This window comes from Triticum urartu, chromosome 4A (assembly GCF_056163025.1).
Source record: "Triticum urartu cultivar PI428250 chromosome 4A, HENAU_Tu73, whole genome shotgun sequence".
Classification (NCBI taxonomy): domain Eukaryota; kingdom Viridiplantae; phylum Streptophyta; class Magnoliopsida; order Poales; family Poaceae; genus Triticum; species Triticum urartu.
In genome coordinates, this window is record NC_141876.1 from 241414558 (window position 1) to 241486646 (window position 72089).

A 72089-nucleotide genomic window follows, 5' to 3' on the forward strand; every position below is an offset into this window, starting at 1 on the left:
GCGAGTCATCGGCTACTCAGCTCCCACCGCTCAAAATGGTGCTTGGGTAAGCTATATTTATTGTGATGTTTGCAGTATATTGCCTTAGAACATATGCTGTATTTAATTTTGTTATTCTTCTCAGGGCCAAACCTAGGCCAAGCAAGAAGGCCCGCCTGGACAAAGCGGCCGAAGAAGATGTCATTCTTGAACCGGGCAAAACATCCAATCTTGAAACGGCTCTTCCTGAGGATATTCCCAATGATCCACCGCCGCCAGATGATGATCTTATTGCTGAAGAGATACCTACTGATACCTCAGGTCCTATCCATCAGCCCACAGGTTCCATCCGGATTGAACGCTCCACCGGTCTAGCAAACCCTGCTGACAAGACAACAGTTCCAGCGCAAACCGGCGGTACCAAGGATGATGGGGTTGTCATTACTAGTACTGGCCATACTGAGCCAAGCAACCCTGTCGCTTTATCCAAGCATTCTGCCAAGGAAGAGTTTGCTGCTTTTGGCAAAGGCAAATGGAACGCTGATCTGACGGCTTACGCTGCTCTGAATGCCCAAGATATCCATTTCGGCTATCTGAACGGGCTGTATACCAGCCGTGACTACGAAGCCGGTCTGGTTAATATGATGAAATATAAATATGAGGTAACTTCCATATGCTCCTTCCTGCTTGTATGCTTCTATTCTTGCTGACTCTCCTAGCCTCTAAGGGACGATTTGAAATATTCTTTCAAACCAGGACTTAATAATATGAATCTTGATGCTTTGAAATTTGCTGATGTAGTCCCCAAGGGCCGGTTCAACTTAGCATAGTTAAACCGGTACTTTAAGTAATTGAAACTGCCGCATCAGAATACATATGATCAAATAGCCATTAGCCCCCAAGTGCCAAGTTTAATACTTGTATTGAGCTTGGGACTTTGTAAACAATTGAAAGATGAAGATCGAATATGCATTAGCCCCCAAGTGCTAAGCGCAGAACTAGTTATGTGGTTGGTACTTGAATCCTTCTATCGATTTGTTGAAACATATATCTGTATGCCTGCAGGCGGAGCTGAAGGCGAAAGAAAGCCAAGTCATCGATCTGCAAGAAAACCTGAAAACCCAACAGGCTGAAACCTCCAAGGCAAAAGAGGAATTGGCCAGTGCCTTAAGCGCCATGGAACAACTTAAGGAGAACTTCATGAAGAAACGGGCGGATTGGGCCACTGAAAAGTCCGCTTTGATCAAACGAGCAGAGGATGCCAAGGCTGCACTGAAACCAGTGACGGATGAACTGACCAGCATAAAGCGGCACGTTCATGCCATGACCACTACTATCTTTGGTAAGCCAGCTTGCCTTCTGAATCGGTTCTGCCTTCTTACAGAGTCGCCGGTTTATTAACCTTTTATGGTATTTCAGGGACACGCATTGGTCACTTGGGGTCAGATGTGCGGAAGAAATTGAAAGTCGCCTATACCTTGGTTGAACAATTGTATACTGGTGCCCAGCGGATCATCTGTACCGCGTCTCATAACAAACCGGCACCCACTTTGATTCAAGATAATTTGATGAAACTGTCAGTGCTTCCTGCCCGGGTTGAAGAGCTGAAGAAATCTGCTGCTCGAACCGGTGCAATCAATGCTTTAATCCGGGCAAAAGCCTGGGTGCCGGATTTTGATCCTATCGAAGCGGCTCAGGGTTATCCCAGTTTGAAGGAAGACGGGTCAGAATTTGGTGAAGCGGATCTGCGAGCCATAAACCGGGAGGTACGTCCGCTAGCTTGTCAACTGGCTGAGGAAGCAGATTTGTCTCATTATCAAGCCCAATATGACAGCCAGAACAAGTGAATAGCTGCACCAATCCATGAATCTGAAAACCTGATCCCTCCAATCCGTAAGCATAATTACGCTCCCGATATTGACCCGTCTTCGCTAATCCATGATGAAGCTGTTTTTCAAGCATTGATGGGAATCGACTGGACAACTGTGGATTTCCAGCCACTGGGTAGAGAAACGAAAGCTGAAGCGGCGCAGGATGACCCACAACCATCAGGCCAGGCTGGTGGCCAAGCTTAAACCGGAAGCCGGTTTTAAAACTGTCTCTCCTTTGTGAAAAACAATTATGTTATTATGGGCACCATGTTGCCTTGTAATAGGCTAGCCGATACCTTTGATGTTGATATGCCTTCGCGCATAACTTGTTCTTCCTGTGGTAATGAACTTTCCAAAATACTTTCTGAAATAAGAAATTCGTTAAGTGCCACCGCGGTTGTACCGTCAGGCGGAATATGATGTTTATATATATAAAGTCAAAACATCCAAAACAAAATTTTAAGTATATGATCAAAAAATTTGAGATACATAATACCTGCCACCATTGAGTGTGAAGTTGGCTTGGCCAACCTTGAAGCGGAGTTTTTGCAAACCCACACTGTTGGAGGAAATAACAACTCCTGTATATGTATATGACACTGGTTACCATGTAAACCGTGCCGGGTTATAATGAACACCGTGTTACTCCATAAGAGGATGTTAACAACAAGGATCAAACCGGACAAATAGTCTCTGGATTGACGTGAACTGTGTTCCATCAATTGATTGGTTAAAAAACTTTGTCGGTTTAAAGAACGCAATAAAAAGCAAAAACCCCCCTTCAAAGAAAAGTATGAAGCAAAAGCAACGACAAAAACGTTTGCCAAAAAAGATTTATTTAAGCTGATCAAATGGCGTAACCATGGACAAACACGACCAAGCTCCCGTTAGGTGTAACTATGGTTCTAGTTAGCCAGGTCCCCAAGTGATTCTTGTGGCATTTATGCCGACCAAATGGCGTGGTCATGGTTCGGGTTCGACCAAGCCCCCAAGTGATTCTGTGGCCTTAGGCCGATCAAGAGGCATGACTGGTTCAGACATGACCAAGTCCCCAAGTGATCTGGTGGCTTTCGCCTATCAAGAGGCATGGTATTGGTTCGGACACGACCAATCCTCCAACTGATATAACATGATGCTTTTAGCAAAGCGAACTCAAGGGGTAAACCGGAGGCCGCTTTAGAGCAACTCCGTGTAACCTCACATGATGTAAAAGAACAGATACCCCGCTTTAGCTGAGGTTCCGGTTTATTATACTTAATCATAATATATACATTGTATGTACATAAGTATAGCCAATGGCTCAGGTATAGTAAGGCCGAAGATGAGCTATATTCCACGGCCTGTTAGTCTCCTCCTCTGATGTACGTGAGTCCTTATGCTCTCGAATATCGATCAGATAGTACGACCCGTTGTGCAGATTCTTGCTGACCACAAAAGACCCCTCCCAAGGTGGGGATGACTTATGCATATCAGTCTGATCTTGGATGAGCCGAAGCACCAAATCTCCTTCCTGTAAGGCTCTGGTTCTGACTCGGCGACTGTGATAACGACGAAGATCCTGCTGGTAAATCGCCGACCGGGCGGCTGCGATGTCACGCTCTTCATCCAACCGGTCCATAGCATCTTGCCGTGCTATCTCGTTGTCCGCTTCAACATAAGCCGTGACATGAGGTGAGAAATGACGGATATCACTGGGGAGAACCGCCTCCGCTCCATAAACCATGAAGAACGGTGTGTATCCTATTGATCTGTTGGGTGTTGTATTGATGCTCCATAACACAGATGGTAATTCTACTACCCAACAACCCGGCGTTCTCTGCAAAGGAACCGTGAGCCGGGGCTTGATGCCTCTCAAGATCTCTTGATTAGCTCTTTCTGCTTGACCATTGGCTTGTGGATGTGCCACTGATGAAACGTCGAGCCGGATGTGTTCCCGTTCGCAGAACTCCTTCATAGCACCTTTGGACAAATTGGTACCATTATCTGTGATAATGCTGTGCGGAAATCCAAACCGGAAAATCACCTTTTTGATGAACTGAACCGCCGTAGCCGCATCACACTTGCTAACAGGTTCTGCCTCCACCCACTTTGTAAACTTGTCAGCCGCCACCAGGAGGTGGGTCTTCTTATCTTTGGACCTTTTGAAAGGCCCAACCATATCCAGCCCCCAAGTCGCAAACGGCCAAGTAATTGGAATCATTCTCAATTCTTGAGCCGGTACATGAGCACGTCTTGAAAACCTTTGGCAACCATCACATCGTCTGACCAGATCCTTCACATCAGCATGAGCAGTTAACCAATAGTAACCATGGCGAAACGCTTTAGCCACCAGAGACTTTGAACCGGCGTGGTGACCACAATATCGTTCGTGGATCTCACGCAAAATTTCACAGCCTTCTTCAGGAGACACGCAACGTTGAAAAGCTCCTGATACACTGCAATGATGCAACTCACCGTTGATGACAGCCATGGACTTGGATCGCCGGATTATCTGCCGGGCCAGAATCTCATCTTCTGGCAACTCGCCCCGGTTCTTGTACGCCAGGTAAGAAAGCGTCCAATCCAGAATAACATGAAGAACTGCCACCAATTGAGCCTCCGGATCAGGAATAGCCAAATCCTCTTCACCAGGGATCTTCACCGATGGGTTATGCAGCACATCCAGAAAAACATTGGGCGGGACCGGTTTGCGTTGAGAGCCCAGCCGGCTTAAAGCGTCTGCCGCTTCATTTTTCCGCCGGTCTACGTGGTCCACCTGATAGCCATTGAAATAACCTGCAACAATATCCACCTCACGACGATATGCTGCCATGAGTGGGTCCTTGGAGTCCCAAGTACCAGACACTTGCTGAGCCACAAGGTCCGAGACACCGAAGCACTTAACTCGACTTAGATTCATCTCTTTCGCCATCCGGAGACCATGGAGCAAGGCTTCATACTCAGCTACATTGTTAGTGCAAGTGAACATTAAATGGAGAACATAACAAAACTTATCACCTCGTGGGGAAGTTAATACGACGCCAGCCCCCGAGCCTTCCAACTGCCTGGATCCGTCAAACTGGATGGTCCAATACGTATGATCCGGCTTCTCTTCAGGTGCTTGCATTTCCATCCAATCATTGATGAAATCAACAAGTGCTTGAGAATTAACCGCTGTTCGAGGCACATAATTCAAACCGTACGGCCCCAGCTCTATAGCCCACTTTGCAATCCGGCTAGTGGCTTCCCGGTTCTGGATGATATGTCCCAAAGGAGCAGAACTGACCACCGTAATTGGGTGCCCTTGGAAGTATTGCTTAAGCTTCCGGCTTGCCATAAAAACTCCGTACACCAGCTTCTGCCGATGCGGATACCTTTGCTTGGACTCAATGAGTACCTCGCTGATATAATAGACCGGACGTTGAACCGGATGCTCCTTACCTGCCTCCTTTCGCTCCACCACAATAGCTACGCTGACCGCACGAGCATTAGCGGCAACATATAGCAGTAACGTCTCCTTGTCAATGGGAGCGGCGAGCACAGGCGGATTGGCCAATTGCCGCGTTAAGTCCTCAAATGCTTCATCAGCAGCAGAACTCCAGATAAACTAATCCGTCTTTTTCAACATCTGATACAAAGGGATTGCCTTCTCACCCAGGCGACTGATAAACCGGCTTAGGGCAGCAATCCGGCCTGCCAGGCATTGAACATCGTTGATACACTTCGGTTTAGCCAGGGAGGTGATAGCCATGATCTTCTCCGGATTAGCCTCAATTCCCCTTTTGGACACTAGAAAACCCAATAACTTGCCCGCCGGTACACCAAAGACACACTTGTCCGGATTAAGCATCATCTTGTATGTTCTCAGATTATCAAAGATTTCTCTCAAATCATCAATTAGAGTCTCCTTCTCCCTGGATTTAACCACGATATCATCCACATAAGCATGTACATTACGGCCAATCTGCTTGTGAAGACAATTTTGTACACACTGTTGGTAAGTTGCCTGGGCACTCTTGAGCCCGAAGGGCATCGACACATAGCAGAAGGCTCCAAAGGGAGTTATGAATGCTGTCTTCTCCTGGTCCTTAACTGCCATTTTGATCTGATGGTAGCCAGAATACGCATCCAAAAAACTTAAACGCTCACAACCCGCCGTAGCATCGATAATTTGATCAATACGGGAGAGGGCAAAAGGACCTGCTGGACAAGCCTTATTAAGATCTGTGTAATCCACACACATGCGCCAGGTGCCGTTTTTCTTAAGGACCAGCACCGGATTGGCAAGCCACTCAGGGTGGAAAACTTCAATAATAAAGCCAGCTGCTAAGAGCCTGGCTACCTCTTCTCCAATTGCCTTGCGTCTTTCTTCGTTAAACCGGCGGAGGAACTGTTTCACCGGTTTGTATTTAGGATCCACATTAAGGGTGTGCTCAGCGAGTTGCCTCGGTACACCTGGCATGTCAGAGGGCTTCCATGCAAAAATGTCCCGATTCTCACGGATGAACTCGATGAGCGTGCTTTCCTATTTTGGATCCAAGTTGGCACTGATGCTGAACTACTTGGACGAATCGCCGGGTACAAAGTCAACAAGCTTAGTTTCTGCTGCGGATTTGAACTTCAGGGCCGGATCATGCTCCGTAGTTGGCTTCTTCAATGGAGTCATGTCCGCCGGAGCAACATTATCTTTATAGTACTTCAACTCCTCGGTGGCACAAACCGCTTCTGCATAAGCCGCATCTCCTTCCTCGCATTCCAAAGCGATTTTGCGGCTTCCGTGAACCGTTATTGTCCCCTTGTGACCCGGCATCTTGAGCTGCAAATACACATAACAGGGCCGAGCCATAAACTTGGCGTATGCCGGTCGCCCAAACAGGGCATGATATGGACTTTGGATTTTCACCACTTCAAACGTCAATGTCTCTGATCTGGAATCATGATCATCCCCAAAGGCCACTTCCAGAGCTATCTTACCAATGGGATATGCTGTTCTGCCAGGCACTACACCGTGGAATACTGTATTAGACAGTTTGAGATTCTTATCTGTTAGTCCCATACGACGGAAGGTCTCATAGTACAGGATGTTAATGCTGCTCCCTCCATCCATGAGCACCTTGGTGAACTTATAACCTCCCACCTGAGGCGCCACCACCAGAGCCAACTAACCCGGATTATCGACCCGGGGTGGGTGATCCTCTCTGCTCCATATGATTGGCTGTTCGGACCAACGTAGATAACGGGGTGTGGCCGGTTCAACAGAGTTGACTGCCCGTCTCTGAACCTTCCGATCTCGCTTGTCCAAGCTAGTGGTAAAGACATGGTACTGCCCACTACTCAACTGCTTTGGATTGCTCTGGTAACCTGACTGTTGCTGCTGTTGGTTGTAACCACCCTGGTTGTTCTGACTATTTTGACCATTATGTCCGCCCAGATTACCATTAAATCCCGAACCGGAACTTCCCCCACCGTAACCCAGCCCGGACCCTGAGCCACCGCCAGATCCGTGATCATACTGGAAATTATTAGAATTCTTGAACTCCTGCATAATAAAGCAATCCTTCCAAAGGTGGTTTGCTAGCTCCTCCTTCGTCCCATGTCTTGGACAGGGCTGACTTAGCAGATAGTTCAGGTGGTTTGGGTTAGGGTTGGGTGCTCCACTATGATTTTTCGGCCTACCCTTGCGCCGCTGACCATTGTCCTGTGCGTTGGTATTAGCCACAAAATCCATGTTACCATCCGCTTTACGCTTGCCTCCTTCGCCATTGCCTACCCAGTGATGCTGCTGACCTTTGGAGCTGCTGTTCTTCTTCCCCTTCCCTGTCTTGTCATCATCAGATTCGGGATCCTTGGTACTTTCAGAATCAGCATATTTTACCAAAGCGGCCATGAGGGTCCCCATGTCGGTGCAATGACGCTTCATCCGTCCCAATTTCAACTTCAGGGGCCCAAACCGGCAGTTGCCTTCTAGGGTTAATACTGCGGTGTCTGCGTTGATGCGGTCTGAGGAGTGCAACACTTGTGAAACCCGGCGCACCCAATGAGTCGTTGATTCTCCTTCCTCCTGAACGCATGCAGCTAAGTCCACTATCGACATAGGCTCTTTACAGGTATCCTTGAAATTGTTGATAAACCGGGCTCGTAATTGGGCCCATGAACTGATAGAATTAGCGGGCAAGCTTTTTAACCAAGTACGGGCCGTTCCTTCAAGCATCATGGTGAAGTATTTCACACACGCCGTGTCATCGACATCAAGCATCTCCATGGCCATCTCATAGCTTTCTACCCATGTCTCTGGTGGTTGATCCGCCGTATAATTTGGTACCTTGCGTGGGCCTTTGAAATCCTTGGGCCGGCGCATGTTGCGTAAAGCGGGCACGAGGCAAGGCACCCCCAAAGAACTAGAAGTAACAGCAGGTTCGATCGAAATGGTTGGACGAACCGGCGTGAGCTGCCGAGCCTGATGCTGGGCGGCTAACTCAGCCTCCCTGCGCGCTCAAGCCCGGTTCACCACGTCTTGAGCGTCATGAGCACCACCCGTCGGGTTGTTACCACGGGGTGCTCCACGTCGTTCATTACTCGACACTGCTGGTTCATCCATATGTCTGCTATAGCTCCGGCTTGGACGGGGGGTCGAGTGGATCCGGTCGCGGCTGTATGAGTACGCCTCCTGTTGGGCCAAAGCTGTCCTCAAAAGTTCCTTGACCCGTCGCGTCTCTACTGCCTGCGGCGAGTCACCTTCAACTGGAATGGCCTCCAGTCGTGCAGCAGCGGCAACAAGATTGTCCATTGGGTTGGAGTAGTGACCCGGAGGTGTTAAAGCATCCCGAGGTATAACGTTGTTTTGATGAGGCGGGTCCATCTGACGGGGCTGAACCGGTGCACCGGTCCCAGGGGCTTCTGCCCGGTTCCCCTCCAGCAGATTACTGGCTCTTGGTCCTGGAGTGTTGAAAAGGTCTCTGGACTCGAAAATCGGAGGTAAGCGGGACCGGTGCTTCCTCCTCATGACTTCATGCGACGCGCTCTGATCCAATATAAGCCTGTAGGCCTGTGCGTCTAAAGCGGCCTGCTCTGCGGCCATCCTGGTGTCCTCAGCCGCCAGATCCATTTTGGCCTGGGTGATTTGTTCCTTTACCTTTGCGGTCTCCGTGTTGTGAGCGTCCTGATCTGGCGGATTAACTTCTGCCATAAGCACAGCCAACGCATCAAATAGTTCTGGTAGAACCTGAGCCGGTGGGTGCACAGGGCCTCCTGCCCCGGGAACCGTTGCCACTGCTAAACCGGAGATCGTTGCCACGGCTGTCGAAGAGTGAAGCACTGCTTGTGTTCCGGTCATGAATATTCCAACCCGGTTAGGCAGATCAGAGGGGTCCGGAATACTGTCGCCATCGGAACAGCTCTCAATCCGGCCATCTTGTAGATGATAAAGAGATTCGGTTTCTCCGGTCGAAGATTCGTCACCGGAACGAACGGCAGTCGCCCCGCGAAGCTCCGATCCATCCTCATAACTCCCTCCATGGATCATTCCCACGAAGGCACGCTTCATGGCCGGTTTAACCCGGGAGGATCGCGCATGCTGAGCCGTCTCGATGAGGTCGGTGCAGATGTCTGGCTCAGGACCCGGTTCACCGATCTTGCCAATGAAAACGTGAATGCTACCAAAGGGGACCCGGTACCCGTACTCAATTGAGCCGGCCTCGGGGCCCCATCCTGCGTCGTCGATGTAGATTTTGCCGCGATGACTCTGAGTCATCCGGCCTACAGCGTAGCCCTCGAGTCCTTCAAAGCGTCCCTCCAAGAACTGGAAACCATCATGCGATAGCCCCACGGTGGGCGCCAACTGTTGTGGGTTTGCAACGGTAGATGTCCTAGAGAAAGGACTTAGTCGTGGAGCCATCGCGACGGGTTAGCTTGAAGGGGTTAAAGCGGACACAAGGACGCAAGGGAGTTTATACTAGTTCGGCCCCTTCGATGAAGGTAAAAGCCCACGTCTAGTTGTGATGGAATTGATGGGTGTTTCGATGACTAGGGAGCAAACAAGCTTCGCCTATGTCTCGAGTTGTTGTCTGTCCTTGAACCGCCGCCGGGTCGTCCCCTTATATACATGGGTGACACCCGTCGGTTTACAGAGTCCCGATACCGGCTCATAGATGCGTCCGGTTCGGTCTCCACTATTCCTAACTTATAACACAAGTTACATACCGACGCCGGTTTATAGCTATAGGCCTTAAACCGATTATGGGCCTTTAGCCCTCATCTGCCCTCATGGGCTTTTAACATACTCAACTACTGATGATGTTAAACCGGCCTGTCCTGGCCGGTTTACGCCCAGTAGTAATATCCCCAACACATCCCACTTATGATTAACCCCCCTCGCAAGCATCCACAACTACGAAAGAAGAATTAAGGTAAACCTAACCATAGCATGAAACGTATGGATCGAAATCAGCCCCTGACGAAGCAACGCATAAACTAGGGTTTAAGCTTCTGTCACTCTAGCAACCCATCATCTACTTATTACTTCCCATTGCCTTCTCCTAGGACCAAACAATGGTGAAGTGTCATGTAGTAGATGTTCACATAACACCACTAGAGGAAAGACAACATACATCTCATCAAAATATCGAACGAATACCAAATTCACATGACTACTTATAACAAGACTTCTCCCATGTCCTGAGGAACAAACATAACTACTCACAAATCATATTCATGTTCATAATCAGAGGGGTATTAATATGCATAAAGGATCTGAACATATAATCTTCCACCGAATAAACCAACTAGCATCAACTACAAGGAGTAATCAACACTACTAGCAACCCACAGGTACCAATCTGAGGTTTTGAGACAAAGATCGGATACAAGAGATGAACTAGGGTTTGAGAGGAGATGGTGCCGGTGAAGATGTTGATGGAGATTGACCTCCTCCCGATGAGAGGATCGATGGTGATGACGATGGTGACGATTTCCCCATCCTGGAGGGATGTTTCCCCGGCAGAACAGCTCTGCCGAAGCCCTAGATTGGTTCCGCCAAGGTTCCTTCTCGAGACGGTGGAGCTTCGTCCCGAAAACTTTCTTATGATTTTTTCCAGGACGAAAGACACCTTATACCAGAATATGGGAATTGGGGGGCTTCCAGGTGGCCCACGAGGCAGGGGCGCGTCCTCCACCCTCGTGGATGGTGGGTGGCCCCCCTCTGGTGCTTCCTTTGCTCAATATTTTTTATATATTCCAAAACTGGCTTTCGTGGAGTTTCAGGACTTTTGGAGTTGTGCATAATATGTCTCTAATATTTGCTCCTTTTCCAGCCCAGAATTCCAGCTGCGGGCATTCTCCCTCTTCATGTAAACCTTGTAAAATAAGAGAGAAAAGGCATAAGTATTGTGACATAATGTGTAATGACGGCCCATAATGTAATAAATATCGATATAAAAGCATGATGCAAAATGGACGTATCAGCCACCCTGGAACTTCACCGACGTCTTCAATGACAACGGTCACCAGGTACAGCCAATATCTCTGGGGCACGATTACGCTAACCATGGACCTCAGGTGAACCACACCATGACATCAGCCGCGGACCTCAGGATGATGGCTCCGTTGCAGGCGGACGTGATGTACTGGGAGCTGCGCCGGGGAAGCTCGTCGCTAGGGCCATCCCCGCGCCGCATGGAGCAAGGCGCCGCCACGACGGCGGTGCACGCCGCATGAAGGTAGGCCCTCCGTCGGGGAAGGCGCCGGCGAGCCCTTCCCCCAGCGGTTGGGTACTGCGATCGCCGAGGCACTACTAGCGTCCCCCTTGACCCTTGGTCTCGTCCTGGTTTCCAGACGCCCAACCGTGGTCAGGGGAGGTGCAGGGTGGGGCCCTCTCCAGGCTCCTGGGAAACCCGTGAAGATCTCCGCTCGTGACACTCTCATGTAATAATGAGTTAGGGCTATACACGCCCCGGAGTCTCCTGAGTGCCGCCCACGGGCCTCATGGGAGCTCCCACCCACGTCCAAGTGGAAGCACCATGCTCCGCGCAGGCCGTCGACACTGTCCCCTAATGACTATGCCCACGCCCAGTGGATGCACTTAGCTCCACGCTGGTGAGAAGACTAGCTAAGTGCCGGACGCAACTGTTTGCTTTTGCCCTCGTTCTGTAACCCAATTTGCCATGTTTTGCAATGATATTTGGAGTTTCGTGTGTTTATCAAAGGAAAAACGGGGGAAATTTTTCTTGGCTCGTGGCGATTTCTTGCCTTTTGGTTTGTGTTTAAGAGTAAGGGTACGCCTACTACCCCGCCCCCCTGTGCGGGCCCGCAAGCGGGAACTGGGCGTGGTATGCACGCGTCGAGCATGCTAGGCCAGCCCAGGCAGCGTCGAAGCCCCTTCGGGGTCAGGAATGCAACCGCCGCATGATCACCGCACACACACCTTGCCTTAATCCGGCAATTGGCTCCTCGCGAGGCTCTCTTGGGCGGGCCAGCAAGCTTCTGGGAGGCTTAAACCCTTGCAAGCCCCCAGAGGGACCGCCTTGGGAGAGGGGTGCTTCCGCGACACCAGGACCCACTCAAGACCTACGGAATCAAAGATAAGTCGCAACAATTACTTCGGTCAGGAGCCTCCAGGACCACGGCAGCACGTTCCAAATTCTATCTCAAAAGCATATCGTCATTTCATACATTATAATGCCCCCCTTCAAAAATGCTTTCACGCCCCGCAGTGCCGTATCCGAAGGTTTTCTGCATATAAGTTAGAGCAGGAAGGGAAATGCGGGCCTAGCCGGATGGGCAGACATCGGCGTCGTCCTCCTCATCATCATCATGCGCATTGCCTCCCTTGGCTGCAATCATGACCGCGTTGTCTTCAGGGGCGAACTCCGTGACCATGTCGTCTACATCATCGTCGACCCAGTCCGCCACATTGCCCTGGTACCCTGGGCACGGGGACTATCGCAGCATTGAAGTCAAAGTGGGGCTCAAGGCTGAGAAGGTGACTGAAGATGCATGAGAACGCACACCCAAGAAGACCCTGGCTTCTCTCTCCGACATGCTGGCCAGCTCTCGTGGCCCGGTCCTCTAGACGGGTCATGATCTGAGTGAAGAAGCGGAGGTGGCTGGCGTCATCATCCTCGTGCGGGTGGGAGACGCTCTCTTCGTAGATGATGTCTAAGGCCCAGTTCACCCTAACCCTGAGGTCCTTGAGCATCGAGGACGCTCGCGCTGCATCGTCCGATGGTGGTATGCTTCATTTGTGGTCTTCTCCGTGAGGGACGTGATGACCTCAACCTGCACCTGAAGTGGGGACAGGTCGGCTCGAACGGAGGCCAAGTCGTCTTGGGCGGAGGCCTAAGCCTCCGTGGCGGTCCTCTTGCGTTGCTCTGCCGCGGCCAAATTCGTCCTGAGGGTGGTGGTCTTGCCCTCAAGCTTGCCCCGCTTGCACTTCGAAGCGGGTCTCCTGGAGCCCCAACTCCCGGCGGTGCTCGTCAGCAAGAGCTGCGCGGATCTTCGCCACCATTTGGTCGAGCTCTAATGTCTACTATGCAACCTTCTTGTAGACTCGTGTTGGGCCTCCAAGCGGAGAGTTTTGTAGGACAGTAGCAAATTTACCTCAAGTGGATGACCTAAGGTTTTATCAATCCGTGGGAGGCGTACGATGAAGATGGTCTCTCTCACACAACCCTGCAACCAAATAACAAAGAGTCTCTTGTGTCCCCAACACACCCAATACAATGGTAAATTGTATAGGTGAACTAGTTCGGCAAAGAGATGGTGATACAAGTGCAATATGGATGGTAGCTATAGGTTTTTGTAATCTGAAAATATAAAAAAATCAAGGCAGCAAGTGGTAAACATGAGTGAAAACGGTATTGCAATGCTTGGAAACAAGGCCTAGGGTTCATACTTTCACTAGTGCAAATTCTCTCAACAATGATAACATAATTAGATAATATAACAATCCTTTAACATGCAACAAAGAGTCACTCCAAAGTCACTAATAGCGGAGACAAACGAAGAGATTATTCTAGGGTACGAAACCACCTCAAAGTTATTCTTTCTGATCGTTCTATTGGGCTACTCCTATAAGTGTCACAAACAGCCCTAGAGTTTGTACTAAAATAACACCTTAAGATACACATCAACCAAAACCCTAATGTCACCTAGATACTCCAATGTCACCACAAGTATCTGTGGTTTTGATTCTATGATATGCATCACACAATCTCACATCCATCTATTCAAACCAACACAAATAACTTCAAAGAGTTCCCCAAAGTTTCTACCGGAGAGTCAAGACAAAAACGTGTGCTAACCCCTATGCATAAGTTCACAAGGTCACAGAACCCGCAAGTTGATAACAAAAACATACATCAAGTAGAGCACATGAATATCCCATTGTCATCACAGATAAGCACATGCAAGACATACATCAAGTGTACTCAAATCCTTAAAGACTAAATCCGATAAGATAACTTCAAAGGGAAAACTCAATTCATTACAAGAGGGTAGAGGGGGAGAAACATCATAAGATCCAACTATAATAGCAAAGCTCGCGGTACATAAAGATCGTGCCAAATCAAGAACACGAGAGAGAGAGAGATCAAACACATAGCTACTGCTACATACACTCATCCCCGAGGGTGAACTACTCCCTCCTTGCCATGGAGAGCGCAGGGATGATGAAGATGGTCACCAGTGATGATTTCCCCCTCCGGCAAGGTGACGGAACAGTGTCCCGATTGGTTTTTGTGGTTATAGAGGCTTGCGGTGGCAGAACTCTCGATCTAGGTTCTGTTCTGGAGGTTTGGGGACATATATGTAACGCCCCGAGACCGATGCGCCAGGTGTCTTCCAGTTATTCGCTGCCGTTGCCATGTCATTCGCTTGCGTGTTGCTCTTTGCCATGTCATCATGTGCATTTCATCTGCATGTCTTTCAAAACATGCATCTGTCCAGGTTTCCCAGTTCTCTCCGTTGTCCGTTTCGGCATCTGACACTCTCACAAGCACCCGTTGCACCTCCCAGATCTTGTTTCGTGAGTGGGAGAAAAATGTTCTTGGAATGGGCCAAGATTTGTCAAGTGGCCTTGGTACATCACCAGTAGGCCGCCTGTCAAATTTCATTCCATTTGGAGGTCGTTTAATACTCCAATGGTTAACCACGTTAATCGCCGGATCACTTTCTCCTTGCATCCCAACACCCCTCCACAACAGCCCACTAACCCATCTAAACGCCCTCCATGCTCTTCACCGTTGGATCTCGATCGTGTGGGCGAAGCCGCACCTCAATAGCCCTCTCCTAGCTCCCAGAATCTATATAAAGACCCCCCCTCCAAAATTCCTGATCAAACCCTAGTCCTCTTCCTCCCCGTGTCCCCGGACATGTTCGCCCGGTTTCGGACACCTCGGCCGCCATTGACCGCGCCGCCCGCCCGTCGTGTGCCGCCGCCTTGCCCCGCCGTCGTGCCCTCGCCAGCTGCCACGTCTCGCCTGAGTTCCCCCGCCCCGGATCTAGTCAGGTGCACCAGATCCAGCACCTCACCAATCCGAATGTCACCGCGCCCCGTCCCGGATCTCCTCGTCCCGTACCTCCGCTTCCACTTTTCCCCCAAGGTGGTTTTTTCTTCTAAGTCCCAGATCTGCTGTATTATGTTTGCATATTCTTCATGTCATAACTTCGTGCATGTTGCTCCGATTTGAGTGTATGATATGTTGAAATGTTCATCTCTGAGTGCTCTAGATGATGGTGTAGTTTGCATGCATGTTACTACTCTTCTTGATGTTGTAATCATCATTGCAAAAGTGCTAAATGTTATATTCTCCTAGAAGTTATCATAACTACTTGATTTGTCTTTTTCATAGCATTTTGTGTGGTTATCTTTTGAGCATCATGTCAACATGTTTTAGGAGCATATGCTTCCCATATTTACAATGATGCAATCCAGATATTTTTATATGCCATGTGGTGACTAGAACAAGCATGCAAAGTAGGGTACTTGTTGTTGCTGATTTCTTCCGAACCTGCTATATTATGTTGCCATGTTAACTTGATGCTACAAGTGAATCCATGCATACTCTGGAGATGCTCAGTAAGGATGTTTTGTAGATATTGTTATTCTATATTCATCCATGAACTTTTTTGCAATTATGTCCTGCTATCGCTTATCAATGCCATGCCCTAAATTTGCTAAATAATGTTTCTGTCAACCTGTTATCAGTAAGTTCAGTTTTGCCGTGTGAATAGCTAGGGTTCTATGCATCCTATGACCATGTTCTTGACTTGAGTAGTTGCACGAATATGCCTTCTTGATGATGGTTACATTCACTTGCGATGATATGCTTTATGTTCAGTTAACCAAGCTTGCAAACATGTCGACTTGTCGCTATTTCTGACATGTTTACTAAATTCCAGCAAGTCTGTGAATCGGTTATCATTTGCAATCCTGCCATATTGTTTTGAGCATGTTCTATTGGTTTATAGCAGTAGCTCAGTGATCATGTTTTGTAGTGCTTGACATGTACATTATGGCCATGCCCTGTGATGCCATGAAATGTTCTTGTAGCATATACTTTTGTTGTCTCAAAGTATGCATCATGAATCTGTTTTTAGCCTCACTCTGTTTTTTACTAAGTCCGAGAGTCTGTTATGACTTGCTTATTGTTTTGATGAATGCCATTGATCTAGAGGCTATACGGAGATGCTTAGTAATCATGTTTTTCCATGTACAACCTGTACTTCAATGACATGCTTTTGGTTGCTATGATCTTGCATTGTAGCATGTTTGTTTCATGCCTTCAACATGTCAACATGTTATTACTGCTCACATGTATGCCATGTTTTTCACTGTCATAACCTATGTTATAAAGTTGCTTTTTGCATTGATCATATTGGATTAATCGTGATGCCTATGAACCTGAACCTTGATATTATTTGAAGCATGTAATCTGTACTTTAAGTGCATATCAAGTTTGTTCTCATATGTTTCTCGTAGCATGTTGTTTCCTTGATTGCAAAGTGCCTAGATGTTGTTTTGGGGAGATTGTTGTTATAATTTGTTTTGAATGTATGTGTTGAACCGTTGCACCATTTTCATCATGCTCTAAATGAAACTTGCTTAGTTTTGCATGTAGTTTCATATTACCTTGTTGCATCCTTGTTTTGGAGTTTTTGTGATGTTGTTTTTCTTGCATTTGCATTAATTTCATGTTTAACTTGTTTTGCTCATATCTTCTAGGCCATAGCTCCGAATTAAATGAACTTTATATGTAACTTGACTAGAAAGACGCGTAGATCATCTTGGTGCACCTTTAATGTGCTGTTTAACAACTTCAACATAATTTTTTGTTCAGATCTGGACCAATTTCGAAAATTGCATATTGGGAGTTTCCAGATTTGTTGTATGTTGATACCGGCCTCATTTCAACTAGCTTTGATGTGATGTTCTTGTATGCATACTCTCTTGCCAAGACTAGTATCATGTAGACTTGTCATGCATCATACTTGGATGAGCATCATGTCATCTTTATGTGTTGCGTGTTTACCATGTTGTTTGCTTCTTTCCGGTTGTGCTCCTTCTCGATAGTTCCTATTTCTTTGTGATTGTGAGGATTCGTTCGTATACGTGGGTTCGTCTTCTTCATGGACTCATTCTTCTTCCTAGAGGGATTTCAGGCAAGATGGCCATCACTTTGAATCTCACTACTATCATTGCTATGCTAATTGTCTCGATGCTATCGCTATGTCGCGCTACCTACCACTTGTTTATCAAGCCTCCCAAATTGCCATGATAGCCTCTAACCTTTTCCACCATCCTACCAAACCGTTGTTTGGCTATGTTACCGCTTTGCTCAGCCCCTCTTATAGCATTGCTAGTTGTAGGTGTAGTTCCAGGTTGTTCCATGTTGGGACATGGATATCATGGGATATCACAATACCCCTTATTTAATTACTGCATCTATATACTTGGTAAAGGGTGGAAGGCTCGGCATTTTTCCTGGTGTTTTGTTACACTCTTGCCGCCCTAGTTTCCGTCATTCCAGTGTTATGCTCCATGATTTTGCACCCCTAACACGATGAGGGTTTATGGGCCCCTCTTGACAGTTCGCTTTGAATAAAACTCTTCCAGCAATGCCCAACATTGGTTTTATCATTTGCCTAATAACAACTAAAACTTGCATAGGGACCGGCTAGCACCCGAGGATAATTAATCAACCCCCGGGCCAGTACTCCTCCGAATGTTGGTCCAAACCAGGCGATGTCTGGCACCCCCTGGGCAACCTGGATTTCAGCCAACCCGACGTCTTACCCATCCGGTGTGCCTTGAGAACGAGATACGTGCGGCTCCTACCGGGATTTGTCGGCACATCGGGCAGTCTTGCTGGTTTTGTTTTACCATTGTCAAAATGTCTTGTGCACGGGATTCCGAGTTTGATTGGAGGGTCCCGCAATGGAGGATTGTCTCCGCGGATCGTGAGCTTGTCATGGGCTAAGTTGGGACACTCCTACAGGGTTTAAACTTTCAAGAGCCGTGCCCGCGGTTATGGGGCGGATAGGAATTTGTTAATATCCAGTTGTAGTGGTCTTGAAGTAAACTCAATTACAATACACCAACCGTGTGCCTAACCGTGACTGTCTCTTTTCTGGGAAGTTCGAGAGGAGAACACGGTTTGATTATGGTTGAACGTAAGTCATTCAGGATCACTTCTTTATCATTACTAGTTTGCCACTATTTGCGTAGTTTCTCATCTTAATCTTGTACTCATAAGTTAGCCACCATACAATGCTTAGTCACTTGCTGCAACGTCACCACTTTACCCCTTCCTTACACATTATGGTTTGCTAGTCTTTATACCCATTATAATGGGATTGCTGAGTCCTCATGGCTCACAGATTATTACAACAACAGTTGCAGGTGCAGGTAATACGATGATCATGACATGATAGCGATGTTTACTTGTCTTGGAGTTCTTCTTCTTCTTTGTCGATCTTGGGTTAGGTTTTTGGTCAGCAGCCTAGGCCTGTAGGGTGGATGTCGTTTGAGCTTCTGTTTTTGTTTCATCCGTAGTCGGATGTTGTTCTCATGTATGATGTTTTGATGTATTCTTGTGGCATATGTATGCCCTTTTTATGTATCCCCAGCTATTATGTAATGGTATGTTGTAATGATATCCACCATGCAAAAGCGTTTCAATGTGCAGCTCTATCCTTGGTGGGACCTTCGAGTTCCTCTCGAATAGGTTCGCATAATGGGCGTGACAAGTTGGTATCAGAGCCTCGACCGACCAGAGGAGCCCCCTTGATTGACCGTAGTTGGCTGTTGTCGAGTCTAGAAGAAAACTTTTCTGAGTCTAGTTATATCGGAGAGTAGGACTTCTTTTTACTCCTCAGTCCCTTCGTCGCTCTGGTGAGAAATCTTGACGTAGGTGTTTTGAATTACTCTTCCCCTTCAATTTTTTTAGGATCACTTTAACATCCCAAATTTTCAATTTCGAATGTTATACATTAGATCATCATTGCATATCATATTTTATTTTGCATTTTGGTTGATCCTAGAAATTCTACGCAACTCAATGACCCAGGGAGAGAGTTGGGGATTTCGTTATTTTCATATTTGAGTTTTCTCAAATTTTGAGAATAGGATCATTTGATTTTATTTATTTTATCATCAATTATTTCTAATACAAAAATATGAGAGAGGGAATAAAATGACTTTCCCAAAATAAAGAAATATTGAGGATTTAATAATAAAATCAAATAAGTTTTTATTTCGGATTTTTTCGGTGTTTTATTTGAATTTAGGAAAAATGTGCGTTTTTCAAAATTGCACTTAGGTCCCAAATAAATGTTCACCTTGTGCGTCTTGATTTTAGAAGCCCGTGAAAATTTATTTCAGAATTTTTGGAGTCCGTTTAGTATTTCTTTTTATTTTTCTTCCGAGCGGAATAATTAAAAAAAACGAACCGACCTACGGGCCGTGTCCGACTAGGACTCCGGCCTGAGGGGGGGCCTTTATAAGCTGGGGCAGCCCACCTGGGGGAAACCCTAGCCCAGCCGCCGCCCTAGCCGCCGCCCCAGCCGCCGCTCGCGGCTGCGCCGCCCCGCGCCGCCGTCGCCGGACGCCGGACGCCGCCGAGGTTCGCCGCCGCCTCGACTTCCGTGCCAATGTTTTTTTTAAATTCGGTTTTCATCGGGTTTTTTTAGATTCCGTTTTTTTAAATAGATCGGTTTTTCCGGTTTATTTAAATAGCGAGCGTTCGTCCATCCGTTCATTCTAGCGAGCGTTCGTCGTTTTTCTTTTTCTCGGATTAAATCCGCGATTTTTCTGATCCGATTTTTGTTTTAGTATAACTTTTCGCTCGTTTATCGGAATCAGGCAATTCAAGCGCCTAGAGATTCGTCTCGAAACCCTCTATCCGTTTAACCAACTTAAACAAGATTTTGCTACTTTAAAATTTGCCTTAGATCTAGATTACTAGAACGAAGTTGTTTTCTTTCGCCGTTTGACTTTCGTTGTTTCTTTCGATTTGATTCTTTTTGCCAACCGGAGTTCTTAAGTTGAACCTTCTGGTTAGATCTCTTATTTGCATTTTACCCGTGCATTAGATGAGTACTTATTGTATGCTTGTTTGTTTGTCTGCGATAGAATACCCGGAGTGCGCCGCCTGTTACTTCGAATCGTTAGGTTTCGCGGATCATCAGCATGGCAAGTAACACTTTGATCATACCTTTTCTACTACCCATTTTTATTGCATTAGATCAATCCTCACACATTGCATTATTAGGATCTAATTAAATTGTGGAGTAGTACCTATTACCTGTTTATTAGCAAACCTTTGGGAGTTACTTCTACGTTTGCTTATTATGCCATGCTATGCTAGTAGACGTGGATTGGGTGAGTGATATCCATGACAGATGTGAGATTGTTAATTAATGGTTTATCTAAGGTGGCAACTTAAACACACATCTGGGTGGATTGAGGCACCTGGGTATTCCAGGACTTGCCTGTTTTCTTTTGGACCGCCACCCAGGCTCAAAGGGATCATGAGACTATTCATACTAGAAACTTCCGTGTGCAGCCACAAGCTATTATGGGCTCTAGCATAGTTGAGTAAGTTGTGCGAACTCTTACAGTGGTAGACTAGCAGATGTAGGGGATGTAGGTGATACGGTCTACCCGATCGTAAGGTGCTAGCGCTTCTGAAAGACTATGTCTCGGTCATCCGTCTTCTCAAACACCATGTAGTGCGAGAAACCAAACGGAGGCAATCGAGTCTTGTGGGGAAAAGTGCGCAAACCTCTGCAGAGTGTAATAAACTAATCATGGTTAGCCGTGTCCCCGGTTATGGACATCTTGAGTATCTAGTACTTGGATTATCATGTGAATCTCAACATGTTACTCTAAATTAATTTTGTTGGGTTATGTTTAATGATGATGCTTAATTGGGATTGAGAATGCTGTCAACCATTCTCAATGTTTAACAACTACCATGATAGTTAAATAAATTTATTCCTTTGAAGTAGGGAAAAATTCGCTTTACGCAAAACTGTAACCATAAAGCTTTCCACCAGCCAAATATGCATATAGTATAGCTATTTCACTCCATTACTCTCTATGTGTTACATTGCCAGCATATTCCATGTGCTGACCCATTTCGGGATGCAAAATTAATGTTGTAGACTTTTCTGACGACGATTAAGGAGTTTTTAGGTCGTGGTTCTATACTCAGTGATGCCGTTGGAGTTGATGGACTCACTTATTGTGATGCCCGGGTAATTAAGCTACAGTGATCCTTTGCTAATGATGCCACGTCACCTCGTTTATAGTTGCTAATCTCGAGTTAGTTCGAAACCGATACAAATTCAAATTTAAAATATAGGCAAACAACAAAAGTTTTCAAACATAAAAACTAACATGTTCAATAAATAGTAGATAAATCAGAGGCTAGGATAAAATTGTAAACAACATTATTGAAATGTGATAAGTCATTTAAAAAAAATCTCAAACAGTGGCTGAATACATTATTTAATAACCTTTTAATTAATCTAAATCTAATATGAAATAGTATTTCACCCAAACTAGTTTTCGGTGCTAGGATCTAATGCACTGCAAATTATGACCTAGCTCCCATATTCTATAAAAATCAATTAGGTGCTAAACATTTTTGAAAAACAGTAAAAGACAATAAATAAAATAAAAGGAATAAAAAAACAAACCTAACAAAACAAACGAGAAAAAGAAAGACCCCCAACTGGGCCACGGCCCAGTAGGCCATCGGGCCCCCAGGCCGGCCCAGTCGCCCCCAGCATAACCCCCTCCCCACTCCCCAAACCCTAGCCACTACCGCACACAGACCCCACTCCCCCTCTCGGTCCACCCCCCTCCCCTCGATTCCCCACACCTCTCCCCCGATGGGATCTGGATCGGGGCAGTTGCCCCGGCCCCGTCGAACGCCGCCTCGCCGGCCCCTGCCCTCGTCCTCACGCCCTGTCCCCGCTCCCTCGACGGCTCCCCTGCCGCGCCGACCGCGCCCTCGACGCCCTACGCCGCCTGGAACGCCGCTTCGCCGCCCGCCTCCTCATCTCCTCCCCGCCACCCGACGTGCTCGACGCCGGCGCTGCATCGCCACGCGCCGTCGTCGGACCCCGCCGGAACGCCTCCTCGACTCCACCGCTCCCCGCCGTCACGTTCACCCTGCATCGGGCCTCCCCTTCAACGCGGGTGAGGAACCCCACCGACCTCCTCCCTCTGCGTTGTGCTCACCGTTGCTCGCGCCTCGACCATGCCCAACGTGTGCGCCCGTGCACTGCCGCCTTCCTCGGCGCGCGCTCACTACGGTCCTCGGCCGCGCCCCGCCCGCGCCTGACTCTGGCTGCGGCCGGCCCTGCTCCCCATCCCCGCGCGGCTGCCTTCGCCGGCGTCCGCCACCTCCCCGCACCGCGGCCCCCTTTTCGGCCGGCCTCGCCCACGACGGCACTCTCCCTGGCCGGCGCTCTCCTCCATCCTGGCCGGTGCCCGGGGCCAACCAGGCTGCGCCGGCTCCACGCGCCCGATCCGCTCGGGCTCTGCCCCGCACCCGGCGCCCGTTATGCCCCCTGGGCCTATGACAAACGGGCCCCGTGCCCAGAACGATTATAAAAAAAAGAAAGAGAAAATAAAAATAAAAATAATATAAATATTAATTAATTAACTTAATTAATCCTGTTTAATTAACATAATTATTAAACTACCCTAACTAACCTGTTAGTTAAACTAATTAAATTGGTTGATTAGTTAGCAGAGTATGACCAGTGGGACCCACCGTCAGATTGACCCAGTCAACACCTCTGTTGACTGCTGATGTCATGCTGATGTCATGATGACGTCAGCAGACACTATTCTGGATAATGTTGATTAAATTAATTAAATAAATCCTAAAAATGATTTAAATCTTTTAAAATTAATATAAAATAAACCGTAGCTCAGATGGAAAAACTTTGTACATGAAAGTTGTTCAGAACGACGAGACGATTCCGAATACGTAGCCCGTTCGTCCACCACACACCCCTAACATATCAAACACGCAAATTTCCCCCTCCGGTTCATCTGTCCGAAAACGCGAAACACCGGGAATACTTTCCCGGAGGCTTTCCCCCTTCGTCGGTATCACCTACTACCGCATTAGAACACGTCTAGCTCTGCTTGTTGTCCTGTTATGCACTTGCTTGCTATGTATTTACTGTTTCTCCCCCCTCTTCTCTCTGGTAGACCCCGTGACGATGCCAATGCCCCTGTGGTCGACTACATCACCGACGACCCCTCTCTCTTGCCAGAGCAACCAGGCAAGCCCCCCCTTTGATCACCAGATATCGCCTACTCTTCTCTATACTGCTTGCATTAGAGTAGTGTAGCATGTTACTGCTTTCCGTTATTCCTATCCTGATGCATAGCCTGTCCTTGCTACTACTGTTGTTACCTTTACCTGCCATCCTAATGCTTAGTATAGGATGCTAGTTTTTCATCAGTGGCCCTACATCCTTGTCCGTCTGCCATGCTATACTATCGGGCCGTGATCACTCGGGAGTTGATCACGGGTATATACTATATACTTTATACATGATACATGTGGTGACTAAAGACGGGTCGGCTTGAGGAGCACCCGCGAGTGGATCTTTGAGGCGGAGCGACAGGGCAGGTTCCGACCACCTAGGAGAGAGGTAGGCCTGGCCCTGGTCGACGTTCGCGGATACTTAACACGCTTAACGAGATCTGGGTATTTGATCTGAGTCTGGCCATTTGGTCTATACGCACTAACCATCTACGCGGGAGTAGTTATGGGTATCCCGGCGTCGTGGTATCAGCCGAAGCCTTCTTGACGTCAGCGACGGAGCGGCGCGCACTGGATTGGACTGGAACGCCACTAGGCTAGGTCTGCTTCCGGCCGCCCACGCAACGTGCAGGTGTGCTAAGGGCGATGGGCCCAGACCCTTGGGCGCTTAGGTTTAGACCGGCGTGCTTACCTCTCTGTTGGTCTAGGTGGGGCTGCGACGTGTTGATCTTCCGAGGCCGGGCATGACCCAGGAAAGTGTGTCCGGCCAAATGGGATCGAGCGTGTTGGGTTATGTGGTGCACCCCTGCAGGGAAGTTAATCTATTCGAGTAGCCGTGATCTTCGGTAACAGGACGATTTGGAGTTGTACCTTGACCTTATGACAACTAGAACCGGATACTTAATAAAACACACCCTTCCAAGTGCCAGATACAACCGGTGATCGCTCTCTCACAGGGCGACGAGGGGAGGATCAGCGGTTAGGGTTATGCTATGAGATGCTACTTGGAGGACTTCCGTCTACTCTCTTCTACATGCCGCAAGATGGAGGTTGCCAGAAGCGTAGTCTTCAAAAGGACTAGCTATCCCCCTCTTATTCTGGCATTCTGCAGTTCAGTCCACATATGATACCCTTATTCCATTTGATGCCCATGCATATGTAGTGTAGCTCCTTGCTTGCGAGTACTTTGGATGAGTACTCACGGTTGCTTTCTCCCTCTTTTCCCCCTATCCCTTCTACCTGGTTGCCGCAACCAGATGTTGGAGCCCCAGAGCCAGACGCCACCGTCGACGACGACTCCTACTACATCGGAGGTGCCTACTACTACGTGCTGCCCGCTGACGACGACCAGGAGTAGTTAGGAGGATCCCAGGCAGGAGGCCTACGCCTCTTTCGATCTGTATCCCAGTTTGTGCTAGCCTTCTTAAGGCAAACTTGTTTAACTTATGTCTGTGCTTAGATTTTGTTGCTTCCGCTGACTCGTCTATGATCGAGCTCTTGTATTCGAGCCCTCGAGGCCCCTGGCTTGTAATATGATGCTTGTATGCCTTTTTTTATTTGTAGAGTTGTGTTGTGATATCTTCCCGTGAGTCCCTGATCTTGATCGTAGACGTTTGCGTGTATGATTAGTGTACGATTGAATCGGGGGCGTCACACTTATCTTCCAAGCCTTCCGCTGTTATCGTTATTAGATGGCCTTAAGCCATATTTATTGTAATAAGTTCTCTTTTGAGACACTCAATGTAATAAGTGTGTGATTGCTACTCTACTATAAATCCTCCGAGTACTGTGTGGTGTCAGCATTACTGATCCAGGGATGACACCGGATCACAGAGATCAGACTGTTTGAGGTCTGGTCGCTACAATCACGCAGTTAGTGTTCGTTCGTTGCGATGCTAGGTCTTTTCATCCGACGCACTTCTCTTTGAGTTGATTCCAACCTCTTTGTTTTTTTGCAAGATCAGTCCTCAGTTCTTTCCCAACGACGTTGTTTCCCCGTCCGAAGATAAACAATGGCGTCTGAAGTTATTTTCTTTTCCCACCCGCCCAGCCTTTTTTTCTTCTTGGAGCTGGAGTCCGTAATGGAGTATCCATCCTACTCATGCGAAGCCTTTGCATTCTTTCCTCAATTATTTCAAATGTTGCTTTTCTCTTCATGTTATTTGTCGGTTCCTAGTTCCAAGTTGCCTTTGTTTTTTTCCCGCCCTCCCACCCCCTTTTTCTTCCCGAAGTGTGAGCCTCTATTCGAGCATCAATTTCATTTGTGCGGAGCCTCTTCAGTCTTTCCTTAATTGTCTCAACTGGTGAATTCTCGTCTAGTTCATCATTGTTCGTCTCGTTTTCCTTTCAAGTGGATCCAATTCAAGTTTTTTGTTGTTGATCATATTCTTTTCCTCGACTCAAGTGTTTCCCCTTTCTCTTCCGTCTCTCACCATTTAATCATTCCGGTGCATCATTTCTCATTCAAACAATCCTTTCCAACGTTGTTTCTTTTTAGTAGGCCCTAACCCACAGGTCTTTTCCCAGGATCTTACGTGACTCTTCTAATTGTTCCTCGAGTTATTCCCAAATTCTTTTAAAAACATGACGTAAGAATGAATTTCATCAGCCAGATGCTTTTCCAAGATCGATTTCAAATTATTTTCTTTGTCGGCTCAACCTCTTCGCTTTTCATTCTGCCGGAGTATCTCTACAATTTTGGTGGTGTCTCTCATAGTCATTCTCAACATTTGAAGACCGAAGAAGAGTTTTCCTCTAAATCTTGTCCATTCTCTCAAAGATTCGTGGTACTAGCTTCATGTTATCCTCTCGAATTATTCCGTTTATTAGAAATTCTTTCCTTACCCATCCGGAGTATTTCAGGAGTTGTTTTCCGTTTCCATTATCCGGAGGCCATCATGTCCGAATATTTCTTCGTTCCAAATTTTTAGCTTTGTTCCTCAATTATTCTAAATTGATGCCACTTCGTTCGTCTCCATATTCATACCGGTGCATTGTTCATGTATTCTTTAATCAGCTCACGACCTCTTCTTTCTCTTGTCACTAAATTCCCTTAAGTACTTTTGTGCTTCTTCTAATTCTTCCCGGCGAGGAATTCTCTTTCTTCATTCATTTTCAAATTCTTACGATGGTTCATTCAAGATTCCTTTTCCTTTGTTATCATATCAATTCATTCATTCGTTCTAATCCTACTGGTGGTTCATGAAGACCTTCCAAAGTTTTGCGCTATATATCCCCTTAATCTTTTCAAAAGCGAATAAGTTGAATGCAATCCTTTGCTTGTCACCAATTTATATTTTTAAAGGATACGCATAACATAATTCTTATTATTGTTTTATCCAAATGATCTAATTCCTTCCTTCGGAGATTGTTCATGATGAGTAACCTCTCGGTTCTAAGTTGTTCATCTTTTCTCTTTTGGAGTTCCAAGTTCTTTCTCGCTTGTCTCGTAGCAAAGCTCCATCTAAATCATCACAAGTCTTTAATCTTATTCTTTTCATACTTCAATTCTATCTCATCATCCTTTTGTTACCAGAGTTCTTCACGGTGGTTTATGAAGGATTTAATTAATTCTGCAAGTGTTCATCAAAGTTCTTGTTGACGGAGCTCAAGTATCTTTTCCTCTTGCATCTCAAAGTGCAATTAATTCTCCGTATTCTTTTGAAGTGGAGTTTTGCATTTCTTCGTTCTTCCCAGCTATTCAATCATTTGGGAGTGGATGAAATTCACCTCAAGTTTCGAGATGTTTACATAAGTCCACACAAATCAATTCTTTTGTTGTTGATTTTCTCAACAACTCCGTTCAAACCTTCTTCGTAAGGATGTTTTTCAAACTCAATTGTGGAAGAAGATTTCATTTTTCTTCTCTTTCAATTCTTCCGAAGGAATTGTGTTGTTCCTCTCATCAAGTATCGTTCAATCTTGTCGAGTTCATGTTCTATTCTATCCATGTTCGGCTGGACCGCTCCCTAAATTCTTTCGTTCTTGTTCCTTTTCTATCTTGTTCTAACGGGAGTGGCCATTGATTCTCATCATATTCGTTGTTCCTCTTTTCTACACGAGTGCTCTCCACTTTGTTAATCTTCTCTCTTGCATTCTTATTTCACCTTATCCTCTTTCTCTTCCGTCTCGTTCCTAAGATCTCGGGACGAGATCTTCTGTTAGTGGAGGAGAGATGTAACGCCCCGAGACCAATGCGCCAGGTGTCTTCCAGTTATTCGCCACCATTGCCATGTCATTCACATGCATGTTTCTCTTTGCCATGTCATGATGTGCATTTCATCTGCATGTTTTTCAAAACTTGCATCCGTCCGGGTTTCCCAGTTCTCTCCGTTGTCCGTTTCGGCATCTGACACTCTCACACGCACCCGTCGCACCTCCCAGATCTTATTTCATCAGTGGGAGAAAAACTTTCTTGGAATGGGCCAATATTTGTCGAGTGGCCTTAGTACATCACCGGTAGGCCGCCTGTCAAATTTCGTTCCATTTAGAGGTCGTTTGATACCCCAACGGTTAACCGCGTTAATCGTTGGACCCCTTTGTCCTTACAGCCCAACACCCCTCCACAACAGCCCACTAGCCCATCTAAACCTCCTCCATGCTCTTAGCCATTGGATCACGATCATGTGGGTGAAAACCGCACCTCAATAGCCCTCTCCTAGCTCCCATAATCTATATAAACACCTCCCCCTCCAAAATTCCGGATCAAACTCTAGTAATGTTCGTCCTCACGCCGCCGGACATGTCCGCCCGGCGTCGGATGCGTCCACACCGGCGGCCCGGACCAATCCGGTGCCGCCACGTCGCCCCCGTCGGCCTCCTCTCTCCTCAAAGCCGTCGGCCCGTGGAGCCCCTGGCAGGCCCGCCCAGGGATGCGCGCGCCGCCCCACTCGCCCACGCCAGCCATCATGCGCCGCTGCCTCGCTCCGCCCCGACGCCGACCGGGCCGCCCTCGCCGCCCGCCCACCGTGCGCCGCCACCTTGCCCCCCACCGTGGGTCGCTGCTTGGTCGCCGCTCGCGCTGCCGCCCTTGCCGGCCACCATGTCTCGCCGGAGCTCCCGTGCCCCGGATCTGGTCAGGTGGACCAGATCCAACACCTCACCGATCCAAACGTCACCGTGCCCCGTCCTGGATCTCCTCGTCCCACACCTCCCCGTCCACTTTTCCCCTGAGATGGTTTTTTTCTTCTAAGTCCCCAGATCTGCTATATTATGTTTGCATCTTCTTCATGTCATAACTTCATGCATGTTGCTCCGATTTGAGTGTATGATATGTCGAAATGGTCATCTCTGAGTGCTCTAGATGATGGTGTACCATCTTTATAGTGGTGCAATCCATATATTTTTATATGCCCTATGGTGACTAGAACAAGCATGCAAAGTAGGGTACTTCTTGCTGATTTCGTCCGAACCTGCTATATTATGTTGCCATGTTAACTGGATGCTACAAGTGAATCCCTGCATACTCTGGAGATGCTCAGTAAGGATGTTTTGTAGATATTGTAATGCTCTATTCTTCCATGCCTTGGTTTGCAATTATGGCCTACTGTAGCTTCTCATTGTCATGACCTAAATTTGCTAAATACTGTTTCTGTCAGCCTGTTATCAGTAAGTTCAGTTTTTCCATTTGAATAGCTAGGGTTCTATACATCCAATGACCATGTTCTTGACATGAATAGTTGCACAAATATGCCTTCTTGCTGTTGGTTACATTAACTTGCTATGATATGCTTTATGTTGAGTTAACCAAGCTTGCAAAGATGTCTACTTGTGGTTGTTTCTGCCATGTTCACTAAATTCCACTCCGTGAATCAGTTATTATTTGAATGGCTAAGTTGCTTTTTGCATTGATCATATTGGATTAATCTTGATAACTATGAATATGAACCTTGATGTTATTTGAAGCACGTAATCTGTACTTTAAGTGCATATCAAGTTTGTGCTCATATATTCCCTATAGCATGTTGTTTCCTTGATTGCAAAGTGCCTAGTTGCCGTTTTGGGCAGATTGTTGTTATAATTTGTTTTGAGTGTATGTGTTGAACCGTTGCTCCGTTTTCATCACACTCTAAATGAAACTTGTTAGTTTTGCATGTAGTTTCATGTTACCTTGTTGCATCCTTGTTTTGGAGTGTTTGTGATGTTGTCTTGCATGCATTTGCATTAATGCCATGTTTAACTTGTTTTGCTCGTATCTTCTAGGCCGTAGCTCCGGATTAAATGAACTTTATATGTAACTTGACTAGAAAGACATGTAGATCATCTTGGTGCACCTTAATGTGCTATTTAATACCTCAACATAATGTTTTGTTCAGATCTGGACCAATTTCGAAAATTGCATATGGGGAGTTTCCAGAATTGTTGTATGTTGATTCCGGCCTCATTTAAACTTGCTTTGATGTCATGTTCTTGTATGCATCCTCTCTTGCCAAGAGTACCATCATGTAGACTTGTCATGCATCATAATTTGATGAGAATCATGCCATCTTTATGTGTTGCGTGTTTACCATGTTGTTTGCTTCTTTCCAGTTGTGCTCGTTCTCGATAGTTCCTGTTTCGTTGCGATTGTGAGCATTCGTTCGACTACATGGGTTCGTCTTCTTCATTGACTCGTTCTTCTTCCTCGCAAGATTTCAGGCAAGATGACCGTCACCTTGGATCTCACTACTATCATTGCTATGCTAGTTGTCTCGATGCTATTGCTATGTCGCGCTACCTACCACTTGTTTATCAAGCCTCCCAAATTGCCATGATAGCCTCTAACCTTTTCCACCATCCTAGGAAACCGTTGTTTGGCTATGTTACCACCTTTCTCAGCTCCTCTTATAGCGTTGCTAGTTGCAGGTGCAGTTGTAGGTTGTTCCATGTTGGGACATGGATATCATGGGATATCACAATATCTCTTATTAAATTAATGCATCTATATACTTGGCAAACAGTGGAATGCTCGGCCTTTTGCCTGGTGTTTTGTTCCACTCTTTCCGCCCTAGTTTCCGTCATACCGGTGTTATGTTCCTTGATTTTGCGCCCCTAACACGATGAGGGTTTATGGGCCCCTCTTGACAGTTTGCTCTGAATAAAACTCTTCCTGCAAGGCCCAACATTTTTTTACCATTTGCCTAATAATAACTAAAACTTGCATAGGGACCGGCTAGCACCCGAGGATAATTATTCAACCCCCGTGCCAGTGCTCCTCCGAGTGTTGGTCCAAACCGGGCGATGTCCGGTACCCCTTGGGCAATGAGGGTCTCAGCCAACCTGATGTCCTGCCCATCCGATGTGCCCTGAGAATGATATACGTGCAGCTCCTATCGGGATTTGTCGGCACATCGAGTCGTCTTGCTGGTTTTTGTTTTACCATTGTCGAAATGTCTTGTGCACCAGGATTCCGAGTTTGATCGGAGGGTGCCGTGATGGATGATTGTCTTCGTGGGTCGTGAGCTTGTCATGGGCTAAGTTGGGACACCCCTGCAGGGTTTAAACTTTCGAGAGCCATGCCCGCGGTTATGGGGCAGATGGGAATTTGTTAATATCCGGTTGTAGTGGCCTTGAAGTAAAACTCAATTAAAATACACCAACCGCATGCATAATCGTGATTCTCTCTTTTCGGGGAAGTTCGAGAGGAGAACACGGTTGGGTTATGTTTGAACGTAAGTCATTCAGGATCACTCCTTGATGATTACTAGTTTGCGACCATTTGCGTAGTTTCTCATCTTGCTCTTGTACTCGTATGTTAGCGACCATATAATGTTTAGTCGCTTGCTGCAACCTCACCACTTTACCCCTTCCTTACCCATTAAGCTTTGCTAGTCTTGATACCCATGGTAATGGGATTGCTAAGTCCTCGTGGCTCACAGATTACTACAACAACAATTGCAGGTAATGTGATGATCATGACATGAGAGCGATGTTTACTTGTCCTGGAGTCCTTCTTCTTCTTCTTCGTGGATCTTGGGTTAGGTTCCTGGTCAGCAGCCTGGGCTAGCAGGTTGGATGTCCTTTGAGCTTCTGTTTGTGTTTCATCCGTAGTCGGATGTTGTTCGCATGTATGGTGTTTTGATGTATTCTTGTGGCATTTGTATGCCCTTTTTATGTATCCCCAGCTATTATGTAATAGTATGTTGTAATGATATCCACCTTGCAAAAGCGTTTCAATATGCGACTCTATCGTTGGTGGGACCTTCGAGTTCCTCTCGGATAGGTTCGCATATTGGGCGTGACAATATAAGAGGTGTTTGCATTGATAACAAGTCAGGGGAGTCCATGAGGGGCCTAGAAGGTCGGGGGGCGCTCCCTAGGAGGGGGGCGCCCCCCGCCCTTGTGGTGGCCTCGTGACTCCTCTGGTGCATCTCCTGTCCTCCGTGGGCTTCTTTTGGTCCATAAAATATCGTCGTAAAGTTTCAAGTCAATTGGACTCCGTTTGATATTCCTTTCCTGCGAAGCTGAAAACAAGGAAAAAACAGAAACTGGCACTGGGCTCTAGGTTAATAGGTTGGTCCCAAAAATCATATAAAATAGCATATAAATGCATATAAAACATCCAAGGTTGATAATATAATAGCATGGAACAATAAAAAATTATAGATATGTTGGAGACGTATCAAGCATCCCCAAGCTTAATTCCTGCTCGTCCTCGAGTAGGTAAATGATAAAAACAGAATTTTTGATGTGGAAATCTATGTAACATATTTAGCCATGTAATATTCTTTATTGTGGCAAGAGTATTCAGATCCATAAGATTCAAAACAAAACTTTAATATCGACATAAAAACAATAATACTTCAAGCATACTAACAAGGCAATTATGTCTTTTCAAAATAACATGGCCAAAGAAAGTTATCCCTGCAAAATGATATAGTCTGGCTATGCTCCATCTTCATCACACAAAATATTCAAATCATGCACAACCCCGATGACAAGACAAGCAATTGTTTCATACTTTTGAAGTTCTCAAACTTTTTCAACTTTCACGCAATACATGAGCGTGAGCCATGGACATAGCACTATAGGGTGAATAGATGGTGGTTGTGGAGAAGACAAAAAGAAGGAGATAGTCTCACATCAACTAGGCATATCAACAGGCTATGGAGATGCCTATCAATAGATATCAATGTGAGTGAGTAGGGATTGCCATGCAACGGATGCACTAGAGCTATAAGTTTTTGAAAGCTCAAAACAAAAACTAAGTGGGTGTGCATCCATCTCGCTTGCTCACGAAGACCTAGGGAAATTTGAGAAAGCCCATCATTGGAATATATAAGCCAAGTTCTATAAGAAAATTCCCACTAGTATATGAAAGTGATATCATAGGAGACTCTCTATCATGAAGATCATGGTGCTACTTTCAAGCACAAGTGTGGTAAAAGGATAGTAACATTGCCCCTTCTCTCCTTTCTCACATTTTTTTATTTGGGCCTTCTCTCATTTTTTTGGCCTCTTTTTTTGTTCGGAGTAGGTAAATGATAAAAACATAATTTTTGATATCATAGTCTCCACCATCCTTTCCTCACATGGGACAATGCTCTAATAATGAAGATCATCAGACTTTTATTTACTTACAACTCAAGCATTACAACTTGATACTTAGAAAAAAATATGACTCTATATGAATGCCTACGGCGGTGTACCGGGATGTGTAATGAATCAAGAATGACATGTATGAAAGAATTATGAATGGTGCCTTTGCTACAAATACGATGTCAACTACATGATCATGCATAGCAATATGATAATAATGGAACATGTCATAATAAGCGGAACGGTGGAAGTTGCATGGCAATATATCTCGGAATGGCTATGGAAATGCCATAATAGGTAGGTATGTTGGCTGTTTGAGGAAGGTATATAGTGTGTGTATGGTACCTACGATAGTTGTGAGGCACAACAGAGGCTATCAATGGCGGAAAGGTGAGAGTGCGTATAATCCATCGACTCAACATTAGTCATAAATAACTCACATACTTATTGGAAAAATCTATTAGTCATCGAAACAAATTACTACGCGCATGCTCCTAGGGTGATAGATTGGTAGGAAAAGACCATCGCTCGTCCCCGACCACCACTCATAAGGAATTCAATCAATAAATAAATCATGCTTCGACTTCATCACATAACGGTTCAACATACGTGCATGATACGGGACTCACAAACCTTAACACAAGTATTTCTCAAATTCACAACTACTCACTCGCATGACTCTAATAGCACCATCTTCATATCTCAAAACAATCATAAGGAATCAAATTTCTCATAGTATTCAATGCACTTTATATGAAAGTTTTTTATTATATCCCTCTTGGATGCCTATCATATTAGGACTAAATTCATAACCAAAGCAAATTACCATGCTGTGTAGAGAGACTCTCAAAATAATAGAAGTGAATTATGAGAGTTCAACAATTTCGTAAAAATAAAACTACCGTCGTGCTCTAAAAAGATATAAGTGAAGCACTAGAGCAAATGACAAACTACTCCAAAAGATATAAGTGAAGAACAATGAATAGTTGAATAATTATGTAACTATTTGAAGACCCCTTCTCATAAATAAAACTTCAGATCTTAAGTACTTTATTCAGACAGCAAGCAAAACAAAATAAAGTGATATTGCAAGGATAACACATGTCATCTGAAGAAGCGAAAACTTAGGCTCAACCAAAACTGACCGATAGTTTGTTGAATAAGAAAGATGGGATGCCAACCGGGGCATCCCCAAGCTTAGATGCTTGATACTTCTTGGAATATTGACTAGGGATTCCTTGGGCATCCCCAAGCTTGAGCTATTGTGTCTCCTTAATTCCTCTCATATCATGGTTTCCCTAAATCTAAAGAATTTCATCCACACAAAACTCAACAAGAACTCATGAGATAACTTAGTTTAAATCCATGCAAAACCTTATCATTCTCTACTGTAGAAAATTAGTAAAATTATAATTTGAAATTGCCTACTAAATTCCTCTGCATTTTAACACTCCTATCCTCAAATAGGATCATTAAACAACCCAACATATGCAAACATAACAGCAATCTCTCAAAAAAGGACAATCTGTAAAGAATGTATGAGGAATCATACTTCTTTAACTCCACAAATTCCGAAAAATTACCACACTATAGATAATTTCTTGTTACTCATTGTGTAAAAATTTAAATATTTTATTATCTTCTTACTATTCACAAAAAACCAAAACATAACAAAAAACTTTATGTTTTCAAACAGGAACATATAGACTTGAAAAAAGGCTATATTTGACCTTTTTATTGAACTAAAAGATGCCAAACATTATTCAAAATAGCCGCAAGAAAATACTAATAAAAGAAAATGACGCTCCAAGGAAAACACATATCATGTGGTGAATAAAAATATAGCTCCAAGTAAGGTTACGGATGAACGAAAACAAAAGAGGGGATGCCTTCCAGGGCATCTCCAAGCTTAGGCTCTTGGTTGTCATTGAATATTACCTTGGGGTGCCTTGGGCATCCCCAATCTTAGGCTCTTGCCACTCTTTATTCCATAGTCCATCAAAAGTTTACCCAAAACATGAAAACTTCACAACATAAAACTCAACAGAAAATATCATAAGCTTCTTTAGTATAAGAGAATAAATCACCACTTTTGTACTGTTGTGAACTAATTCTAATTTATACTGGTGTAATATCTACTGTATTCCAACTTCTCCATGGTTCATACCCTTCGAGACTAATCATAGATTCATCAAAATAACCAAACAACACATAGAAAACAGAATCTGTCAAAAATATAGCAGTCTGTAGTAATATGTAACTCTCGAACACTTTCTTAACTCCAAAAATTCCGAAAATTTAGGTCAGACTGAGAAATTTGTTTATTAATCTTCTGAAAAAAGAATCATAATTTTATCACACTTCTATTAAACATGAGAATTATTTTCTTGAGCACAAAAGTTTCTGTTTTTCAGCAGCATCAAATCAACTATCACCATAGGTCATCCCAAAGGTCTTACTTGGCACTTTATTCAAACAAAAGCTATAAAACATTATTACTACAGTAGCTTAATCATGTGAACTCAAGGGGCCCACAAGGTCGAGGGTGCGCCCCCACCCTTGTGGTGGCCTCGGGACTCCTCTGGTGCATCTCCGGTACTCCGTGGGCTTCTTTTGGTCCTTAAAAAATTGCCGTAATGTTTCAGGTCAATTGGACTCCATTTGATATTCCTTTCATGCGAAACTCAAAAACAAAGAAAAAACTGAAACTGGCGCTGGGCTCTAGGTTAATAGGTGAGCCCCAAAAATCATATAAAATAGCATAAAAATGCATATAAAACATCCAAGGTTGATAATATAATAGCATCGAACAATCAAAAATTATAGATATGTTGGAGACGTATCAACCTCCTGTTGGATCCTAGCTTCGCGAGCGGCAATGGCATCCTCAGCCGCAGCTGCTTGATGCTCCCTCACCTCTAGTCGCTCGAGCTCCAGGCTGTGCTCCAAGACCTCAAGCGCTAGCGTGTCCTCGCGTGTCTGGACCTCTTTCTCATTGGAGGGGGCATCGCTCAGCGGTGCCGCCAGGGCGGCCCTGCGAGCCTGGACCTGCCTCTTAAGGGCGGCATTTGAAGCTCGAAGCTCCCTCTCCCGCTCCTTGGATGCCTCACGATGGTGGTCGGTGGCCCTGGCTTCCTCCAAAGCACAGGCACAAGCCTCGCGAGAAGTGGCGAGGGATACCGCGGCGTCCACGCGGGCACGCTCATGCTGTAGATGCCTGAGGTTGATGGCGACCTTCAACTGGTGCCACCTGCGCGCCAAGCGGCGGCCCTCCGCCTCGAGGCGGGTGTCAACATCGACAAGGTCTCCTCCAAGCCAAAAGCTCATTGTTTCCCGGAAAAGGTCATGGCGGACGGTGCTATGCCCGTGCGGAAGCTATAGCGCGTGGCCAAGCCCTTCCTCCGCACCGGGGGTTGTCGGAGAGGCGCAGAGCGGCTCGCCCATCTCCAGCATGGGGCTAGCGGTCGACGCTTCCCCAGCCGTCTCCCAGGCCTCGGCGAAGGCATTGGGCGGCATGGCCTCGTCGCTCGAATATGAAGCCGATGCTGGGGCCGCCCAGCCACCAGCGAAGACCAGTGGAGGAGCCCTCGAGACGCCTCTTGCACCCCAGGGGTGACCATGAAGGAACGGTCCCGGGATCATAGCCTCACGGCCCTCCAACGGCACCCCAGCCTTGCGGACCGGTCTAGCGCCTCACGCGGATGTTTGTCGTGAGGGGTCTGGGATCAAGAGCGGACCATGGGCCTTCGGACGTTGCTCCCCAGGAGGTTTTGCCACCGCAACCATAGGGATCCCGAGGAGCCAGGGTCAGGAAAGGATGCGACACACGGAGAACCACAAAGATAAGTCACTTACTCGTCCATGGCTATGTACTTACTCTGTTTCAGGGGCCGCTAGGCGTTACCACTGCAGCTCCAGAGCTGTTTCCTCTTGTAGAGTGCTCCAAGGTTCAGGCGAAGTGAGCTGAGGGTCAGAGCATGGCCCTTGGTGGCTGGGCCGCATTCCGCCACCTCACGAGCGGTTACCGGAGCTCCGGGGGAAGCCACCTCAGGAGCACCGGGATGCAGCCGCTCACCAGTCGTCGCTTCGGAAGCACTTGCCGGAGCTTCGGGGGCAGCCGCGTCAGGAGCACCGGGCCACACCAGCTCACCAGCGACCACCTCTGGAGCGTGTGCTGGAACTTCAGGAGTGGCTACCTTAGGTGTGCCTGACGGCATCCGCTCCCCAGCGGTCGCCCCAAGGGTATCCAGCGGCGTTCGCCCCTGCAACCACATCCGTGGTGCACGCCACCGGATCGACGAGCACAGGGCCACTAAGATGTGATTATCGTGAGGCCCCTCGAGGCCCGCTGTAACGCCCCGTATGTAACTTGCCATATTTGTATTCCAACTCTTGCCATTTTCGGCACTAAGTTATGATATTCCCTCGTGGTTGGGTTTTTTCTTTGTTTTGCTTTTTGTCCATGTCTTGCATCTCATATCATGTCATCATGTGCATCGCATTTGCATACGTGTTTGTCTCATGCATCCGAGCATTTTCCCCGTTGTCTGTTTTGCATTCCGCCACTCCTACGTCCTCCGGTGTCCCCTTTTGCCTCTTTTCGTGTGCGGGTGTTAAACGTTCTCGGATTGGACCGAGACTTGCCAAGAGGCCTTGGTATACTACTGGTAGACCGCCTGTCAAGTTTCGTGCCATTCGGAGTTCGTTTGATACTCCAAAGGTTAACCGAGGAACCGTAAAGGCCTCGTGTGTGTTGCAGCCCAACACCTCTCCAAAGTGTCCCAAAAACTAGCTAAACCCCCTCCGTCCTCTCGGTCGTTCGATCACAATCGTGTGGCTGAAAACCGCACCTCATTTGGACTCTCCTAACTCCCGGAATCTACAAATAGGTGCTCCCCTCCGGAAATCCTAGATGAAACCCTAGCATTTTTCCCCTCGCCACCGCCGGACGAAATCTCCACCACCGGACACGTCCGCCCCGCTTCTCCCGTCCAACCGCGTGCTGCCACGTCGCGAGCCGCTCCCCACATCGCCGCCAGCCAGCCCGAGCCTGGGTCGGGCCCCCCAAGCCCGGCGCGCTCCACCCGCTCCCCGCGCTACCTGCCGCCCGCGCGCCGCCCCACCGCCGCACTGCTCGCCGCCGTCTGCTACCGGCGCCCTACGCCGCCACCTCGCCCGGCCGGGGCCTTCTCCGCCTCCCCGCGCTGGAATCCGGCCAGATCTGGCGAGATCCGCCCCGGATCCGCTATCTCCAGCGAGTTCCACCTCTTTCCCCGCCATCTCCGGCGAGTCCTGCGCCGGCGAACCTCGGTTTCCGCGCCCGTTGACTTTTACCTCGAGGTTGATTTTTTCCACCAAGTCCCCAGTCTGCAATATGTTTAGGCATGTTCATATTACCATATCTCATCACCCATAGCTCCGTTTTGGGCGTGTAGCATATCAAATTGTTCGTCTCGAGGTCCTCTTCATTTCATTCCATTGCACCATGTTCATTTGAGTTCACCTTGATGCCCTAAATGCTGTTGCAAGAGTGCTATGTAATGTCAGTTTCTGTTTCTTAACAGATTTTGGACATTTGTCATTTTTGCCATGATTAATGTGTGCCTCCTATGAACTTGAGCCCTACATGTGTTTTAGGCTATGCCATGCCATCTTTACAGGGGTGTCTGTCATGTATTTTTGTGATCAATGTGTTGACTAGAACAAGCAAGCAAAGTAGCTCACGTGATGTTGCTGATTTCAGGGACTTAGAATTCTTCCAAGTGATTTCCCTGATGATATTTTTATGCCATGTATTCATGTTGCTACAGAGTGATCCATGCCTCTTTTGAGCATGTTCAGTAAGGATGATTTTGAGATATTGGTATCCTCTATCCATCCATGTCTTTGTTTGCAATTATGGAGTAACCTAGCATGACTCAATCTTGCTCTACTTTCTCTAGAAAATGTTCCTGGCAGATTGTTTACGTGTAAATCAATTTTGCGAAGGTTCTTGTAGTTGATCCATGCATGCTATGAGGTTGTTCTTGCCACGGTTAGCTACTTGATCATGTCTTCTTGTTGGGTGTATGCTTAGTTTGTCATGCAATGCCTTCTGGTGAGTGCATCGAGCTCGCAAACATGCCTACGTAACTCTGTTTTTGACATGTACAGTTTTCTGCTAAGTCTGAATCTGTTAACGAAACTTGCTATGTTTACATGGGTGCCATTGTATCTTCTGATCCTTTTTGGCTTATGGCCAGTAAGGGGCTTTTGTTATATGCTTTGAGTAGTTTCATTCCATGCCTTGATTTGCCATGATATGTTCCTGTAGCATGTTGTTATCTTGCTCTAAACATTGCTTCCTGATGTTAAATCCTGGCATGTTGTTATTTTCACTAAGTCTGTGAACCTGATATCTTTTGCACTTCTGCCATGCTTGTTTGAACCTGCTATTTTGTGATTTGCATGTAGCTCGGTGTTCATCTTTTGTCAAGCATGTTGAGTGGATCACTTCCTTGTGCTTTGGTGTTATTTTAGAGTGCAGTAGCTTAGTTTCTTGATGCATTCTAGATGGCATCGTGCTATTAATCGCAGAATTGTGCCATTATTGTTTTGCTTGCCATTTGCAAACCGTGCATCCGATTCCGGTGATCTTTATACCTATTTCGACCGAAATCAACTCATCTTTTCAGCGGCACTCTTGGTTTGCCAAGTTGATGCCTGGTTCAATCTTTTCCTTCCGGAGCATGCATATGCATTACATATCACACCCCGCATATCATGCCATGTTTTGCATCATGTTACTTGCGCATTGCACCGTGGTTGATCGTGGTTCCCTTTGCTTGTGTTCTTGCTTTAGGTAGACCCGAGAGACGAGTACGTGATCGAGGAACCCTTTGAGAACGTTTACGAGGATCGAGCTTACGTCAACTCGAAGAACTTTGCAGGCAAGATGACCATACCCTCAAAATCACTTCTATCTTTGCTTGCTAGTTGCTCGCTCTATTGCTATGCCTATGCCATGATACCTACCACATGCTATATCATGCCTCCCATATTTCCATGTCAAACCTCTAACCTACCTTGTCCTAGCAAACCGTTGTTTGGCTATGTTACCGCTTTGCTCAGCCCCTCTTATAGCGTTGCTAGTTGCAGGTGAAGATTCGAGTTTGTTCCTTGTTGGAACATAATTATTGTTCGGATATCATGATTATATCTTGTTTACTTTAATGCATCTATATACTTGGTAAAGGGTGGAAGGCTAGGCCTTATGCCTGGTGTTTTTTACCACTCTTGACGCCCTAGTTTCCGTCATACCGGTGTTATGTTCCTTGATTTTGCGTTCCTTACACGGTTGGGTTATAATGGGAACCCCTTGAAAGTTCGCCTTGAATAAAACTCCTCCAGCAAGGCCCAACATTGGTTTCACCATTTGCCACCTAGCCTCTTTTCCCTTGGGTTCCGCGGACTCAAGGGTCATCTTTATTTTAAACCCCCGGCCCAGTGCTCCTCTGAGCGTTGGTCCAACCTCTTACCTACCGGTGGCCACCAGGGGCAACTCCGGGCTGTCCTACCGGAACCTTGCACAATCCGATGTGCCCTGAGAACGAGATATGTGCAGCTCCTATCGGGATTTGTCGGCACATTCAGGTGGCTTTGCTGGTCTTGTTTTACCATTGTCGAGATGTCTTGTAACCGGGATTTCGAGTCTGATTGGGTCATCCTGGGAGAAGGATATCCTTCGTTGACCGTGAGAGCTTGTGATGGGCTAAGTTGGGACACCCCTGCAGGGTTTTGAAATTTCGAAAGCCGTGCCCGCTGTTATGGGCAGATGGGATTTTGTTAATATCCGGTTGTAGAAAACCTAAAACTTAACTTAATTAAAATGGATCAACCGCGTGTGTAGCCATGATGGTCTCTTTTTGGCGGAGTCTGGGAAGAGAACACAGCTCGTGTTATGCTTGAACGTAAGTAGTCTAGGATCACTTCTAGATCATGACCGTGCTTTGCCTTCTCTTCTCGCTCTCATTTGCGTATGTTAGCCACCATATATGCTAGTGCTTGCTGCAGCTCCACCTCATACCTTTTACCTACCCATAAGCTTAAAGAGTCTTGATCGCGAGGGTGTGAGATTGCTGAGTCCCCGTGATTCACAGATTACTTCCAAAACCAGATGCAGGTGCCGATGATACCATTCCAGGAGATGCGATTGAGCTCAAGTGGGAGTTCGATGAGGACTCAGGACGTTACTACATTTCCTTTCCAGATGATCAATAGTGGATCCCAGTTGGGGCGATCAGGTATCTTATGCATTTGGGGTTGTGTTTATTTTGGTTCCGTAGTTGGACCTTGATTGTATCTGGATGATTGTAATGTTATATTTATGAATTGTGTGAAGTGGCGATCGTAAGCCAACTATGTTCCTCTTTCTTATTCAGGACATGAGATGTGTAAAGATTACCCCTCTTGCAACATTTCCTGCAATGTGGTTATGCCTCTAAGTCGTGCTCTGACACGTGGGAGATATAGCCGCATCATGGGTGTAACACCCGCTGGGCGCATACCCCACATGTCGAAGCAAGGCATCTGCTTCACGAAGGCCTAACCATTCGAGCATAGATACAGGAGGCACTTGTCTGCTGGGAGCGCGGCAGGCGCCGGGTCGCCCGTTAGGAGCTGGAGCACCGTCTGCAGCGTCTTGGAGGGAAGCGAGGGCACTTGTAGCCTCATGGGGTCTTCAAAGAAGGCAAAGGCCCGCATGAGGCGAGAGTGGCATTAAAGCGGGGCGATGCGCCGCCGGACAAACTCCCTCACCACCATCGGTGCCATCACCCTCGCCTTCTTTAGCTCAGCCAACCTGGATCAGACGCGAGCGAGCCGCCGGTCGACAAGCTTTGAGTATCGCCAGCCGGAGCTCGGATCCGTCGGTGCCCGCGGGAGCTGGAGGAGGGGGCTATATGTGGTGGCATCCACATACACCCACTACTCCAGGAATCCCGTCGCGTCTGGATGAAGCGTGAACTCAATGCCGGAGCCAGGCACCGCTCGGAGCGACACGCATGCCGAGCATTGTCTGCTGGCGACCAGATGAAGCGAGAATAAATGGCGGAACAAGGACACGTGTTGGGCGATGCCCACAATGGCCTCGCACAGGAAGGCAAAAGCGGCAAGGAGCACAATGGACCCGGGGTCCAGATGCAGCGCATGCATATGTTAATGTGAGAGCACGACATTGAAGAAATCAGAGAAAGGGGGGACCAAGACGGCCAGGAGGGCGTGAAGATGGATGGGGATCTCGGTGGCCGTCATATCGATCTAGGCCCGCGAGGGTGGCCAGAACACCGTCACCTTCCACTCATTGGAAACGGCGGCAAGGGTTGGCTGGACCTCGTCCAACCCCTCCTGATTGATCACCAACGACCGGCCAAGCACGGGCTCGAAGCAGGAGGGGATTCAACGGGTGTGTGAGTCTTTCCCCTCTTCTTCGACCTCGGAACCATGGCAGCGGAGATGGATCAGCGCCGGTGCGGAATATGGAAGGGGAGGAGCCAGCTCACAGGAAAAGAAGAAGCGGAAGATAGGTGCGACGGGCAATATTGACTGAGTCGCGCTCACAATAGGCAGCCATCAAGTCGAACAGTTGCCGAGGCTGCATGGGTAAGTGGATACGCCCACGTCCCCGTCAAGCGCCATGCGTAGACTAGGGTCGCAGGTGGTTGGGGCTTGCGGCGCTTCGCCCTTGCCCCTTGGCTTCGCCTCAAAGCCAATTCCGAGCGCGACTTCGGCCTGGGGGCTACTGTCGACGTTCTAGGAACCGAGGTATGTAGACTTGCCTACCTGCGACCCACGGCGTGGCTCCATCGATGGCCTGGTACGGCCCATCTTCGGCACCAACAACACAAGACCCTCGCGAGGGGCCAAGCCTCGCGAGGCGGACGATGCCAAGATCTCCAGAAGGAGCGGCCTCCTAGGCTGGCTCCTGAGTAGCGGATATTTCCATGCGAGCCTTCACCTTGTGAGGTTCGGATGACGCAAGCCATGACGACCAAGCCTAGGGGGCGCCAGCGGGAGCAGTACAGCAGGTTTCCTCTTTGGTGCTAAAGCAGCAAGCGCAGACGCGGAGTCCCGATGCATCAACCAAAGGGTTCCATTTCCATGCAACAAGAGCAAGACAGCTAGGATGGCAGGATGGACGTCATCGCCGAGTCCACCACGGCGTCACGACCAGAAGCTTTGCAGGCGAAGACCACCTTTTGTCAGGATAAGATGTACTAGTTGTATCTCTTCAAATTTGGCCATTGTGGGATCCCTTCCCGCCTTCATTTTGGAGGAAGAGGACCAAGGCCACTAAAAGTATAGCCTAGCCACCACCATGGATGGGGACGGATCATTGAGACCACCCTCACCAGCTCACACAAATGGAAGAACTCACCTCCTGAGGTCGTTCTACCACTGTACTAGTTCATCCTCAGCCTACCTCAAGGCTAATCCACCACAAAGCAGGAGTAGTGTTTTACACCGCAAGGTGGCCCGAACCTGGGTAAATTGTTGTGTCCCATTTCCTTCCAGTTCTTCGAGCTAGGCCGTGAGATCGACGAGTTGGCAGACTGGGGAGGTTGAGTTCTCCGCATGCACCCCAAAGTTCGAATCCATCTTGGGTCTACGGAGCCCCGAATTTGACAAGATGTCCTCATCAGCCAGTTGAGAAGTGAGGCGCTCTGCTATGTTGACCAGATTCTCTTCAAGAGGGAATGTAGCTTCTACAACAGTTCATGCTTGTTTTCAACATCCTTTCGGAGGGTTTCCTCAACTGCAAGTTTCTCCGACAAGGCCCTCTCCCGCTCTTTGGCAGATTCGAGATTCCCCTCCAGGCCGGCAAGCTTGGACTTCAGGTCCCTAATTGTGTTGTTGGTTGCAACTAGTTCTTGGCTCTTGGACGAAAGCTGCGTCTGCAGCACCTCTAGGGTGAGAGCTTCTTTTCTGCACTTCGGCATGAGGATCTCAATTTATTTGCCACTGCCGGTGAGCTCCTCCCTCGGCTTGCCTTAATTTCGGCATCAGGATCTCAAGATCTTCTTTGGCGGTGGCGACGGCTGCAGCTTCATCAGCAATTTCATTAAGCTTGGTAGTGCTCTCTGAGGCTTTGGTTTCGATAGCCTTCTTGTGGTCATCCTCTAGCTTCTGGGTCCGCCACTTGATAAATTCCTCAATATGTTCATCCTTTTCGTGGAGTGCGGTGACGATAGTGTACTCCCGGGCGGCAAGGTCTCTCTCCTTGGTGTTGAGCAGCATCTCGCACTCCGTCAACTTGCCGTCACGAATTGCCACTTCCCGTTTGGCAGCAACAAGTTTTTCCTCTTGCTTTCTGAGGTCACGGGACTGCCCATTATACCACGTGTGTAGTTCTGCCGCCTTCTCCTTCAGTTGCTGGTTGGCAAAATCCACGGATTTGCGGTTTTCCTGGACCTTGTTCCACCTCTTGCCATACTTCTCTTGAACACCCTTCACCCCAATGGACATGGCTTTCAAGAAAGCAAAATCCTCAGCTTCATTGGTAGCATCATCAGCTTCTATGGATCTTTGGGTCAAGGGGAGCAAGATCTAGGAGATTCTTCTTCAAAATTTGGCCTCACGATACCAGCTGAACTATGTGCTCCGGACACATGTTGAGGGGTGTCCAACCCCATGCTGCTTGTCGGGATCCGTAAAGTTGCTGCTGCTGTTGTTTGGTTGGTGGGGGCTAGCGTTACATCAACAATGGGCACTTCATCCACGTCTATCCTGGCAGGATCAGGCCTGCTGCCATGGGACCCCTCCGGTTCCTCAGGGGCTTCCCTGATGTCCCCAACAAGGACCTCACCTTCTTCGAGAGAAGTTTAGACTGTGAGCTAGGGCAAAAACCAAGAGCAAATATGAGATTCAAACTATAAGTCAAAGACAAGAAAAACAAGAATTCCATGGAAAGTGCACAATGATAAGAGGGTTACCCATTGATACTTGTTGTGGAGGGGCATCTCGTCCCCTGGCAACTTGCATTGCCGATGCACTGCCCTTGACAACCCCCATTGTCTAAGTGGCACCAGTGCAAACAGGATCATTGGTGGAGGCCCTTGTCTGAGACGCACTCTCCTAGATCATTGTTGACAGGGATCCCATGACGAGATTTGCCTCTTGGCGTTCCTCTTCGTGGTGGACCTCTCCCATCTCCTGGACAGGTTCAGAGAAACTAACCTCAGTACTGGTGCCAGCCGTCTGGATTGGTGACATGTTCTCGCGCAGAGGGCTAGGCCGGGGGCTGGCAACCATGGCAACAGCCGCTGGCGTCCCATGCCCAACAATTGTCGAAGAGCCGTGACCTGCCGAAAGCTTAGCCCGCCTCGCCCATTGCTCAAGTGGTTGTTCATCCCTGAAAGGCGGAAGAAGTTAAATCAGAATAGCAGATAGGCAAAATTGAGGCTTGATTGAAAAGGAAAAAGGATTTACTTACTCTTCGTCAGATTCGATGAGGGCGTTCATGTCATATTGAGGAGGCGGAGGAGTTTCTCTAGTCCTCTTGATGACTGCTAGGGGTGTGCTTGTCGGCTGAGGGGAAAGTTCTTGCTAAGAGGATAAGGGCTTGGATTTGGATTGTCGGGCGGGTTGCCGCCGTACCACCTCTTGGCGGCCAGTTTTGGTGGTTGTCTTTTTCGTCATGGGGACAGCTCATGATGGGGAAGTGGCCACCAACTCTTGGCTAGCCCTGCTTCGGAGACCGTGCTTTGGGGAGACAGGCCACAGTAGAAGTATGGACAAAAGAATGGATACGAACCTACAGGGACCTTCGGGCCTAGAGGGATGACTTTAGGCCTCCTTTGGTTTGGAGGAATTTCATAGGAATTATAGAGGATATGATTCTTATAGGATTTTTTCCTTTAGAGCCCTCTGGTTCCTAGGAATAGATTCCTATTCCTACATAGGATTGGTTCCTATCATCCACATTTCATAGAAAAATAAAAATGAGCCTAGACTCAATGAAAAAATTCCTTTGGTGTCAACAAATGACATCTCATTTCCTATTCCTACTCATAGGATTTGAGATACATGCCATCTCATTTCATACAAAATTCCTATTCATACGATAATCCTATCCTATGAACCAAAAGAGGACTAGGGGCTCCGTGATGCTCGGTTTCCCTCCCCCACATGTACACGTACCTCGCAATCAAAGCGTTGCCAAACAATGATGACAGCGAGAAAACCACATTCTCTGTCTGCCACTTCTCCATTTCCTCATGTTCCTTCTTTTTCATCTCCGACCTGGGGTCGAGCAGCTTGGATGCCTTCTTCCCCTTAGTGCCAGCCTTTTTGGGTGCCATTGGGGCACAAGTGAGTAGGGAAGGAGGGATTAGGTTGAAGTGAGGATCGGTGGCAGCGGCGGCGAGAGGCGAGGGAAGTTCAAATGGGGGAAAGAAGATGAAGCGGGGGAGAACAGGAGCGAATGAGCAGCGCCAGCTCGCAGTTACCTTTTTATGGGGAAGGCACGAGGCGGTTGGCTCTTTGCTATTCACCCTAGCCCCGCCTTTTGCGGGCGCACCACCGCAAGTAACTGTAGCAGTCCACATTCCACGACCCTCGTTTAATACGCGGATAGTACGTGTGTTAGAAGGATCCGTCATGATTATAGATTGTAGCAGGATCCCTTGAGGTCCTTGGCAACCTTTATAAGGGACCGAGCCCATTCAAACCCCATGCAAACATGCACATGTAGCTGCCCCCTCCATGTGTCTTGTCGGGGGAGACAGCTCCTTATACTTGTCACTACTTCAGGATGATCCAAACACGTAGTTGAATCAGACACCCATCGACGATACTGTGTGAGATGCATCAATCACAAATGGTGATGTAATAAACCATCAGAAAAATGCAAAACATTTGTGTTGGCGGTGACATCAAACACGGCTCATAATGGAGTTGCGTTTGTGATGAGTGGCAAACGGTTAATCCAGAAGAACTGGTTGCAGTGATGCAGAACAAAAGAAATGGGCAGCCAGATGAGGGTGTGTGCGATATACGGCATACCATTCACTAGGATGAACTGTGTGTGATTAGGCAACACAATAGAAACAGTTCAACTGAACAAGATGTGAGTGATACTCGGCAAATAGGTCTGTAATCAGAAATGTGTGCGAAGACCAATAATAACACAAAGATTGCTTCTAATAAGCCGTGTGATTTGCTTTGTCTACAGAAAAATTATATATAGATATATAGATATATATATAACTGAAGTAAAAATCCAATTACATAAGTGACTATACAGATCATTCGCACACACCTCAATAAACAATTGTGTGCATTCTCTACTAGGAGAAACGATCGTCTAGTCATCTACTTCTTCTGACGCTCCCGCCACTGCTCTGTGGCTCGATCCCTCGTCTGGGGCAGGAAGAAGACACTCCCTCATGTCAACGATCCGCCTATACATCTCGTAGCTTGTGTACGCGTCCTTGGCCACGTACATAATGTGTTGTTCATCTAGTCTCTCATGCTAGGGAGTTCTGTTTGTTGTTGTCGCTACCTCAGACCTTGTAGTGGTCCTAGATGTTGACATGATTCTGGCATTTCAAGCCTGAAACCTTGAGCGCTTTTAGATCATTGGTGGTGTCCACCATAGCGAAACTGTAGTCGGAGCTGTTGATAAACCTGGAGAAATGCTCGCAAGGCCTTGTGGCCAGGTAGTAGTGGTAGACGAGGACGTCATGTCCCATGCACAACTGGGCAGCGACAACCTTCTAATCATGCCCGGCACGACCGATGGTGTACACAAGGTCGAAGCCGACCACTTGGTACTTGTCCTCGGCAAGCAACTGTTCCATAGTTTGGATGGAGCTCTCCACCGAAAGTTGCTCACGTGGGTGTCCACTACATGATGCATGGTGAATCACCTGTCGTTATCGTCGTTGGCCACTGGGAGTGCCATTGGAGCCACGGGGAGCGCCATTGGAACTGCTGAATGTCCTCTTTTTATGTGTCACCGTGGATATGCTTATTGTGCCATGTGGTGCGGGAGATGAAGGTAAATGGTCGCGGGAATAAATGGAGGCCAAGCCGCCTGGATTCTCGGCATGTCCGCATGGCAGTTTTTGCAGTGGGTGACTGCATCGTCGTGCCGCGCCGGCGCAACCACATGCACGCGAATGTGAGTGATCTTGTGTCGGCCCCAAGAAAAGGTTGCGTGCATGGAGGGAGGAGGGCAGAGCACCCGAAGGGACACAAGAGCAGAGTGCGCGCGGCGGGATGTGAGTAGAGCGCGCCGCGGCAGCCTCAACCTAGAGCAACCACACACATAGAGAAGTTGAATGCGCAGAGAATGATCGCCTACAAGCCAGCTGTTAGTTGCGTCGCTGCGTAGAGAGCGGTTGTGTGCTACTACCTCAATCTTGGTTTATTAGTCCCTTTTATATTATGTGCCATACTTTGCCCTTAAATTTAACCAACAAAATGTTAATGCAAGTTATAAAAAAATATAATTGGAAACTATGTTCAAATACGAATCCAATGATATAATCTTTGTTGACATGCATTCTATTTTATTAGTTAAATCCAACTTCTAAACCAAGACGGGGGTATAGTAGGTAATTAAATCGCAAACTTTTTTTTATTAACCGTATGTGTACGTGGCCTTTCGTCCTCCTCTCGCACGTCTTGTCACGCCACTGCCGCAGACGACATACAGAGCAAGCTTGCGCAGCGAGCGGGGGCGTTCTTTTGGCCAAACGGTGGCTCGAAGTGGTGCCAATAAATCGTCGATGAGACCATTCCCGCGCAACCTCGCAGGTTCCCATGCAACCTTCCCGCCAGACTCGGTGAAATCCCCTAAATCCCAATGCTTACTAGCTTGCTATATAAACCCTCACAGCTAGCGAGTCCTTCTTCGCATTTACCCATCCCTCCATGTAGCTTACCTCGTCTGCTTCTCCCACAATCGCCAATGGCACTGGTTTATCGTCGCTCAGAGGACAGCTCCAGCTGGGGAGCTACACTGCGGCAGTGGCACAGTCCCCGACATAGTGTAATGCGCGTGGCGTCACGGTTGGGTGTGCGCGGAACACCCACCACACGCTCCACCACTGCTGCCCGTCAGCATCTATTGCCGGTTACCGTTGTTGCCACCCCACCGTCGAAAGCCAGGGCTATTGCCCGCTCCTCCGCCGCGGCCTTAAGGCGAGAGGTTGCCATCGTGGCCAACACCCCACTGCCGTCCACCGTGGCCATCACTCGGTCCGCCGCCGCGGCCCGAAGGCGAGAGGTGGTGGTCGGGGCCGCCACCTCATCATTGGTCATGGTGGCCGCCAGCCCACCGTCGACCGCCGGGGTCATCACCCGCTCCGCCACCACTGTCCGAAGGTGGGAGGCGGAGGTGGAGGCCCGCACGTGCGTCAGCGACCTTGCGCGCTACACTGAGTTCCTGCGGGAGGAGGAGGAGCACCTCGTCGAGCATGCAAAGAGCCTTACTACTGCCGTGGCTGCAGCACACGCCGCCATGGAGGCAAGGAATCAGGAGATCTACGACGAGAACCACCGCTTCAAGAGGGGTCGTCTGGAGCGGCAGAGGGCGTTCGAGCTGGGTGTCACTGAAGGTGCAGTAGCGGCAGACACGTTATTGCAGTTGTCCAGCTCATCGGTAGGCTCCTCCTCCTCTGCCTCTTAGTGAGCCCGCTCGGCAGAGGAGAGGCTGCCGGAAGTAGTACAAAGCCCCTCTGTAGTACTAGTAGTACTTAGGGGCTATTTTGTTCAGTTCATCTAACTATAGATGTGGTGAAACTGTACAACGTACTTAAAATTAGCTAGTATATATAGTTGAACTAGCTATTTCAGTACATGGTTGGCAACAATTGGGGAAAAGTTTGGTCGGTTCAGCTGTCGAGTTGGACTGTTTGTATAAAGAACAACTGCTTAATCTATGAATGAACTCTATGCTTAATTACTAAATTTCAGTTGCAAAAACTAGATAGTGCTAGTGATTTTTAGCTGCATATTTTGACAATTCATAGTGTTACATGGTTGATAAATGGCAATATTACTAGATCAACAAATGTTAACCTTTCCAGTTTGACAAATGGCAATATACCCAATATGACATGTGCAAATCTTACCAAATTATTTGTACGTGGTTGCAACGGGTCATCCAAAACAACCGTTTGCGTTGAAGGGATGTACAAATTTTCCTCGACATATTTTCTCTTGGCTTAGCGCTGAAGTCTGGCTTTGCATACCATATTCAACCTAAACCATTTGCGTTGAAGAGATGCACAAATCCTGCACTGCGAATTTCCCTTTGACATAAGGAGGATGTCCTTAGCTCTCACTTTGCATACGGGTGTTCTATTTAAAACGTTTGTGTTCAAGAGCTGAACAAACCCTGCTCGGCACATTTTCCCTTGGCTTCCTGGAAAAAGCTGTCGGTTTTCATACAGGTGTTCTAACTAAAACATTTGCGATGAGTGTTTTATATTTAAAAACCATTGACGTTTTTTGCAAAATAAAATCGTTTGATAAGTCTGTACATTAAGAGAGAAAAATGCAAGTTCTTTCAAACCATATCTTTCATTCAGTCACACTATGAACTTATATTCATATGATCGAGATACAGTCTTAAACCCAAACAAACTATTTCCGGCGGGCGAAGGCGGCGTGTCGCGCAGGTGTTGTCATTTTTGTCCTCCGGCACGCCGTTGTTGAAGTCTTCAAGGTAGGACAGAATGTTCTTCACATGGAAATCAAACATCATGTCATCGCGCAATCGATGAGCGGGGTGCTGGAGGACGGCAACTGGAGACGCTGCGATGTAGCGGTCAACGGCAACGTCCCTTGCCATTGACGTGGTGCAGGAGAACGCATGGGGACCGGCACCGCGGTGTGTGGAGGGGCATCCATGGGCACAGGCACTAGCGCTGGCATGTACATGAGCTCGTGCGGGTCCTCGAAGATCTCGCTGACGCCCGCGGCTTCCAGCTCTGTGATAGTGCTCGGCGACCAGCCCGTCAATGCTACGAGGATGGTCGCTGGCGCGGGCGTGGGGATGGGAGCTGGGACGGGCGCGCGGGCAGCAAGCGCCGCAGCTAGCTTGTTCCGGGCTATGTACATTAGGCCTCATTCCTCCTTATTTTCTATCTCCTCTGGCTCGGAGTCAAATTCACCAAACTTGAAGACTAATGGCAGATGATCCTTCTGCTCCATGGCATTGGTGGAGGTCTTCGAGAGGGAGGGGAATGGGAGGCGAATAGTAAGGCCGCCCGTATTAAATTGTGACTCGGGCGCCATTAATTGAGAGGATGCGAGTAAGGCGGGCGGTCATGGAAGTCAAAGGGCTCGCTTCCGAGTGAGCCTGCACAGCGTACAGCTCGCACGCTTCTCGGTGAGCCTACGCATTGAAGGATAGCTTGCACGCCTCTTTGTTAGCCTGCCACCGGACTGCGCTCCCACGCCTCTCGTTCAGTCAAGCAGTTGTCATCACGGCACCTCCTATAGCCATTAAAACTAAGACACGTGGCATGACGTGAATGGTTAATAGAAGGCATGCAATTTAAATTATACAAATGTTTGAGATATTAAAGTGGCAGCTATTTTTTCAACATGCCTTTGTTGGTTGTTATTCGAGTGTGCCTTCTCTCAAAATGGACACAAAAAATGCCACGACATGTCGGGTGCCATTCCATGATAGCATGCCAAGTTTCATGAATTTCAGATGAGCTTTGGATTTACTAGAATTTAAAAACAAAGTATCTCAATGTTTTGTCGGCAATCAACACTGCCGTGGTGTTTGAAATCCATTCCCCTTTCTTGCATGGGACCTAAGCATGCACCCAAGGATACACATTTCATATGTCAACCCATTTTTCTGCATTGGAGCATGTGCATGTAGTTCAAATTTGAGTTATGCATGTAAAATGCCTAGAAAACCCAGTTAATGTATAAGTCCAAGCAAACCCTGAAAAATCCCAAAAATTAACACAACACTCCCGTCGTTCTATGTTCACACTAGAAAAATTTTGAAAGCAAGAAGAGGCAACGGATATCGTTTCGTCCCCAAAGGTGGAACGTTCCCTACGGAAACCGTAAGGCTTGTTGTGAGAAGCTCTGGTTTGTGAGAACCTTATACCCAAACCTGCCACAAGGTGGGACAAACTTTTTACCACATCATGTTGATGCCGCTCCATGATAGCATGTCAAGTTTCATGAACTTCAGACGAGTATTGGATTTAATAGAATTTAAAAACCATGTATGTCAATGTTTGTGGTTGAGTGATGGTGTCAAGGTGTTTGACATTCATTCCCAATTCTTGCATGGGACCTAAGCATGCAGCCAAGGACACAGGTTTGATTTTTCAAACAATTTACATGCACTAGAGCATGTGCCTGTAGTTCAAATTTGAATTATGCACATAAATGCATTAAAAACTCAGTTAACGTATAAAAATGTCCAAACGAACCCCAGAAAATTCCTAAAATTAACACAACACTGATGTTGTTCTATGTTGACACTAGAAAAAATTGAAATCAAGAAGAGGCAACAGATATCGTTTCATTCAGAAAGGTGAAACGTTCCCTACCGTAACCATGAGGCTTGTTGTGAGAAGCTCTTGTTTTGTGAGATGCTTATATACCCCAACCTGCCCCAAATGGGACAACATTTTTACCATGGCATGTTGATGCTGTTCCATGCTAGCATGTCAAGTTTCATAAATTTCAAACGTGTTTTCAATTTACTAGAATTTAAAAACCATGTGTCGCACCCGAGCGACAATGGCAAGGTGTTTGACATTCATTCTCATTTCTTGCATGGGACTTATGCATGCAACAAAGGACACACATTTCAATTTTGAACCCATTTATATTCACTGGAGCATGTGCATGTAGTTCAAATTTGAATTTTGCACAAAAATGCAAAGAAAACTCAGTTAATGTATAAAAATATCCAAGCAAACCTCGAACAAATCCCAAAAATTGACACAACACTCCTGTTGTTCTATGTTGACACTTGAAAAATTTCGAAAGCAAGAAGAGGCAACGGATATCGTTTCGTCCCGCAAGGTGGCACGTTCCCTACCGAAACCATCAGGCTTGTTGTGAGAAAAGCTTTGGTTTGGGAGAAGCTTATACCCAAACCTGCCCCAAATGGGACAATATTTTTACGACGGCATGTCGATGTTGTTCAATGATATCATGTAAAGTTTCATGAATTTCAGACGAATTTTTGATTTACTAGAATTTTAAAACCATGTATCTTAGTGTTAGCGGTCGAGCGATAGTGTTAAGGTGTTTGACATTCATTTTCATTTCTTGCATGTGACCTAAGCTTGCAACCAAGGACACACATTTGATTTTGCAACCCGTTTTGATGGACTGGAGCATGTGCATGTAGTTCAATTTTTAATTATGCATATAAATGTCTAGAAAACTTGGTTAACGTATAAAATGTCCGAACGAACCCCGAAAAATTCCAAAATTTAACACGAAACTCCTGTTGTTCTGTGTTGACACCAGGAAAAAAATTGAAAGCAAGAAGAGGCGACGAATATCATTTTGTCCACAAAGGTGACCAGTTTCCCTAACGGAACCATGGGGCTTCTAGTGAGAAGCTCTGGTTTGTGAGAAGCTTATATCATAACCTTCCCCAAATGGGAAAATATTTTTTACCTGAGCATGTTGATGCCATTCTATGATAGCATGCCATGGTTCATGAATTTTAGACGGGTTTTGGATTTGCTAGAATTACAAAAGCAAGTACATCAACATTTGCCGGAGAGCCACGGTGCCGTGGTGTTCGAAATTCATCCCCATTTCTTGCATGGGACATAAGAATAAACTCATAGACCCATATATGATTTTACAACCCATTTTGGTGCACCGGAGCATGTGCATGTAGTTTAATTTTGAATTGTGCACCTGAAATGGCTAGAAAACCAAGTTAATGTATAAAAATGTCCAAATGAACCCCGAATAATTCCAATGTTTTGACGACACACATATAGTTACATGTTCACTTCAGATAAAAGTTCTAGCAATTCAACACCCTCCTTTGCTGCTGTGACCCCATTATGTAGTTCAATTCAAGACAAAAAATCAAGTAGATCACACACATTTTATTATCGCCAACCATGTGAGATGCAGTACAAAATATCTTGGAGCACTGTCAGAGTATATTACACGTATGGCTTACACGAGAAAGTGCATCGGCCACAGTCCACAGCCGGCGTGTCAAGCACACTAGCTCCCTCCCCAAATATCATTTCACTGTTCAATCATCGGCGGTGAAAGATGGGGACGTGCACCCGCGTCGTGAGGGCAACTTTGGTGGCCCACTCCGGCAAAAGTGCGGCCGCAGCCGCTGTCGTGGTTCCGACTCTGACAGTGATGTAGGGGGGTGAGTATGGAGAGGCTAGATCCTAGCTATTGGGAAGTTGTTACACGCGAGGTTTACGAGTTCAGGCCCTTCTCAGAGGAAGTAATAGCCCTACGTCTCAGAGCCCGGAGGCGGTCGACTGGATTATGCGTGTATGGATTACAGGGGTGCGAACCCTCCATACTGAGGAGGTGGGTGGCTTATATAGAGTTCGCCGGTCCCCTCCTACCCTCAGTAATGCAGGGTTTAAGGTACATTTAAGATTGGGCGTTACTGGTAACGCCTCTAATAAAGTGCTATAATGACCATGAAGACTACTTAACAGCTGACCGTTTTCCTACGGAGTGACTGTAGGTCTCCTGGCAGTCGAGTGATTAGCTTCATGGTCGAGTGGTAGCTTCTTGGTCAAGTGTCTTGAACCTGTCGAGTGGGGTACCTTCAAGTCGATTGATAGGTGATTTCTTCTAGGGATGTCCTTGGGTAGGGCTCTTTGGACGGGTCCGTGCCCCTACCCTAGGTACATAGCTTCATCGTTAGCCCCCGAATGGATCGAGATTAGAGTGGGGAAAGAGTTGGGGATCCTTTCCGACTGGTTCTTTGGGGCTGTATGAGTGCCTCGTTTAGGGTCAGTTGTCACGGATGACGTCATCAACCTCTTTCAGTCGCCCTGATCCATTCCAGGCCCTTCGTCGAGTGAATATCTTTGCTTGCGACGTGCCGAGTGTTGGTGCGAGCGGGATACTCTGTTTTTGGCAAGTAGTTCTGCGGCCCGCGGATCTCACGGGATTCGGATTTTGGGAAGCGCGCGGGACGGGAGCGGCCGCAGTAATCGGAAGTGATAAAGCGGAAACTCCTCGATCCTCGTGTCGCCTTTTTGGCCACGTACTGCGCGCGCGTCTGCTGCGGGATTTGACTGGACTGCCTGGGCCTACCAGTCAGCCACTCGGGAGCGGCCCCTTATAAGTTGCCGGCTCGGGGTTTCCAAGCCGTGCGCTTCTCTTCTTCTTCCTTCTTCCTCTCTCCCTTCGCCAGCCCTCCCGTGACCTTCGGCCGTACCCTAGCGCCGTTAGCCCGTGTGAGACCTCGCCGGCGACGATGGTGAAGGGCAAGACCACTGCTTTGGAGCGCGCGAAGAAGGTGGCGGCGGTGGGGAAAGGAAAGAGGTCTGCACGAGGCGGATCTTCCTCCCGGACCACCCTGCCCAAGGGTTGGATTCAGGGCGACTGGATGCCATCGGTGCTCCGGCAGGAAGATCTCGACGACATGGTCGAGGGAGGAGCCATTCCCCACGAGGCTGCGCGTCTCCCGCGGAGGGAGATCGAACCTCGACCCCGCGACGGTGAGTGCGTGCTCCTCGCCACCCACATCGACCGAGGGTTTTCTCTGCCTCCCCATCCATTCTTCCGGAGCTTCTTGAATTTCTTCGGAGCGCAGCTCCATCACTTTACCCCCAACTCCATAGTCTATCTTGCCGCGTTCATTTCAATGTGCGAGGCCTTCCTGGGTTGCCGTCCGCATTGGGGGCTTTTCAAGCATATGTTTACTTGCCGCTCTCAGTCGGTTAAAAAGGCCAAGTCGAGTGATGAGAAGACGCAAGTGATCCAGCTGTGCGGGGGCCTGGCGATCCAGACGAGGGGGAAGAGCTGTTTCCCCTCTATCACCTTCCCGGAGTCGGTCCGCGGCTGGCAGTCGACCTGGTTCTACTGCCAGGACCAGGCGACCCCCGGACAGTCGACTGGTCTTCCTCCTTTTTCCCTCGACCGAGCCGAGAAGCCTGTCTCTCTGAAAGTCACGCCGGAGGAAAGGGCCCAAGTCAAGGTATTGGCGGGTCGAGTGGTTGAGCTTGTCCGTGAGGGGGTGACTGGGATGGACCTGTTAGAGGTCTTTCTCCAGAGGCGCATCCAACTGCTCCAGGCGTGAGACCACCCGATGTGGCTGTATTCTGGCCTTGACGACACCACTCAGATCCACCCGGAGGAGGTCACCGACGAGATGCTGGAGGGGTGGTTGTCAAGCATCACGGGGAACAAAGACAACCCCCGAGGAGCCAGAAGGGTAATTCCACTCGACAACTCATATGAAGTGGATCAGGTATGTCTTTGTGTCGGATATCTGGCCTTCTGTATTGGTCTTCTTTGGGTAAGTCGATTGACTTTCGTCCTGTCTGTTGTCTTCCAGGCGACCACTGAGATGTACTCGACGCCCAACGGGGCACAAGGGTCGACTGAGGAAGGTGAGGGGAGCGGAGGCGAGAGCGGGGACGACCAGGGCGAGTGGGAGTCCGACGGTGAGGGAGAGGAAGGCGACGACATCTTCTCCAGCGAAGAGGAGGAGGAGGCTGAACCCTCCCGCCCGGAGGGGCGATCCAAGCTCACCCACGATCCAGCGCAGGAACGTGGCAAGGCGACTGCTCCTGTTGGGCAGTCGTCAAAACGCCCTCGGACTTCTTCTCCTCCGCCGACCGGGAAGGCTCCCAAGCACCCACGAGCGACGCCATCCAAGCTGCCCAAGGCCTTGCCCAAGATGAAGATAGCTGTTCCCACCATTTCTGGGTAACAATAACACTTGCTTTCCTTTGTCGACTGTGGACGGATTCTTGGTCGATTCACTGGGCCAACTGACTAACTTTCGAGATTTGAAGTGGTGCAACTTCTGAGGTCTCCGCCAGGAACGACGACCAAGAGATGGAGGACGCTGTCACCTCCAACCCTGGTACGATCACTGACGTCCTTCTTTCGAGTCGACTGAAACTTTATTGCAACTCTGGTTGATTGAATGTTTTCCTTGCAGCTCCTCCTCATGTTATTGACCTCCCGGACGACGACGACAACGAACCACTGAGGGTGAAGAGGAAGAAGAAGGCGTTGGCTGGCAAGAGTCCGCAATCCACTCCGGCGCCTGAGGCCGTAGTTCGGGACGATGGCGAACCCACTCGGGCTTCCGTGACTTTCGCTGTTCCTCTGACGAGTGTGCGGCCTTCAGCGTCGATTGCGGATCCGTCTTCGCTTTTTGCTGCGTACCCCGTCCCTGAGGACCAAGCGGCTGCTGCGAAGGAGGCTGTATGCCAGGCTGGAATCATGATGGAACAGGTGAAAGTGGCTCGGGAGGCTTGCCAGGCGGCTTATGACGCAAGCTCGGCTCTTCAGAGCAATGTCCAAGTCAGTCGACTTCAACACTTGGTCTGTTTCGATATGTCCTTTGAAGAATCTCTTTTCCGAAGATCTTTAAGTTTGTACACCTACTGGGTGTGTTTGCCAATCTTGGACGAGTGGGGGCACACTAAGTGACCCACTGGGTGTAGTCCCCGAGACTACGGTGGACTGCTGGCAGTCGACTATAGTCTTTAAATTGAGTCGTTGTAGTTGAGTTTCTTCGCTCTGTCTGATCGGGTCATGTCGAATGGAACGGTATCCTGTCGACTGCGGGCAATCGACGTCTTTCTCTTTTTTTTATTGTGGGGGCACGCTGAGTGCACCCACTGGGTGTAGTCCCCGAGGCTACTGTCGAATGTTTCGCTTCGGCTGTAGTCTTAGAAACTCCATTATTGTCTCTTAGCTGCTCGGAAGCAACTTGTCTTGGACTCGACTTCAGGGGTCGGTCGGGTGGGATAGGAACCGGTGGGGGCACGCTAAGTGCACCCACTGGGTGTAGTCCCCGAGACTATGGTGGACTGCTGGCAGTCGACCGTAGTCTTAGTATTTATTGCCTTTGTTGCTTTTTTTACTGAAATTGTAACTCCTCCCCTTTGACTTCAGAGATCTTGTGATCTTGGAACCCGCTTGGCTGACTTGGAGAAGCAGCAAATTCAAATGAACCTTGACCTGGAGCTGGCCAGGACAGAGCTGCAGAAGGTCAGAGACGGCGCCACAGGTAAGACGCCTTTGTCGACTGGTTAGTTTTTAGGCTTGAGTATCTTTTCGCCCAGGAGGCACATGATTCACCGTATTCAATTCACCCAGGAAATACCAAGATGTATTTGGATTTGAAGAATATTTTCTGGTGAACCGGAATGAAGAACGATATTGCGGAGTATGTAGCAGTTTGTGATGTATGTCAGAGAGTAAAGGCAGAGCATCAGAAGCCAGCAGGATTGTTACAACCATTGCCGATACCCGAATGGAAGTGGGATAAGCTAGGCATGGATTTTATGACGGGATTGCCCAGGACTCGTTCAGGCTATGACTCGATTTGGGTTGTAGTCGATCGATTGACGAAAGTAGCTCATTTCATCCCAGTAAAGACCACTTACACCAGTGCTAAGTTGGCAAAGATATACATGACCAAGATCGTATGTTTGCATGGAGTTCCAAGGAGTATCGTATCAGATAGAGGAACCCAGTTTACCTCAAAGTTCTGGAAGCAGTTGCACAAAACTTTGGGAACCAGGCTAGAATTCAATACAGCTTTTCATCCACAGACAGATGGACAGACCGAGAGAGTCAATCAGATTTTGGAGGATATGCTGAGAGCTTGTGCGGTAGATTACGGATCTAGTTGGGACGATAATTTGCCATATGGAGAGTTCTCTTACAACAACAGTTACCAAACCAGTTTGAAGATGGCCCCTTTCGAAGCCTTGTACGGAAGGAGGTGCAGGACACCGTTGTCATGGGACGAAGTTGGAGACTGCCAGCTGTTTGGACCTAACTTGATTTAAGAGTCTGAACAGAAGGTGAACTTGATTCGCGATAGGCTCAAGGTAGCCCAGTCCAGACAGAAGAGTTAAGCAGATTCTAAACGCAAGGAGACAGCTTACGAAGTCGGAGATAGAGCTTATCTTCGAGTATCTCCACTTCGAGGAACAAAGTGTTTTGGAGTTAAAGGGAAGTTAGCACCACGATTTGTAGGACCATATCGAGTTTTGGAGCGTATGGGAGAAGTGGCCTACAAGTTGGAATTGCCTGAAGGATTGTCAGGAGTTCATGATGTGTTCCACATTTCTCAGTTAAAGAAGTGTCACGCGGAGCTGGCTGACATACCCTTGAGAGACATAGTGCCATTGGAAACTATTCAGTTGGATAACGATTTGACCGACGAGGAGAAACCAATTAAGATCCTCGAGTTTGCCAGCCGAGTTACCCGCAGCAAGGTTATCAAGTTTTGCAAAGTCCAGTGGAGCCACCACTCAGAGGATGAAGCCACCTGGGAGCGAGAGGAAGATTTTCTCAAAGACCACCCTCACCTATTTTCTACCCAACCCGAATCTCGAGGGCGAGATTCATCTTAAGGGGGGTAGGTTTGTAACATCCCAAATTTTCAATTTGGAATGTTATACATTAGATCATCATTGCATATCATATTTTATTTTGCATTTTGGTTTATCCTAGAAATTCTACGCAACTCAATGACCCACGGAGAGAGTTGGGGATTTAGTTATTTTCATATTTGAGTTTTCTCAAATTTTGAGAATAGGATCATTTGATTTTATTTATTTTATCATCAATTATTTCTAGTACAAAAATATGAGAGAGGGAATAAAATGACTTTCCCAAAATAAAGAAATATTGAGGATTTAATAATAAAATCAAATAAGATTTTATTTCGGAGTTTTTCGGTGTTTTATTTGAATTTAGGAAAAATGTGTGTTTTTCAAAATTGCATTTAGGTCCCAAATAGATGTTCACCTTGTGCGGCTTGATTTTAGAAGCCCGTGAAAATTTATTTCGGAATTTTTGGAGTCCGTTTAGTATTTCTTTTTAATTTTCTTCCGAGAAGAATAATTAAAAAAAATGAACCGACCTACGGGCCGTGTCTGACTAGGACTCCGGCCCGAGGGGGGCCTTTATAAGCCGGGGCAGCCCACCCGGGGGAAACCCTAGCCCAGCCGCCGCTGCCGCCGCGCGCCGCCGCCTGCGCTGCCGCCGCGCCGCCGCCGCTCGCCGCCGCCCCGCGCCGCCGTCGCCGGACGCCGGACGCCACCGCTGCCGCCGAGGTTCGCCGTCGCCTCGACTTCCGTTCCAACATTTTTAAAAATAAAAAAAAATCGGTTTTTGTCGGTTTTTTTTAGATTCAGTTTTTTTTAAATAGATTGGTTTTTCCGGTTTATTTAAATAGCGAGCGTTCGTCCGTTCGTTCGTTCTAGCGAGCGTTCGTCGTTTTTCTTTTTCTCGGATTAATTCCGTGATTTTTCTGATCGCGATTCCTGATCCGATTTTTGTTTTAGTATAACTTTTCGCTCGTTTATCGGAATCGGGCGATTGAAGCACCTAGAGATTCGTCTCGAAACCCTCTATCCGTTTAACCAACTTAAACAAGATTTTGCTACTGTAAAATTTGCCTTAGATCCAGATTACTAGAACGAAGTTGTTTTCTTTCGCCGTTTGACATTCGTTGTTTCGTTTGATTTGATTCTTTTTGCCAACCGGAGTTCTTAAGTTGAACCTTCTCGTTAGATCTCTTATTTGTGTTTTACCCGTGCATTAGATGAGTACTTATTGTATGCTTGTTTGTTTTTCTGCGATAGAATACCCGGAGTGCGCCGCCTGTTACTTCGAATCGTTAGGTTTCACGGATCATCAGCAAGGCAAGTAGCACTTTGATCATACCTTTTTCTACTACCCAATTTTATTGCATTAGATCAATCCTCACACATTGCATGATTAGGATCTAATTAAATTGTGGGATGGGAACTAGATGAGGTAGTACCTATTACCTGTTTATTATCAAACCTTTGGGAGCTACTTCTACGTTTGCTTATTATGCCATGCTATGCTAGGAGACGTGGATTGGGTGAGTGATATCCATGACAGATGTGAGATTGTTAATTAATGGTTTATCTAAGGTGGCAACTTAAACACACATCTGGGTGGATTGAGGCACCTGGGTATTCCAGGACTTGCCTGTTTTCTTTTGGACCGCCACCCAGGCTCAAAGGGATCATGAGACTATTCATACTAGAAACTTCTGTGTGCAGCCACAAGCTATTATGGGCTCTAGCATAGTTGACTAAGTTTTGTGAACTCTTACATTGGTAGACTAGCAGATGTAGGGGATGTAGGTGGTACGGTCTACCCGATCGTAAGGTGCTAGCGCTTCTGAAAGACTATGTCTCGGTCATCCGTCTTCTCAAACACCATGTAGTGCGAGAAACCAAACGGAGGCAATCGAGTCTTGTGGGGAAAAGTGCGCAAACCTCTGCAGAGTGTAATAAACTAATCATGGTTAGCCGTGTCCCCGGTTATGGACATCTTGAGTATCTAGTACTTGGATTATCATGTGAATCTCAACATGTTACTCTAAATTAATTTTGTTGGGTTATGTTTAATGATGATGCTTAATTGGGATTGAGAATGCTGTCAACCATTCTCAATGTTTAACAACTACCATGATAGTTAAATAAATTTATTCCTTTGAAGTAGGGAAAAATTGGCTTTACGCAAAACTGTAACCATAAAGCTTTCCACCAGCCAAATATGCATATAGTATAGCTATTTCATTCCATTACTCTCTATGTGTTACATTGCCAGCATATTCCATGTGCTGACCCGTTTCGGGATGCAACATTAATGTTGCAGACTTTTCTGACGATGATTAAGGAGTTTTTAGGTCGTGGTTCTATACTCAGTGATGCCGTTGGAGTTGATGGACTCACTTATCTTCCAAGCCTTCCGCTGTTATCGTTATTAGATGGCCTTAAGCCATATTTATTGTAATAAGTTCTCTTTTGAGAAACTCGATGTAATAAGTGTGTGATTTCTACTCTACTATAAATCCTCCGAGTACTGTGTGGTGTCAGCATTACTGATCCAGGGATGACACCGGACCACAGAGATCAGACTGTTTGAGGTCTGGTCGCTACAATCACGCAATTAGTGTTCGTTCGTCGCGATGCTAGGTCTTTTCATCCGGCGCACTTCTCTTTGAGTTGATTCCAACCTCTTTGTTTTTTTGCAAGATCAGTCCTCAGTTCTTTCCCAACGACGTTGTTTCCCCGTCCGAAGATAAACAATGGCGTCTGAAGTTATTTTCTTTTCCCACCCGCCCACCCTTTTTTTCTTCTCGGAGCTGGAGTCCGTAATCGAGTATCCATCCTACTCATGCGAAGCCTTTGCATTCTTTCCTCAATTATTTCAAATGTTGCTTTTCTCGTCAAGTTATTTGTCGGTTCCTCGTTCCAAGTTGCCTTTGTTTTTTTCCCGCCCTCCCACCCCCTTTTTTCTTCCCGAAGTGTGCGCCTCTATTCGAGCATCAATTTCATTTGTGCGGAGCCTCTTCAGTCTTTCCTTAATTGTCTCAACCGGTGAATTCTCGTCTAGTTCATCATTGTTTGTCTCGTTTTTCATTCTGCCGGAGTATCTCTACAATTTTGGTGGTGTTTCTCATAGTCATTCTCAACATTTGAAGACCGAAGAAGAGTTTTCCTCTAAATCTTGTCCATTCTCTCAAAGATTCATGGTGCTAGCTTCATGTTATCCTCTCGAATTATTCCGTTTATTAGAATTTCTTTCCTTACCCATCCGGAGTATTTCAGGAGTTGTTTTCCGTTTCCATTATCCGGAGGCCATCATGTCCGAATATTTCTTCGTTCCAAATTTTTAGCTTTGTTCCCCAATTATTCTAAATTGATGCCACTTCGTTCGTCTCCATATTCGTACTGGTGCATTGTTCAAGTGTTCTTTAATCAGCTCACGACCTCTTCTTTCTCTTGTCACTAAATTCCCTTAAGTACTTTTGTGCTTCTTCTAATTCTTCCCGGCGAGGAATTCTCTTTCTTCATTCATTTTCAAATTCTTACGATGGTTCATTCAAGATTCCTTTTCCTTTGTTATCATATCAATTCATTCGTTCGTTCTAATCCTACTGGTGGTTCATGAAGACCTTCCAAAGTTTTGCGCTATATATCCCCTTAATCTTTTCAAAAGCGAATAAGTTGAATGCAATCCTTTGCTTGTCACCAATTTATATTTTTGAAGGAGACGCATAACGTAATTCTTATTATTGTTTTATCCAAATGATCTAATTCCTTCCTTCGGAGATTGTTCATGATGAGTAACCTCTCGGTTCTAAGTTGTTCATCTTTTCTCTTTTGGAGTTCCAAGTTTTTTCTCGCTTGTCTCGTAGCAAAGCTCCATCTAAATCATCACAATTCTTTAATCTTATTCTTTTCATACTTCAATTCTATCTCATCATCCTTTTGTTACCAGAGTTCTTCACGGTGGTTTATGAAGGATTTAATTAATTCTGCAAGTGTTCATCAAAGTTCTTGTTGACGGAGCTCAAGTATCTTTTCCTCTTGCATCTCAAAGTGCAATTAATTCTCCGTATTCTTTTGAAGTGGAGTTTTGCATTTCTTCGTTCTTCCCAGCTATTCAATCATTTGGGACTAGATGAAATTCACCTCAAGTTTCGAGATGTTTACATAAGTCCACACAAATCAATTCTTTTGTTGTTGATTTTCTCAACAACTCCGTTCAAACCTTCTTCGTAAGGATGTTTTTCAAACTCAATTGTGGAAGAAGATTTCATTTTTCTTCTCTTTCAATTCTTCTGAAGGAATTGTGTTGTTCCTCTCATCAAGTATTGTTCAATCTTGTCGAGTTCATGTTCTATTCTATCCATGTTCAGCTGGACTGCTCCCTAAATTCTTTCGTTCTTGTTCCTTTTCTATCTTGTTCTAACGGGAGTGGCCATTGATTCTCATCATATTCGTTGTTCCTCTTTTCTACACGAGTGCTCTCCACTTTGTTAATCTTCTCTCTTGCATTCTTATTTCACCTTATCCTCTTTCTCTTCCGTCTCGTTCCTAAGATATCGGGACGAGATCTTCTGTTACTCGAGGAGAGATGTAACGCCCCGAGACCAATGCGCCAGGTGTATTCCAGTTATTCGCCACCATTGCCATGTCATTCACATGCATGTTTCTCTTTGCCATGTCATGATGTGCATTTCATCTGCATGTTTTTCAAAACTTGCATCCGTCCAGGTTTCCCAGTTCTCTCCGTTGTCCGTTTCGGCATCTGACACTCTCACACGCACCCGTCGCACCTCCCAGATCTTATTTCATCAGTGGGAGAAAAACTTTCTTGGAATGGGCCAATATTTGTCGAGTGGCCTTAGTACATCACCGATAGGCCGCCTGTCAAATTTCGTTCCATTTAGAGGTCGTTTGATACCCCAACGGTTAACCGCGTTAATCGTTGGACCCCTTTGTCCCTACAGCCCAACACCCCTCCACAACAGCCCACTAGCCCATCTAAACCTCCTCCATGCTCTTAGCCATTGGATCACGATCATGTGGGTGAAAACCGCACCTCAATAGCCCTCTCCTAGCTCCCATAATCTATATAAACACCTCCCCCTCCAAAATTCCGGATCAAACTCTAGTAATGTTCGTCCTCACGCCGCCGGACATGTCCGCCCGGCGTCGGACGCGTCCATGCCCGGACCAATCCGGTGCCGCCACGTCGCCCCCGTCGGCCTCCTCTCTCCTCAAAGTCGCCGGCCCGCGGAGCCCCTGGCAGGCCCGCCCGGGGATGCGCGCGCCGCCCCACTCGCCCACGCCAGCCATCATGCGCCGCTGCCTCGCTCCGCCCCGACGCCGACCGGGCCGCCCTCGCCGCCCGCCCGCCGTGCGCCGCCACCTCGCCCCCCACCGTGCGTCGCTGCTTGGTCGCCACTCGCACCGCCGCCCTTGCCGGCCACCATGTCTCGCCGGAGCTCCCGTGCCCCGGATCTGGTCAGGTGGACCAGATCCAACACCTCACCGATCCAAACGTCACCGTGCCCCGTCCTGGATCTCCTCGTCCCACACCTCCCCGTCCACTTTTCCCCTGAGATGGTTTTTTTCTTCTAAGTCCCCAGATCTGCTATATTATGTTTGCATCTTCTTCATGTCATAACTTCATGCATGTTGCTCCGATTTGAGTGTATGATATGTTGAAATGGTCATCTCTGAGTGCTCTAGATGATGGTGTACCATCTTTATAGTGGTGCAATCCATATATTTTTATATGCCCTGTGGTGACTAGAACAAGCATGCAAAGTAGGGTACTTCTTGCTGATTTCGTCCGAACCTGCTATATTATGTTGCCATGTTAACTGGATGCTACAAGTGAATCCCTGCATACTCTGGAGATGCTCACTAAGGATGTTTTGTAGATATTGTAATGCTCTATTCTTCCATGCCTTGGTTTGCAATTATGGCCTACTGTAGCTTCTCATTGTCATGACCTAAATTTGCTAAATACTGTTTCTGTCAGCCTGTTATCAGTAAGTTCAGTTTTTCCATTTGAATAGCTAGGGTTCTATGCATCCAATGACCATGTTCTTGACATGAATAGTTGCAAAAATATGCCTTCTTGCTGTTGGTTACATTAACTTGCTATGGTATGCTTTATGTTGAGTTAACCAAGCTTGCAAAGATGTCTACTTGTGGTTGTTTCTGCCATGTTCACTAAATTCCACTCCGTGAATCTGTTATTATTTGAATGGCTAAGTTGCTTTTTGCATTGATCATATTGGATTAATCTTGATAACTATGAATATGAACCTTGATGTTATTTGAACCACATAATCTGTACTTTAAGTGCATATCAAGTTTGTGCTCATATATTCCCTTTAGCATGTTGTTTCCTTGATTGCAAAGTGCCTAGTTGCCGTTTTGGGCAGATTGTTGTTATAATTTGTTTTGAGTGTATGTGTTGAACCGTTGCTCCGTTTTCATCACACTCTAAATGAAACTTGTTAGTTTTGCATGTAGTTTGTTGCATCCTTGTTTTGGAGTGTTTGTGATGTTGTCTTGCATGCATTTGCATTAATGCCATGTTTAACTTGTTTTGCTCATATCTTCTAGGCCGTAGCTCCGGATTAAATGAACTTTATATGTAACTTGACTAGAAAGACATGTAGATCATCTTGGTGCACCTTAATTTGCTATTTAATACCTCAACATAATGTTTTGTTCAGATCTGGACCAATTTCGAAAATTGCATATGGGGAGTTTCCAGAATTGTTGTATGTTGATTCCGGCCTCATTTAAACTTGCTTTGATGTGATGTTCTTGTATGCATCCTCTCTTGCCAAGAGTACCATCATGTAGACTTGTCATGCATCATAATTTGATGAGCATCATGCCATCTTTATGTGTTGCGTGTTTACCATGTTGTTTGCTTCTTTCCGGTTGTGCTCCTTCTCGATAGTTCCTGTTTCGTTGCGATTGTGAGCATTCGTTCGACTACGTGGGTTCGTCTTCTTCATGGACTCGTTCTTCTTCCTCGCAAGATTTCAGGCAAGATGACCGTCACCTTGGATCTCACTACTATCATTGCTATGCTAGTTGTCTCGATGCTATCGCTATGTCGCGCTACCTACCACTTGTTTATCAAGCCTCCCAAATTGCCATGATAGCCTCTAACCTTTTCCACCATCCTAGGAAACCGTTGTTTGGCTATGTTACCACTTTGCTCAGCTCCTCTTATAGCGTTGCTAGTTGCAGGTGCAGTTGTAGGTTGTTCCATGTTGGGACATGGATATCATGGGATATCACAATATCTCTTATTAAATTAATGCATCTATATACTTGGCAAACAGTGGAATGCTCGGCCTTTTGCCTGGTGTTTTGTTCCACTCTTTCCGCCCTAGTTTCCGTCATACCAGTGTTATGTTCCTTGATTTTGCGCCCCTAACACGATGAGGGTTTATGGGCCCCTCTTGACAGTTCGCTCTGAATAAAACTCTTCCTGCAAGGCCCAACATTTTTTTACCATTTGCCTAATAATAACTAAAACTTGCATAGGGACCGGCTAGCACCCGAGGATAATTATTCAACCCCCGTGCCAGTGCTCCTCCGAGTGTTGGTCCAAACCGGGCGATGTCCGGTACCCCCTGGGCAACGAGGGTCTCAGCCAACCTGACGTCCTGCCCATCCGATGTGCCCTGAGAATGATATACGTGCAGCTCCTATCGGGATTTGTCAGCACATCGAGTCGTCTTGCTGGTTTTTGTTTTACCATTGTCGAAATGTCTTGTGCACCAGGATTCCGAGTTTGATCGGAGGGTGCCGTGATGGATGATTGTCTTCGTGGGTCATGAGCTTGTCATGGGCTAAGTTGGGACACCCCTGCAGGGTTTAAACTTTCGAGAGCCATGCCCGCGGTTATGGGGCAGATGGGAATTTGTTAATATCCGGTTGTAGTGGCCTTGAAGTAAAACTCAATTAAAATACACCAACCGCATGCATAATCGTGATTCTCTCTTTTCGGGGAAGTTCGAGAGGAGAACACGGTTGGGTTATGTTTGAACGTAAGTCATTCAGGATCACTCCTTGATGATTACTAGTTTGCGACCATTTGCGTAGTTTCTCATCTTGCTCTTGTACTCGTATGTTAGCGACCATATAATGTTTAGTCGCTTGCTGCAACCTCACCACTTTACCCCTTCCTTACCCATTAAGCTTTGCTAGTCTTGATACCCATGGTAATGGGATTGCTAAGTCCTCGTGGCTCACAGATTACTACAACAACAATTGCAGGTAATGCGATGATCATGACATGAGAGCGATGTTTACTTGTCCTGGAGTCCTTCTTATTCTTCTTCTTCATGGATCTTGGGTTAGGTTCCTGGTCAGCAGCCTGGGCTAGCAGGTTGGATGTCCTTTGAGCTTCTGTTTGTGTTTCATCCGTAGTCGGATGTTGTTCGCATGTATGGTGTTTTGATGTATTCTTGTGGCATTTGTATGCCCTTTTTATGTATCCCCAGCTATTATGTAATGGTATGTTGTAATGATATCCACCTTGCAAAAGCGTTTCAATATGCGACTCTATCGTTGGTGGGACCTTCGAGTTCCTCTCGGATAGGTTCGCATATTGGGCGTGACAATATAAGAGGTGTTTGCGTTGATAACAAGTCAGGGGAGTCCATGAGGGGCCTAGAAGGTCGGGGGGCGCTCCCTAGGAGGGGGGCGCCCCCCGCCCTTGTGGTGGCCTCGTGACTCCTCTGGTGCATCTCCTGTCCTCCGTGGGCTTCTTTTGGTCCATAAAATATCATCGTAAAGTTTCAAGTCAATTGGACTCCGTTTGATATTCCTTTCCTACGAAGCTGAAAACAAGGAAAAAACAGAAACTGACACTGGGCTCTAGGTTAATAGGTTGGTCCCAAAAATCATATAAAATAGCATATAAATGCATATAAAACATCCAAGGTTGATAATATAATAGCATGGAACAATAAAAAATTATAGATATGTTGGAGACGTATCAAGCATCCCCAAGCTTAATTCCTGCTCGTCCTCGAGTAGGTAAATGATAAAAACAGAATTTTTGATGTGGAAATCTACGTAACATATTTAGCCATGTAATATTCTTTATTGTGGCAAGAGTATTCAGATCCATAAGATTCAAAACAAAACTTTAATATCGACATAAAAACAATAATACTTCAAGCATACTAACAAGGCAATTATGTCTTTTCAAAATAACATGGCCAAAGAAAGTTATCCCTGCAAAATGATATAGTCTGGCTATGCTCCATCTTCATCACACAAAATATTCAAATCATGCACAACCCCGATGACAAGACAAGCAATTGTTTCATACTTTTGAAGTTCTCAAACTTTTTCAACTTTCACGCAATACATGAGCGTGAGCCATGGACATAGCACTATAGGGTGAATAGATGGTGGTTGTGGAGAAGACAAAAAGAAGGAGATAGTCTCACATCAACTAGGCATATCAACAGGCTATGGAGATGCCAATCAATAGATATCATTGTGAGTGAGTAGGGATTGCCATGCAACGGATGCACTAGAGCTATAAGTTTTTGAAAGCTCAAAACAAAAACTAAGTGGGTGTGCATCCATCTCGCTTGCTCACGAAGACCTAGGGAAATTTGAGAAAGCCCATCATTGGAATATATAAGCCAAGTTCTATAAGAAAATTCCCACTAGTATATGAAAGTGATATCATAGGAGACTCTCTATCATGAAGATCATGGTGCTACTTTCAAGCACAAGTGTGGTAAAAGGATAGTAACATTGCCCCTTCTTTCCTTTCTCACATTTTTTCATTTGGGCCTTCTCTCATTTTTTTGGCCTCTTTTTTTTGTTCGGAGTAGGTAAATGATAAAAACATAATTTTTGATATCATAGTCTCCACCATCCTTTCCTCACATGGGACAATGCTCTAATAATGAAGATCATCAGACTTTTATTTACTTACAACTCAAGCATTACAACTTGATACTTAGAAAAAAATATGACTCTATATGAATGCCTCCGGCGGTGTACCGGGATGTGTAATGAATCAAGAATGACATGTACGAAAGAATTATGAATGGTGCCTTTGCTACAAATATGATGTCAACTACATGATCATGCATAGCAATATGATAATAATGGAACATGTCATAATAAGCGGAACAGTGGAAGTTGCATGGCAATATATCTCGGAATGGCTATGGAAATGCCATAATAGGTAGGTATGTTGGCTGTTTGAGGAAGGTATATAGTGTGTGTATGGTACCTACGAAAGTTGTGAGGCACAACAGAGGCTATCAATGGCGGAAAGGTGAGAGTGCGTATAATCCATGGACTCAACATTAGTCATAAATAACTCACATACTTATTGGAAAAATCTATTAGTCATCGAAAACAAAGTACTACGCGCATGCTCCTAGGGTGATAGATTGGTAGGAAAAGACCATCGCTCGTCCCCGACCACCACTCATAAGGAATTCAATCAATAAATAAATCATGCTTCGACTTCATCACATAACGGTTCAACATACGTGCATGATACGGGACTCACAAACCTTAACACAAGTATTTCTCAAATTCACAAGTACTCACTCGCATGACTCTAATAGCACCCTATTCATATCTCAAAACAATCATAAGGAATCAAATTTCTCATAGTATTCAATGCACTTTATATGAAAGTTTTTTATTATATCCCTCTTGGATGCCTATCATATTAGGACTAAATTCATAACCAAAGCAAATTACCATGCTGTGTAGAGAGACTCTCAAAATAATAGAAGTGAATTATGAGAGTTCAACAATTTCGTAAAAATAAAACTACCGTCGTGCTCTAAAAAGATATAAGTGAAGCACTAGAGCAAATGACAAATTACTCCAAAAGATATAAGTGAAGAACAATGAATAGTTGAATAATTATGTAACTATTTGAAGACCCCTTCTCATAAATAAAACTTCAGATCTTAAGTACTTTATTCAGACAGCAAGCAAAACAAAATAAAGTGATATTGCAAGGATAACACATGTCATCTGAAGAAGCAAAAACTTAGGCTCAACCAAAACTGACCGATAGTTTGTTGAATAAGAAAGGTGGGATGCCAACCGGGGCATCCCCAAGCTTAGATGCTTGATACTTCTTGGAATATTGACTAGGGATTCCTTGGGCATCCCCAAGCTTGAGCTATTGTGTCTCCTTAATTCCTCTCATATCATGGTTTCCCTAAATCTAAAGAATTTCATCCACACAAAACTCAACAAGAACTCATGAGATAAGTTAGTTTAAATCCATGCAAAACCTTATCATTCTCTACTTTAGAAATTAGTAAAATTATAATTTGAAATTGCCTACTAAATTCATCTGCATTTTTAACACTCCTATCCTCAAATAGGATCATTAAACAACCCAACATATGCAAACATAACAACAATCTGTCAAAACAGGACAATCTGTAAAGAATGTATGAGGAATCATACTTCTTTAACTCCACAAATTCCGAAAAATTACCACACTATAGATAATTTCTTATTACTCATTGTGTAAAAATTTAAATATTTTATTATCTTCTGACTATTCACAAAAAACCAAAACATAACAAAAAACTTTATGTTTTCAAACAGGAACATATAGACTTGAAAAAAGGCTATATTTGACCTTTTTATTGAACGAAAAGATGCCAAACATTATTCTAAATAGCCGCAAGAAAATACTAATAAAAGAAAATCACGCTCCAAGGAAAACACATATCATGTGGTGAATAAAAATATAGCTCCAAGTAAGGTTACAGATGAACGAAGACAAAAGAGGGGATGCCTTCCAGGGCATCTCCAAGCTTAGGCTCTTGGTTGTCATTGAATATTACCTTGGGGTGCCTTGGGCATCCCCAATCTTAGGCTCTTGCCACTCTTTATTCCATAGTCCATCAAAAATTTACCCAAAACATGAAAACTTCACAACACAAAACTCAACAGAAAATATCATAAGCTTCTTTAGTATAAGAGAATAAATCACCACTTTTGTACTGTTGTGAACTAATTCTAATTTATATTGGTGTAATATCTACTGTATTCCAACTTCTCCATGGTTCATACCCTTCGAGACTAATCATAGATTCATCAAAATAACCAAACAACACATAGAAAACAGAATTTGTCAAAAATATAACAGTCTGTAGTAATATGTAACTCTCGAACACTTTCTTAACTCCAAAAATTCCGAAAAGTTAGGTCAGACTGAGAAATTTGTTTATTAATCTTCTGAAAAAAGAATCATAATTTTATCACGCTTCTATTAAACATGAGAATTGTTTTCTTGAGCACAAAAGTTTCTGTTTTTCAGCAGCATCAAATCAACTATCACCATAGGTCATCCCAAAGGTCTTACTTGGCACTTTATTCAAACA

The 72089-nt window shown here is 46.5% G+C and overlaps 1 long non-coding RNA gene across 1 annotated transcript; it reads left to right on the forward strand.

Moving 5' to 3' along the window:
- The first annotated feature begins 22151 nt into the window (after positions 1-22151).
- On the forward strand, positions 22152-25175 carry LOC147975491 (uncharacterized). The gene is made up of 3 exons (XR_015600847.1): positions 22152-22530; positions 23557-23630; positions 24874-25175. It is a non-coding gene; the product is annotated as an uncharacterized LOC147975491 (long non-coding RNA).
- The last annotated feature ends 46914 nt before the right edge of the window (positions 25176-72089 follow it).